Genomic DNA, 72089 nt, shown 5'->3' on the forward strand with positions numbered 1-72089 from the left:
TTCTACCTTGAATACTGGTGTATTTACATTCCTTGTAGCCTTGAGATGTTGTCAATGTCTAGGTATGAGTTCGACTTATATACTTAGCCATGCTTAGGTCATTCGATAGAAGTCGAATGACGGCGTATTCCGTTGTTCGCGAGCATAGGACCTTCTTATGATTACATACACTTGTTGAGGTTGAGACGGTTGTATGAGTGGTGAGTACGAGACGAGGTGTGGGCGGTGCTAGGATGGTGTTTTGTCTTGCCCGGATGTGGAGTTCCCCTGGGTAGGTCGGTAGAGGAAAACCGGACACCATAGACCGTTTTGCGCTGGTTAAGCACTGATCGTCAATGCTGTTGGTTTTAGCACTTACCCTACCACATGCCAATCTAATGGTAAGGTGAGCCAAATACCTTCGCAATTGTGGCTTTTTGGGCTTGGACATCGATGGTGTGAGCAGGCAGGCTTGTAGCGGTACTAGTTTGCTCCAGGAGTTGTTCTAGTACCATCGCGCCGAGCGATGCATGATCCAAATGGTTGGGGCTGGTTGGGAAAGGTTGTCACGAGTACCCCCTTGTGTGCACTTTGGCCAGTGGCACAAGCGGTATGGTCCTCGTGTCGTGTGGGTCCAGGATTATCCCCCTGCAGGGTGTATAAACAGTTCGAACTGCCACGCTCTCGGTCATGAGCATGCTTTTGTCCATCTGCATCGGTAGTAGAGTTTCGAGTATGGTTTGTGGTGCAGCATGTGGGAGATGGTGATGTTGGTTCTTGTTACTTATTGGTATACATGTTGCTTACAATTACATTTGTTCAGTTGTTAGTTGCAGGGTAGTTTTCATATGTTTTGGTTAAGTTTCAGTCGCTCACACATATGTCTAGGATGCTTAGTGCTCATGTTTACTTAACATGTGGTTCATCCTTCCTAATGATCAATGCATAATCCTTTGAGTCTAGCTATGTATATGTGTTTTATATGGTTTAAGTCTTGCGAGTACCTTCGTACTCATGCCTGCGCTTTCAGGTACTCCTATTGCTGGAGAAGAAGCTATTTTTGGCTACTTCGTGCTTGCCGATCAGGGTGGCGGGTAAGAGTAGTGCATCCTACTCTAAAGGTGGCATTTTGAGACAGTGCCTAAGGGCATGTGGCGTCGTCCTCTTTTGTTGTTCACAAGTATAACTTTCCACTGTGTAGTCCTTTTGTGGTTAGGAGTTGGGGGGTTTTGCCTCCTCCCAGCTTGCTTTTGTTGTAAATTATTGAAATCAGTTGCATGCTTAATACTTGTAATATAAATATTTATTACTCGCTCTTTATTAAGCTATGTTGTGATGTACATGTTGGAAGGCATGTGTTTCGATCCTTGGGCACAAAACACGTGCTGAGACTACCAGGATGATATTCTGGTTAATCATCGAGGTTGTGATTATGGATAATGATCCTCCTGGTGATTAATTAGAATATTGTTTGGACGGTTCCCCACAACAGGTGGCCTCGGTGGCCCGTGCTACAACTGCGGACATGTCGGCCACTATGCTCGGGATTGCCCATATCTGAAGCCGGGAGCTGTGGTGACCGCTCCAAGTCCACCACCTGCTCAGTCTGCACCACAGTCTTCTCATGCTACCCACGTCCTCATGCGTGGCCGAGAGCACCACACCACCGCTGACGAAGTTCACGAGGGTGACAACGTACTGATGGGTACGTTGAATATGAGTTTTAATTCTGTCATCATTCCTGCAGTTGTTCTTTTTGATTCTGGGGTTGCTCACTGTTTTATAGCGACAAGTTATACACGACATCACGGGCTGGATGTTAGCGCCACTCCTACACCTTTTCTCATAGATGCACCTAGAGCTGAGGTTCTTATTAATCAGTGTGTTCCCAGAGCATCGTTGGTTATCAATGAGATACCCTTCGGTGCAAATTTGTTAGTAATGAACTCCAGAGGGATAGATTTCATCTTGGGGATGAATTGGCTTACCAAGAACAAGGTCGTCATAGATTGTGCTCGATGGGTCGTCACTCTTAATGGCCTATCCAGCACTCAAGTTCATTTGAAGCTTATAAGAAAGTAGGATTCATCGATCCTGGGCTTGTGAACCAAAAACTTATAAGGGAGAATCCAGACTTCACCGAGGACTACTTATTGAAGTGTCTGCTTCACCACCAATACAAGAAATTCATACTCTTACCCTACAATTATGAGTACGTGTTTGTGTGCCAGGGCGTCCTCATTTTATGGGCAACTCGATTCTAGTACTAATTTGCTATGATGACATATTCTATAGTTTTTATTGGATCCTCCTTGTCATCCATCCAGACTTGAGCAAGATCATTATCTTGGACTCACAAAAGAGAGATCAGACAACTTACCAACACCTCATCGACATGCTAAACAGGTTAACACGATCATTTAATCTTCTCGACGATTGCATCTAAGTTTAATTGGTATTCATATTCACGTACAAGGCATACACAAGATACCGAAAAAAGAGTATCATCTACTTTCCATTCAGGAAGCAATATGATGTAAAAATCGATTTTTCGGTACGTAGGGAATATTCTTGTCTTGCATTTCCTACTGAATAAAAAGGTTGAATTCATTCCACTAACGAATCCTACGTGTATGAGGCAGCCAGCTGGCAACAATCTCTACGCGTTTTATGTTGTTACTAACATGCACGCATTCAGCCTGGATGGAGACGTTGTTAGGTTCAATAATCTTGAGGTATGAAATTAATAACATATCGATACCTTCTTTTCAATTTCTATACGTGGGACTAATTCTTTTGATTCTTCAAACACAGTGCTCAAAACTACGTACAAATGCGTTACAACCTGCTGAAATACATGCCCTTCAAGAATAGATCGCCATGTTCTTCTTAGAATATATTATCAACCCAAACGGTGAGTTTCATGAACCGATCGTGTCGTCCACGCATCACAGATCTTAAGATGACACCATTTCCTTCTAGTAGAGAGTATGCGACAAGTAGTAAGGCTACCATGGGGCTTGACAACGTATTATATTTTGCCAAATGACACGATATTATTGTATGTCATTAATTACTATTATTAATGAATGATATGAATTACTATGTATGGTGTGAAGTTGGTATTGACGGGATGGCCTTCCAACGATGATGCGAAGGAGGAGCAAGAAGCAGCAGCCAGGAAGCATGCCCAGGACGAGGATGAGAGGCTGGCCTGTCAGCTGTGCGCTGCAGAGGAGCAAGAAGCTGCGTCCCGTAAGCATGCCCAGAAGGAGGAGGACGAGAGGGTGGCCCCACAGTGTATTGCGGAGGACGCTGAAGGCTCAAACCGTAGAGGCATTCAGGCATTAGACTTCGATATCTTTGACACGCCGGCGAGCCTGGAGCTTAGGCGACGCTGCGGTCGATCAGGCGTGCTTGTGTCCAACGCTCCACCACCATCCCCCCCCCCCCCGCGTCCCCGGATGTACACACGCCAACAGTCGACAGTGCGGAGACGCGGTCCTCATCGTAGAGAGGAAGTAGAGGTACAGATAGAGAGATACTGGACTGGCTGAACTCGACCGACTTTTCAGGGGGTGACCTGTGAGAACTATTATGTACATATGTGTGTTTATCGATGCCTATGACTTAAAATATGTGTTCATTACTATGTATTAATGAGGTGCATTTATTATTGATTTACATTAAATATATGTATCATTGTATGCATGTATTGAGAGAGAGACAGAGAGATCGAGGAGTGAGAGGGAGTACATAGAGGACAAAGAGAGGGAGGTGGGGAGGGAGGAGAGGCAAAACACTACCGGCTGCATCCTTCAATTGGCAGTGATTTCAGGTTTATCATTGTCGACTGAATCCTTGAGCCGGCAATGATAAGGCCCTTCACTGCCGGTCCACTGAGCCGGCAGTGATAGTCCACGACTATCACTGCCCGTTGCCCACTGCCAGCTCCAAAACCGGCAGTGAAGGTAGTTTTGGAGCTGGCAGTGAAGGGGTTTCTGCAGTAGTGATGACAATAATTTAGTGGTCGTTGCACATGTATCATAGACAATAAGAGTTTAGTTAGGTTCTCAACCAAGTGCCAAATAAAATGTATTTTTATTGAAGCATTTACTTAAACCAATAGGCACCAGCAATGTACTCCTTGGCTTGCAATAGGATCATAGCACTTGTCACGTATTCCATAACTTCAATAGGTCCATGTTGGACTTATGTCTGGCATATCGATTGGGGGTCGAGCAATCCGCCAGGCTCCATGAGGGCTTTGTATTGCACCCACATGTGTCTATAACACTACTACAAAATCAGGCTTATATGCCGGCCCATCACGGGCGGTTGCTAATGGGCTGGTAGTGATGAGGCATCACTGCCGGTTCAAAAGCCATGCGGGAAGAATCAGCGAATGTGGCTTATGAACCGGCAGTGATGAAGGGCATCACTGCCGGCTGATGACTTGAGCTGGCAGTGATGCTTGATTGCCGGGTGAAGGCACCAGCAGGCAGTGATACTTGAACTATCACTGCCGGCTTGTATTATGAGCTGGCAGTGATAATGAGTATTACTGCGGACTCATAAGAAGCACAAGCAGTGATAACGAGTGAGCAGTGACTGGTCGGGTGAATAGTCATGGTCCGGTATCACTGTCGGCTCATGTTACGAACCAGCAGTGATGGGGGTATCACTACCGGTTCGTAACACGAGCCGACAATGATAACGGATGACAGCTTATCTTTAAAAATTCATAACTTTTTCATACGAAGTCGGATGGGGACAAAATTTATATGAAAATTGTAGCCCTCGACGAGATCTACAACTTTGAAAATTGTTCATTTGAAGTCATTTAGATATCCAAATAATTGTTTAAAGTTAAGTGATCAAAATGATTACATATGCTACTATTATCACAAGTATTTATGTGGTGTGATGGTAAGGATGTATTGTGCGAGCTGAGAGGTCTCAGGTTTGAGTGCCATGAACTGCACGCAAGCGTATTTTGCACGAATAATCGTGTGTCTTGTGACTTGCGACAGCGCGGGCGTGGGGATTCCTCGGGTGCAATTTTTTTTTTTAGTTTTTCCATCCCAAAAAATCAATCGGGGGCAAACTGTATCACTGCCGGCTGAAGCCTTCAGCCGGCAGTGATAACCTCTTCACTGCTAGTGTGTGGGCCGGTCATTGCCCGTTACCCACTGTCGGCTCTAAAATCGGCAGTGATAGGGTTTTCTGTAGTAGTGTAATCAAGAAAGTAGTTAGGCATGCCATTTATTGAGAGTTACATGAACAAGGAGGTTTTAGGCACTTAAAGTGTCCAGACTCTCAAGTGGTTGTCGATGATGAAGGCACCACCGCTGAGGTGTTCGACGATGACGAAGGCACCACCGTGAAGGTTTTCGACAATGACGAGCTCGGAGGATGTGACGACGGATTCGATGGTGGGCACAAGCTCGGATGATGGCATTGGATGGCTCGGAGGTGGCACGAGCACTCGTGCAGCGGGGAGAGAAGTCGGCGTGCTCATGCGGCTAGGAGAGGAGGTGGCGCGCTTGGATCCCATCTACATCAATGAATTAAAACTCAAATTAGAGCAAGATTTTGGATCTCTACATGAAAAGATTTCTAGATTCAAGTGGATCTCTTCCATGGATCAAGAATTATATCTAAATTTCAAGCCTAGAGCCAACTAACAATGAATATAGGGCAAACTAGTATGAGTTTAGGGAGAACTAACCATGAATCTAGATCTAAACTAAGTAATCAATAAGCTAGGTAGATCACTTGCTTTAATCCTCATCCACATCCTCCTCCAAAATCTGCTCCAATATATAGCACTCTCTTATAGTAGAATGAGGGAGCACCCAAGTAGCGACTGTTCATAGCGCAACTACTCTGTCTGAACAATAGCAATTCGAGGAAGAAGCTGCTACTATAGGAGTACTAGCATTATCCCAGGCGGTGAATCATCACCAGAAACGTGCATGCTTTGTGACGATAAAAATATCTTTTCCCAAATTATTTATAGTCTTGAAGAAAAAAAATAATTTGTCACTATTGATTGACCCACGTACGTGTTGGTGAGAAAATTAGTGTTCATCCCTAAAAGGCATATCCCTTGTCGCGGTAGTTGCCTCCCTTACAAATTTATGTTTAATTCGATCGTATAAATGAAGCTTTAGAAAATGTGTTTTCCACGCACTTGCTTAAGGATCCTTCAAGTTTTTTTTTTTTTTTTGCCATTCAGCTGTTTTCTATTATTCATGCATTATTATTCAAGAAAAAAAACCAAAAGGCATACCTATGATACCATAAAGCTAGAGTAACATGCATGCATGCACGAACTGTCTCTGCCCCTACATCTGCTACTACTTTTTTAAGTCAATCTAGACAGTTATGAAGGCCCAGTTTATGCACGATCTGATCTCTGCCACAAAACTATTTTTCAACCGGTCAAAGTACAACTACAAAGAAAACTACAGTAGCTAGCATGATCAAAGTTTCTTCACATGCATGGGATTAGCCGCCACTAGCTAGTGTCACCACAGTAGAAATTGGTTTCACTATCGACTCTAAAATGATCTTCACTGTTAGTTTTGAAGTCGACAGTGGATAACTGATAGTGATTGTCTCGACTATCATTACTGGCCCGGGGACCGGTAGTGAAGGAGTTATCATTATTGGCTGAAGATTATTTGGGTATTTAAATAACCTTAAATTAAAAAAAAATTAACTACAAAGTTGTAGATCTCATCGAGGGATACAATTTTCATGTAAAGTTTTTCCCCATCCGACTTCAAAAAAGTTATGAAGTTGTTAAGATAAGTTATCATCCATTATCACTACCAGCTCGTAACACAATCCGATAGTGATACGTATTATCACTGCCGGTTCATAACACGAGCCGACAATGATACATATTATCACTGTCGGTTCATAACACGAACCGATAGTGACACTTAGTGAACTATCACTATCGATTAATGGCTAGAACCGGCAGTGATAGGTCACATATCACTGCCAGTCGGTGCTTTCACCCGATAGTGAAGCATCATTGCCGGCTCAAGTCTTTAGCCGATAGTGATACCTTTTATCACTGCCGGTTCATAAAAGCCATATTGGCTTATTCTTCCCGCACTGCTTTTGATCCGATAGTGATACCCCATCACTGCCAGCCCATTAGGTACCAACAGTGATGGGCCGGCATATATAGCCGGTTCTGTATTGTACTACATAAATTATCTTATTTGTCGTCTCATCACTATATGTTAGGTGAGAACTAATAGTGATAGGTCATTATCAACGCCTGCTCATAAAAAAATTGGCAAATACTATCACTGTTGGTTTTTATTATGAGCCGACAGTGAAGCGGGAGTCGGAGGCGAATTTGTTATTGAATTCAGTTTAGTAATGGTTGTTCTCATCTGCTCGCCCATCCCAGCCTAAAAAATCTAAGTCCCTTCTCTCTCCCATCATCCTCTCTGTCCCTTATCCTCGGAGACGTGGTCTCATTGCCCTCTCTCTCTTCTCCTCTCCCTCAGTCCCAACCCCACCGCCCGTCACTAGAGCTCGCAACCTCCTCCACCCACCGCCAGAGAAGAGAGATCCTCCACCTACTCGGTCTCCCCACTAGCTTTGGACCTCGTAGCCTTGTCCCTGGGTGGCTGTGTCGCCATGACCGCCATCCCCTTCACGTCCTTCTTCCGCTCCGACAAGCAGATGGTGGTGGAGGTGCCCGCAACTCCCACAACGCCCGCAACTCCCCTTCAACCAGCACCCGCAACTCCTGCAATGCTAAGACGAAGGTGGAGGCACGTCGCCGCGTGGCCGAGGAGGAGCGTGCCCGCCAAGTGGCCAAGGAGGAGTGCGCCAGCTCCTTCGATACATTCAAGGGCTCCTCAATAGCGTATATTGTGGCGGCGACCTTCATGTCACCGCATTTCTCTATGTAGGGCAGCTGAGCGTGTGGCGGTGGAGCGGAGTGCGTGCGGCGGCCGAACATGTGGCGGTGGAGCAGGCTGCGCGCGATGACCGAGCATGTGGCAATGGAACGGAGAGTGTGCGGGGCAGCCGAGCGCCTGGCGGTGGAGCGGAGCACGCGGGGTGGCTGAGCGCTTGGTGGTGGAGCTGTGGGGATTTTTTTTCCCTGAAAAGGCAACACTGCTAGTAGGAAAAATATGGCAGTGATCACTATTGCTTGTCTACTACCGATCTAAAACCGACACTGAAAAGAATTTTGGGAAAGATGAAGTTACTTTTTTAGTAGTGTAGCAATCTAACTGGAGCAGCCATCTCGATATGTGCGTATATTCCCTACTAGTTGGATGCATTCAGCTATAGGTCCAACGACAACATTAAGCCGCCGGCTCTGCCGTTTCGCCTGCAGCCTTGTCTGCTCCAAAAGATGGCCCTAAATACATTATTCGAAGAGCCACTATAGCCGCCATTGCCTTTTTTAGTCCTAAACAATATGCAACTTGAGAGGCCAACAATGGCACTTGGTGAACATGAAGGGCAAAAGCAACAGCCACCGAACCTAAGAAGTACAACTGCCTGTAATTAAACTCCCATGGGAGAATCTCTCCGAGATTCACCTTGAGCCTCCGCATTGGGAGGAGATTCCTAGTGCATCGTCGCAAGATTCTTTTCACACAACTGATGCATGATTCAATAGAATCGTCCTTCTTGTACTAAATACATGTGGTATCTTTCCAACTACATGTTCATAACCACATAGATCAGTTATTCTGTGATAGCTGTAACTAATTAACTATATATATATATATATATATATACATATATATATATATGTATATATATAAAGTTAGTTACAGATATATATATCAGTTATTCATAACTCAGTTGTACTAAATACATGTGGTATCTTGATTTAGGTCCCCCGCTTCATTGGATGGACATCTTCTCGCATAACTCGATCATATATATTATTTGCAAAAATAAAGATCATATATGCCGCATTCCACAAATCAAATTAGCATGTAGTATAGAATTAATACGGACACACATAGTCACATGCATGCATGCACGCAAGATTCCCCGGTTAGCTAGCTGTGAGCAAGTTGACTGTACATTCAGCATATATTAGTTTATTTCTATTTATACAAGTCCCAGTAGTTATATATTAATTAGACGTCCACCTAGAACAAAAATGATGTGGCAAAATAGTTACCGATGTCTTTGGAAAGAAAGAAGCTATGCTCAATATCCAAGAGATTAGAAACCAATATATATTGGGGGAAAGCTAGTAGCCTCGAAGTGTGTTATTTCATTTTACTATTGGCCATGAAAAGTTAATAAACATCATACATAGACACTATGCATTAGAGTAATTATTTCTACACACTAATTGAATGCACTCTCTCACTTCTAAGAAATAAGCATAGACACTATACGTTGGGAGTGGTCTAATTGTCCTGGTGTCGACCTTCCCATTGGTCTGGAACTGATTATAAATTATAATAAAGGTACACTGGTTAAGTTCAAGCATCAACTTAGAATATCCTATGATCTTCCCGACAAAAACATAACTAAAGCAAGTCTATTGTAAAATTCTGTTGGTCAAAGGATCAAAGGACCATGCACATGGACTGATACACAGCTGTGTTCTCTACTTGATCTCTAGCTTTAGCTATAAAATAGGTGCGATGAATATATTTTAGATTACTACTAGTCATAACTTGTATGAACGATCACTTGTAACAGAGAACATTTAGTGTACATATAGCGTTTTAGTTCTATGAAACGGAACAAATGATTTTGCTTATTCTCTATCAGAATATCCTGAGAAATGTTTTGATCCTTACAATTTGGAACAATTATGGTTCTATATGTTTAGGAAATATCATGCTAAATGTTTCAAACCTTAAGATTCACATAAAGTATCAGTTAGGAACAAATGATAGCTAGTTCTGAATATATGTGCAACCATATATACATGGTTATATTAAATAATATATGCCCCGACCTTCTGGATGCATCTGGATACCTGATTTGCTCCACAATATGTAGTGCCAGTATAAGTAGATATAGAAGCATTTCCCAACAATTATGCTCACATTATACAATATGAAATGCTGCGGCCGGTGTATCCCCGCTCTATATATAGGCCACCATGTGGAGTATGAAGTGCACATCAACCAAAACCTAAGCTGCTCTCTCTAGCCAATTTCTTCTCCGTGTAGTACGTAGCCTCTATACATAACTGTTAGCTATACATCTAGCCTATTGGAGCAAGTGTGAAATGGCACTTAACAAGAACACTAACACTTGCACCAGTGCACTACTGCTTCTTGTTCTAGTTCTATTCTCTCTACTCTTGGCTTCTCAAGGAAGGCATCTGCCCAATGGTAGCTACGACATCACTACCATGCACGGCAGAAACTTGTTATCGCATGGCAATGGATCTGTGCCCAAGGGGATGGTCGAGGGAGCCGTGTCTCCATCGTCGGAGATCCTCGGTGACAAAGGCACCATGGTTGCCGCCGAAGACGTCCGTCCGTCAAATCCAGGGCACAGCCCAGGCATCGGGCATGCCTTCATCAACAAGAATGGACCATGGAGGAAGCTTTGAGTTTGTGTGCATTTGCCGGAGCGCCACTATTATTGCATGTATGTGTTTTGTTGTAGCTTGTGTTGTTTTAGTTGTCTGGTCTTTTGTTTGCTTTATCTTTTGATTCTTGTTGGGGTTTTGATCATTTCGTGTTATTTTATGTATAGGCATGCTTGTAAGTTTTGTACGTGTACGTGCTTTCAATTAATTCACATCGTTCTTTTTTGTTGCCACAATTTCAAAGTTTGCTAATTTCTTTACGAGCTCGATCTTATACCATTTGTTACAGTGGATGAATGAAGCACATGAATCAAGCATAGCTTGGTCGGTGAGGTAGGAGGAATACGATGATATCATTAGTTTTACAACGTAAGCAGTAAACTTAGCAAGAGCTTAATTACCAGCCGCAGTACTTCGTTACCTAGGTTCACTGAACGTGGACGACTGCTAGCTCCTGGGTGGTGCCCAGGATCTGCACAGGGTTCAGTGAATGATATTGTTATATTTGCCTACATCTGTACATCATGGTAGAATGACAGGCCTCATCCAACATTCCTAATTGTAGATGGTGCAATGACCGTGTTGGACTGTTGAATGTATAGTTAGTTAAAAAGATAGCAAGCATTAGTTGTATTCTTAACGGAGCTTCGAAATATATTCACAACATCTGGAACCTTTTCTAATCTTATGGATGAAGCGCTTTGTCCATACTAAGCTAGGTTTACAGCCGTCACCAAAAACCTTTGGCACACTACGTCAGCCATAGAGCTATTGCTTAGAAATATGTAGCTTATTTAATTTGCAATGCATTAGCCTGTAGGTCTTTGTCAAAGGTCTCATCAGGTTTGCACATACATGAACGGAAAAACAAACGATGTGTCGATGTGGGATCCATCTATTGGTGTGAACGCCCGAAAGAGATTATTGTTCTTAAAAAAATTGGCCCAAAGAAGTACAGCTGTGCACACCAACCATGCATGGTGACAATGAACACACCGATTTGGTAAAATTTCACAATGGGCTGGTTGTCAGTGACTCACACGAAGTATATATGTACGAGTTTTCCTTATATATATATTTTTTTTGCATACCAGTTCCCAAGCTATATATATCACGCGGAGATGGTCCACCAGATGGTGGCTTTCGAGACTATCATTGCACACCGCGTTACGCTTTCTCCAAAAGAAATGTACTATTGATACAATCGCAAGTGATCAGCGATCTCTAAGGCTGTTAACAAATCGTTAGTGTCAGGTTGCTGCCTGCCAATGTGTTCCAGAGGACAGGCTGCGGTGCATTGATTGATATTGCTAAAATAAATTAAAGATACAGATTTTGACTAGTACGGAGTGAAATCATGAAAGCAGCGTTGCTGCTTTTTCTTAGTAGCCAATAGAATTCAACTTACCGGGGTAAACTGAGCTTTTACCGGTGGGATCTGGTAAAATAGCATACCGGTCAAAAACTTTCGGTTAAATTTGAATTTTGCTACATTCATACATTGATATTAGTGGCATACATGATTGGAGTTATGCATAGGGATTTCTATGGATTCTACTACTATTATGTGTTGGAAATTTATCTTGTTTTGGTATGTCTAGGTAAGTTAAAATCAATAGGATAGGCAAGTCGATGCATGCATATAAGGAACTAGGAAAGTTTTAGTTGGTCAGTTGCCGTATATGTACTCGTATAAAAGGTCTATGAGTTCACGGAATATATGGTAGCCGATCAAGTCCGAGTATGCACGTGCAGGTGTCCAAGTCAAGTAATAAGAGTTCGTAGAGTTCGACTCGGAGCCTATATGCTTATTTGGCAAAGTATGTGTGTAGGTGTACGAAGTCCAGATACAAGTCGGAGATAACTTGTTTGGTCGATCAGGTACACGGGCCTATATAAGCAAGGGCATGTAATAGGGGTTGAGATATCGAGTCTAGAAGTTCGGAAGTACTAAATTAAGTACTCAACGAGTTCGGATCTACTCGACGGAAGATAAAGAGGAGAGAAATAGAAAAAGTAAAGGCTAAGCTATCGTGGCTTCAGAAAGGTTCCGTTCTTTCTTTGCTCTCATCGAGTTTCTTTGCTCTTGTTTGATGTATTATCCGCTTGCTTTCTCGCCGGGTGACTCATGTGATTGCAGCGTTCGCGTCATCCGACGTTCACATGGTCGGACTTGTTGCTCGCTCGGTCTGGTCAGGCAGGGTGGTCAAGCACGTACTATTTGCTCACCTGGTCAAGGACGAGCTGGTCGCTTGCGTGGTCGGGCGTGAACTGGTCGCGTACATTATCTTGGGACTCGCCAAAGCCAACAGGTAGTATCAGAGCCTAGGTGAAGATTAGAGTTGGAATTTGTCAAGAAGCTTGAAAGTACTCAGTTAAGTACTCATCGAGCTTGGATTTACTTGGTGAACTACTCGACAAGTTTGCAAGTACTTGGAAGATACATACTCAGAGAAAATCTATTGTTTGCGGTCGAAGGATAGTAGAGATAGCAAATCAACATCGGCGATGATGTTTGGATCAGGAGCACCAAAGAAAGAGAGTTCATTGCTGTCTCAACACTATGCAATGCTCACAAGGAGCAACTACACAACCTGGGCGATTAAGATGAAGGTGTTCATGCATGCATAAGGTGTTTGGGACGCTGTCGAGATGATGATCCAAAGGAAAAGGTGGACATGAAGAAGGATCAGATAGTGCTTGCCGCCATCTATCAAGGCCTCCCAGAGGAGATGCTGCGGGCCGTATCCGAGAAGGAAACTTCCAAGAAGGCACGGGAGTGCATCAAGATGATGTACCAAGGTGCCAAACGCGTCAAGGATGCCCGTGTTCAAACCCTCAGAGAACAGATGGATGGCTTGCAGATGAAAACCATGGAGTCGGTCGATGACTTCACAATGAAGGTAAATTCCATCATTGGCATGATTCATGGGCTTGGCGACAAGATGGAGGACTCATATGTTGTAAGGAAGATCCATATATTCACACCAAAAAGTTCTTGCAGATTGTTGCTTCATCGAGCAATTCGGTGACCTCGAGACAATGATAGTCGAGGAGGTCTTCGGTAGGCTCCGGGTGTATAAAGAAAGGATGCACGGCTACGATGAGGATGGTGGAAATGCTGAGCATGTGTTTCTCACAAAAGCCTAATGGAGAGCCAAGTAGAAGGATGAAGATGAGCATTTGTTGCTCACCCGAAAATAATGGAAGGCTAAGGAGCAGAAGCATGGTAGTGAAGGCTCCTCCAATAATGGTGGACGAGGTAGCAAGAATTAGAAATTTGATAAGGCTTAAGTGAGGTGCTACAAGTACAATGATTATGGGCACTTCTAGTGGGAATGTGAGAAGTCGAAGAAACAGGAGAAGGTGTTGTTCATGGCTGCAAAGGAGGATGACTACCCGGTGGTACCCTAACGTGAAGATAACAAGATTAAGGGGGAGTGTTGGAAATTAATCTTGTTTTAGTATGTCTAGGTAAGTTAAGGTCAATCACATAGGCAAGTCGATGTATACACGTAAGAAGCTAGGAAAGCTTCACGTACTCATATAGAAGGTCTACGAGTTTGCTGAATACACAGCAACCGATCAAGTCCGAGTAGTTTCATGCATGTGTATATGTCCAAGTCGAGTACAATAAGGGTCCGTAGATTTCAAGTCGGAGCCTGTATGTTGTTTGACAAAGTATGTGTGCAGGTGCACGAAGTCTTGATATAAGTCAGAGATAACTTGTCTGGCCGGTCAGGTACTCGGGGCTATATAAGCAAGGACATGTAATAGGAGTTGAGATATCGAGTCAAGAAGCTCGGAAGTACTCGGTTAAGTACTCAACGAGCTTGGATTAATTGATGGAAGTTAGAGAGAAGAGAAATAGAAAAAGTAAAGGCTAAGCTACCGCGTACTTGAAAAGCTTCTGTTCTTTCTTTGCTCTCGTCAAGTTTCTTCACTCTTGTTTGACGTATTGTCCACTTACTTTCTCGCCGGGTGACTCATGTGATCACAGCGTTCGTGTCGTCGGATGTTCACGTAGTCGGACTTGCTGCTCGCTCGGACTGGTCGGGCAGGGTGGTTGAGCATGTACTGCTCGCTCGCCTGGTCGAGAACAAGCTGGTCGCTTGCGTGGTCGGGCGTGAACTGATCGCGTACGTTATCCCGGGAGTCACCAAAGCCAACATCATGCATAAGCCACATAACAGAAACTATGAGAAACTTGCTTGAATAGTTGCAGTATTAAAGGCTGGCCTGGGCATTTCAATGCCAATTGCGCAAAGAAACTCAGTGTGAAGACAAAATCTATTCTTTTCTTGCCGCCTATTGCACGGGTAAGTGAAAACGGCAATGCCCAATGGTACTCGCGTATTCCATGCCTCTTAAACAATACCTAAGATAAACGAAAAAAACCATATTCAAGAACTTAAGCAACATCTGGTACAGTTATCAATGGGCAAGCATGTTGAAAGTAACTTACCGACGTGACCGCCAGCAAACCGAAAATACGGCATCAGATGGGCTACTCCTGGATAAGGATGACAAAGGCCCCCTGCTTGCATGTTGAAAGCTAGAAACACTACTCCAGATAGAGGTAACTGAGCTCCCAACAGCAACTTGCAGGTGCTGGTAACCCATTGCACTGTTGATCAGTGAAAATTATGCACCTGACGGGTTCAGACAAGCCAATAGAGCTCGAAAGGCATGACGAAGCTGCAGTAAATTGTTGATCTGATGCAGTGAAGGTAGTAGCTGTGGGATCATCCGAACGAAAGGCGGTTGTATCAGATTGAAAACTGGATAGTTGGTCTGCATACAAGGAACTCAAGAACTTGTCACTTCAAAATGAGCATGACAGCTGCAAAGAGTGGTATTTATTTTTGCCCAGAAGCCGCTGTTGTTTGTCCACACCCAACTCTACCTGCAAGACAAAGGAAGTTGGATCTGATTTAGATTTCTACTATGATAGCCCTCCCCCCCCCCCCACCCCCTTGAGTACGAGAACTGGAAGAACATTTCCCTTCGGATTGAGCACAGCGTGGAGACGAGTGCAGTTCAGTCCAGAATCAGCTCGTCCTCTCTTTGCAGCGCCACTGCATGGAGACTGCCATCACAAGTAATGTTTGATGTATGCAGGGCGATATATATAGTTTGTCATTGCATAAGTATCATGTTGAGCTTATATGCTGCTTCCAGTTTCATTCTCTCTGGACAAGGAAGAAGTTTCATTGCCTTCTAGACCCTGCGTCGCTCCTGAGGGGCGGCTCGGGTGGCCAGCCAAACCCTAGCGCCGCCACCCCTCCTACCACCTGCCGCCGCCCGAGCACGCCGTTGGAAGCCAGTGCGGGTGCAAGGACGGCGGTGGTAGGGCATTCTCCCCCTGTGGCAGCCTTCTCTGAGGCATGTCGTCAGATGGCGATGATGTGGAGCTAGATCTATGCTTGGTTGTGTCGTTGGTCTCGTGCGTTGCGGCGTTCAAGCGGTGGCCGGGTCGAAGTTGAGATCTGTCTCTTCGAAGCGCAAGCCGAGTTAGAGGCCGGCAATGCCGAGGCTATGCGGCTGGGGAGCTCGCTGCCACTGAGACACATTAGTGGTGGGGTGGGAAGGCTACGGGTGGCATTTAGTCAGTACCGACAACGGTGACGCTCTTGGGTGCTGCTCTCCCCCATGGGGGGTGTTGTCACGGTGCCTCCTCCATTCCTCCTGCGGGTCTCTCTGGATGAAAACTCTGTCCATTTTCTGGATGGGTGATGGTGGCATCTTTGTCATCGCCTTGGACGTCATGCGTTGCATATGGTGGCTGGTCTGTCATAGGGCTGAGATGTTCGACGAGGCCTCTACCCCCTTGGAACTGTCTCATGCTTCGCAATGGACGACTAGCATGGGTGAAAGTAGTATGCTGTGTGAAGTCGGAGCTGCTACATCGTGGGGTGCGACAAAGCTTGGCAATGACGATGATATGTAGCAGGTTCTTTCTCGTTAGTGTATTGGTTGTAGCTATGTATCTGGCTGCATTGTCAAGGAGATTGAGGCTGAGGTCCGCCGTGGGAGGTCGAAGCTACTTTGTCCCTATAGTGACAAGCCTAACAACGATGACTCATGTCAGCCTTCGTCGTTTGTGGATTATAGGTGTGTGGTGGTGAGTCTCCTTATGTGCTCGTTCCTGCCGCTTTCTGTTGTCATAAGGGTTTTTGCCAATTTTTTCTTCTAATAAACAATGTGGTTATGAGGTTTTCAAATCTGGTTTTCCTTATAATTTGGGTTAACTCCATTAATGTTCTTTATTTTTGTTCCTACTAATGAATCTTCTGCTTTTCCGTCAAAAAAAGTTTCATTCTCTGTATGCAGGGGTGGTATGAATCATATGATTCGCCATTGCAGCACTGTTAGATTGGCCTTTGCTACTGTCAGTACATATTTCTGCAGAAAATAGTGGATTCTCTTCCTTCGTTTATGTCATTGTAAATAGGTTGTGATCAGAAGATAACACGCCTTTTACCATCGATGGTCTTGCATCAACCATGCAACGACCCTCCAGATTGAGCTCTATGATTTCTTCCCCACTGACTTCATACTGTACACTGGAAAACAAAAACAGCTAGTAAATGGCTCGACCTCCCACTTTCCCAGCCCCCAGCATGCAGCAGAGGTGGTGATCACTGACCAACGACTAGGCTAGCTAACCAGTCAGTTGAAACGGTGGTCGACGAGCTCGTACAGGTTGATGACATTGCTTGACATTAATCAGTTTGAAAGTTTTTAAACAAATTAATAACATTCGGAGAAAACTTTGCTAGTAAATTTCGAGACAATTATATATCAACTCCGAAGAGCTCCAGAAAACTCCCAGTCTCCCAATTTAACTGATTTTATTTTATTTTGTGTGTGGGTGGGGGGGGGGGACTCCGAGCCTCAATTCTCTTTCAAAGAGGTCCTAACTGACCCATGACAGTAGGCAACTATCATCCCCAAATCCTTCTAAGCCCTATGGCCCACGGACCATGACAATGGGCAACTGGACAAACACATCCCAGAGTCAAATGCAAAGTTGATCCTAAAGAAAATTTGGCTCACTTCTTGCGTGCTCGGTGCTTCCTGCTATCTCCCTCCAACTAGATATCGGGTACCTGAGAAACGTTCCTTTCCTTTTTAATTTGGAGGAACAAGCGGATTGCATTCCCTTCATGTTGCCTTTTATCAACAGAAATAGTTAACGTAAACGCGACACCAACGGTTTGGTGACAACCATGACAATCTTGCAATCGTGTTTACTTGGCGCTTGGTCACTTTCTTCCAGCTAGCCGTGTTTTCTACCATCAGCTAGATGGGACCAGTGTTTGCCGATACGTCAACCATGTCGACGATACTCTCTCTCTCTCTAGTGGTTTACATTCTTCCCCCATTTTCGTAGCCTCCCAGCCTCCGATCACTCAAAAGCAGAAAATGTTTAATCTCAATCGCAAGAAAAAAAAAAACCTTGCTAATGTCGACAAGGGTAGAGCAAGTCGGTTTTGGTGGGAAAAGTGCTTCCCGTGGAGTAGCACTGTTTTTTCCGAAACGATGGCTTGAACCTTCCCGATTTTTTTTTTATAGAAAAGAGTTGAGCAAAATATTTACAGATGTTACAAAGAAAAAGAGACGGTAACAAAAGAAAAAAAAGACATGAAGCGCGCTTGACTGCCCACACTATCAACACGGCATATGCGGAGACCTAGAACCAAAGAAGGATATAATTTGGACAGATGCTAACATTACGTGAAAAACAGACAAATAAGACACTGCATAAGTGACAGGTCCTAATGTATTCCGTCACTTATGATAAAAGTGACGCGTCGTAGTTGTGACTCATCACTAATGATGACTCGTCAGTGATATATCATCCTAGACTAGTCATTAGTGACGGATGAAAATTTTACCCGTCACTAATGATAACTCATCAGTGACGGGTTATCCTAAGCTAGTCATTGGTGATGGGTGAAGTTTTCACCCATCATCAATGATTAATTTATTAGTGACTTGTCATCCTAAGCCAGTCATTGGTGATGGGTCAAATTTTCATCTATCACCAATGATTAACTCATCAGTGATAGGTCTCCTCGGCCAATCATTAGTGACAGATCAAATTATGACCTATCACTAATGGCAATATTAATAAATATTTGCTCAGTTTCAGTAGTAGGATAGTTATGATCCATCACTTATATACTCTAACCTACTATTGTACTATACGACATAACTTGACATAATACTAGCCTACTATCGTATTAATACCAGAATAACATAAGGGCCACAAACTCCAAGTATTATCGACTTAGAAGATTCATATTTCAAATTGAAAGTATATTAAAAAAGGCAAGTCAAAATGCTCCAAACGTTGCAAAAAAAATTATTTTTATTTTATTTTTCTCACTTTATCAGCACTAGAATAGGAATTATTGTATTTCTGCTCAAGTTTGATGTAAGGAGTGGCGGCTATGGACACAAACGCGTGTTTCAAAAATAGTGCAAAAACTTTTCGAGGAGAGAACTCAATCTTTCACGCTGTTTTTGGTCTTGAAAAATTCGCCAAACTCAACATCAAAATTAGATGTAACTTTTTCTGTAGATATCCGTAGAGTAAAAAACATGACTTAGGAGTCCGTATACAAAAGTTATGCCCGTTTTACCGAAGGCACTCCGGATCATCTATTTTAGTTTGTCAAAATGAAAATCGGTCATTGGTGATAGATCGTAACAGTGACCTGTCACTAATGAACTTGGACAAAAAATTTAAAAGGATAACATCTCCGGCTTCCTTCAGAACGCACATAAGGGTGAGTGGTAAGGGTGCTACGCGCGTGAGGCTAGCTCGCAGGTTCGATTATGTCGGAATACAAAGTATAAAAATAATGTGAAAAATTGTTTATGACACGTGGCGAATGGTGATAGCCCTGCGTTGGGATGACTCAGGTAAATTTTTTTATTTATTTTTTATGTCAAAAAATAGAAAACACGTTCATCAGTCATAAGTGACAGGTCAAGGTTTGACCCATCACTAATGACCTCATTGGTGATGGGTTCTTACCCATCACTTATGACTAGTTATCACTGACGCGTTCGGGGTGATAAGTGCGTGACTCGTCATCTATTATGATTATGACCCGTCATATTTGAGCTTTTTTCACGTATTGTAATCTACTGAGCAATTTGCTCTTCACCAAAAGCTCTCCATGTTTGTTCAATGTCCTCCTTGATCATATAGGCAACCTCTTCCACCGACTTTACCTTGTTTTGGAAAGTTCTTCGGTTTCTTTATTTCCAAATGTTTCACTAAAAATATATGATGGTTCCACAGCCGTCTCTTCTGATGTCTTTGTCCATTTTCTTGTTTGCTTCATGCCACCATCTCCTCACTGTTTTATGTATGGTAAGGGCTGGTAATCCTCGGAGCTGTATCCAATTTGTGATGCAATTCCATACCACCGTTGTGAATGGGCATTCTTTACATAGGTGAACAGGGTTTCATCTACGTGTCTACATAGTTTGCATAAATGGTCGTGTGGCCATCCTCTTTGAACAAGGTTGTCTGTCGTTAAAATTTTGTTTTGTAAGAGAATCCATGTGAAGAATTTGCACTTCGGCTCAGTCTTCTCCTGCCAGACTTTTTTCATGTTGTATCTTTTGGTCATGCCAGTGAATTGGATGTATATGCACTCTTTACCGTGTAGGCACCATCCCACATCCATCGTCATATAATTGAGTCCTGTCGTGTCTCATCAATGGATACCTGCTATAGAGCCTCCCACAAACTTACTAGCTGTTCCAATTCCTCCTGTGTGTCAATGTGGTTGAGGTCTCTTATCCATCTATGCTTTGGCAGCGTCATACAAACTAGTTTGTTTTTTCAGGGGGCTATATTCTTTGGGGCTTGGCTTTGCACTCAACTGGATTGCCAGAACGAGACCTTCTTATCTCCTAGTGAGAAAACTGTGGAGGTATTGAATAGTTCTAGGTCTTTTTGATCGCAAGGGACTTGCATTCCAGTCCATGGCCTTGCTTCGTCCTTCCACTTATATCATAGCCATCTTAAGCGTAGCACTCTTGCAAATTGTTGGAGGTCGGGGATTTCTAAACCGCCCAGCTGCCTTGGTTTACAAATTGTGTCCCAGTTAACCAAGCAATTACCCTCACTGACCTTCTCTAGTTCTTCTCCTTTCCATAGGAATCTTCGGCGTATGCGATCTATTTTCTTTACAAGCCACTTCTGAAGGGGGAATACAATGAGGTGATAAATAGGTTGTGCTGATAGTACTGTTTTTACCAGTGTTTCTCTGCCTGATGGGGCCAACATTTTCCCCTTCCATCCCGGGAGTTTAGCACTCAATTTGTCAATGAGTGATTGAACATTAATTCTACAGATTTGTCTTTTATGCAGAGGGAGGCTCAAATATTTGCACGGGAATTGCCCTATTTTTCTCGAGAAGCGCTATAGGATTTGATCCATTGGTAGCTCCTATCATCTAATCGAAAAAATCTAAATTTATTGAGGTTTGTCTCGAGACCTAAACATTTGGCGAAGGCTATGAGCTCATCTCGATCGGGGTTTGCAAAAATGGTTGCATCATCCACGTAGAGAGAGCAACGTAGTAAGGTTGTGGAAGAATAGGCTTGATTATCTCCCGTCGTGCCGCGAGTGAGATGATTTTTTTTGTGAAGGGTCGATAGTTAAGATGAAGAGCATCAGGGAGAGGGGATCCCCTTGCCGTAAACCCCTTGCATGCCTTATGTCTTTGCCAGGGGTTCCATTGAGAAGAGGTTGCCAGAAGGAAGGATATCTAGTCTCTCTATCATCGTCCAAAACCAAGCGCCGTCATGACTTCAAGAAGATAGGCTTGGTTTATAGAATCAAAAGCTTTTGAGATGTTGAGTTTTATGAATAGGGATTGTTGTTTGCTCTTGTGCAACTCTTTGATCACATTCTGGGCATATAAAAAATTGTCATGGATGCATCGTTTCTTTATGAAATCGCTTTGGCTACGAGAGACTATGTCATTGAGTCTAGGCACTAAACGATTTGCCAGCAGCTTGGTGTGGATTTTGAGAATCTGTTAATCAAACTAATTGGCCTGTAATCACCCACTGCCATGGCATCAACTCATTTTGGAAGGAGTATTATGTTTGTGTAGTTGGTTAGGCCAAGGAGTGTGGTTCTTAGATTGTAGAAGGCTTGGATGACATCGATCAGATTGATTCTAATAATGGGCCAACATTTTTTTGTTAAAAAGGCCTATGAATCCATCTGGGCCTAGACATTTCTCCATTGGCATGCCTTCGATTGTTTCATATATTTCTTGTTCATTGAATGGTTCTTCAAGATCTGACATGTCCATGGTCTGATATCCAAGGTTCTCCTAACGCAGGCTGAGCTCTCTTCTTTTATGTGTGCTGAGTTGGGTGGAGAAGCATTTGAACAACTCAGCCTCCTTTTGGTGTGCAGTGATCGCATACCCGGTAGATGTTTGCAGGATTGAATGAAGTGTTTCCTCCTCGCATTCGCTTTGATCTGAAATTTTTTTGTGTTCGTGTCTGCGTTTCAGATCCACGTTAATCTTGAGTGTTATCGCATCCTTGCCCTATCTATGGCCGCTCGTCCAATGACCTTTTGCTTTAAGAATTTCATGAATTCTCTTTCTTCTTGAGTTAGAAGTCTGTTTTCCTGCGCTAGATCAAGTCTGTAAATGACCTCACATGCTATTGCAAGTCCGAGCCTGACGTTTCCAATCGAACGGCGCATCCAAATCCTAATAGACTTAGCTGTTCTGTTAAGCTTGACGTTCATGCGCAGTATTGGGTCTACAATGTTTAGAGGTTGATCCCGGAGTCCATACTTGATAAAGCCTGCAAATTTGCACAACAGAAGAGGAGGTCCCAGTTGCTTGAGCTAAAAAATCAATCAATTCTAGTTTGGGCCAGATTTTCTTGTTCATTGCTCCATGTGAAATAATGGCCCCTCGGTTCTACCTCCTTTATCTGCAAATTATCAATTGTCTTCCTGAATTTCCCCATCATTCACCAGTTCAATCTGTTGTTACTTTTGTCCTCCGCTCTGTAGACGAGATTAAAGTCTTCGAGATTGAACCATTCCTATTTCATCTGTTGCTTGAGGGCTATGAGCTCTTGCAAGAAAATTAATTTTTCATCATCAGACTGGCCCATAAACCCCTGTTATCGACCATGTTATATTATCATTGAGCATGGTTATTTGAGCTGATAGTGTGTATTGCGTGGAGTGGCTGTTTGACACGGAGAAGTTTTCAGAGCAGGCTAAAAGGACCCCTCCACTTGCTCCAACTGACGGCAAGGAGGTGTAGTTTCGGCTGAAGGGCTTGGCCCAAAGTCCCAGCCACCAGCTATTGTGTCCATTGTTGGATTTTAGTTTCTCGCAAACACACTATTGTTGCACCTGTGAAGTTGATCATGTTCGTAACACTTGCCCTGCTCGCCACTGAGTTCAGTCCACAAACATTCCAACACAAGATAATGCAGTTTTGTTGAGACATTATGAGACATAAGACACAACCGTAGAAGCTTTTTCCTTGAATGAAATACAGGTAGCATAGGCCTCAGCCTGGAGGTCCTGCATACCATGCCTTGACAGAGCCTGATTTTGGAGCTGAACCTCCAGTAGGTAGGGGCGAACTATGCGGCGTTGAGTAGCAGACACATTGATGGCAGAGATTACATTGATTTTCCTAAGCCAGAGGATGGCAACTTTACTCAAGGTTTTGTCAAACACAGGGTACAAGCAATCTGAGAAACAAAGATGAAGACATGAGCCAGAAGACCTCTTCCAGCCGCACACTACACGAGACTGCAGAAAGGATTTTGACAGGAGCATAACATTTTGAATACGATGAGGACTACCACTTCTATCCCGCCTGCTTTGATGTTGGAGCGTCTAGGCTTCCCCTGTCATCACCTCCGCCATCGGCTTCGGCGCAACCTTCTTGGACTTCTTCTTCATCCTCTGTTGGCTCTGTTTTTCCACCAGTGCCATGATGGCCTCCGTGACGTTCTTCGTCAGCGGCCTCTCAAAACGCAGCAAGTAATGGGATATGATATTTTTGTCAGGAGAATAGACGGGCGATAACTCACCCAATTTCTTAGAAAGCACTTCTTGGGCCATCTGTTCGGTAGTTTTCCCTGGTGTTTATTTTTTGTTAGACGATTGCTTCTATGCGGTGTCATAGGCGAGTGTGGTTGTATTTGTTGCTTAGCAGCAGTTGTGGGGAGGTCACGGCTCCATGGCGCAAGAGTTTGTGTTTGGGGTGACTACCAACCGTGGGGTTTCAATTTGATTTGTAATGGAGGAGATAAAGCTTTTGATGTCTTGTACCTCCTCAGTGGTGCTGGTCGTCAGATCGACTTGGCGCTGTGTTCTTGGTGTCAGCGGCGTCTCCGGTGGTGGTGCCGTTGTTCTCCATGTCCCTTGCCGGAGCAGATTGGTGCTCCACGGCCACGGGCTCTGCAGTTTCTTCATTCTGCAGCACCAGGGTCGGTCGGCGACTTCGGTGTGCCCATGCTCTCAGCCTGGCTCCTGACCTCTGCTCTTTTTCCAGCCACTGCAGAGTCAATGCAAGCGGGATGTACTCCGGCAAGATTATGGTCTCCATGGCGTTTTCAGATGGGGGCGGTGGGTGTGCATTTGTCCCTGCGAGGTTATAGTTAGTGACCACTTCATACATCATGGGATCAACATGCTATGATAGCATGATGATGACATCAGCGGTTGACGCCTGAGGTAGGATCACTGCTGCACTTGGGTCTTAGGATTCCATTACTCTTGTCCCTCAAATTGCCTATATCAGTGCTCTTGAGGCCAAGCTGGGATGCGGTCGGAGAGGCAAATTTTACTCTCTTCTTCCCCCATGCTAGTGTCGGTGGTGAGGAACTAACATCGTGTTCCTGTTGCATGGAGACAGTGGCTGCTTTCTTGGTCCTCTGGCTTGCGGGCTTCTGTCAAAAGAGCGTAAAAATACAAAATTAGACAATATACATAAGCGTATTTGCTGAAATAGACAATATGTTATTTTATTTATAATTTTAACATTCGTATTCGGTACATTATTTATCAAAAATAGAATTTTGGTACACCGTATATCGAAAAATCGTGGATCCGATCATATTCGGCACACCGTATGCTGAATATGCTCATATTCTGCACACCATGTGCTGAATATCAACCGTATTTAGCACACCGTGTGTCGAATACGTGCCACAGTGCCATATTCAGCATACGGTATGCCGAATATGATCTTTGCCTCCCGTGTAGTCACTAATTCGACACACGGTCATATTTGGCATACCGTGTGACGAATACGGCACTCCAAATATGGGTTACAGTACCGTATTCGGCACACGATGTATTGAATACAAGTTACAGTGCCGTATTCGTCCCACGGTGTACCGAATATGGATTTTTCGGTGTACCGTGTACCGAAAATTAATTTTTGGTAAATGTTACGCCAAATACGAATGCTAAATTTGTAAATACGACAACATGTATATTATCTAATTTTGGATTTTTGTGCCGTGAGAGTGTGGGCTCGAGTGTTGATGACCATAGTCTCTGTGGGTGCTCCTTCCCCTTCTCTCTGCGGCAGGCTCGACGTGGTCCCTAATGTCTTGGCATGGTCGGGTCGGGAGACGCTGGACCACAGGGACCTGCTCCTGTGACGCCGTGTGCCTCGCCGACCGCGGTCTCTGTCATCTTCCTCTCTGTCGCGGCGCACCATCTGGCTCCTGTAGTAGCGGGTGGGAGGTAGCTTGGTGACCACCTGGCCACTATCTGTCACGCCATAGCTCCAACCCAGCTCCCGCACAGCACGGCGGGACGGGTCAGAGATGTCACCTGGCGCTCGTGTGAGGAAGGTGAGTTCTTGGACCACCGCCATGTGGATGAGCACTTGATACACGAAGCCTTCCTTGGTCCCCGTAAGTTCTTCGTGAAGGACCACCACCATTGGCAGAGGAATCGCGGTCGGTGGAAGCTCTGCATCTGGTTCTGCCACCATGAGCCACACCACCTGGGGCACCTCGCTGGGGTTGACGCAGCAAGCCTCGAGGCCATAGGTGCGGGTGCGCTCCCTCCTCCTTGAGTATTTCTCTGCATAGTGAATGGCACAATTTTGGCCAATCACCTGAGCTACCACCTCTTCACTCCAGGCGTGCACCCTGTGGCGCCTTGTCACGACGTCTCGGTGATGATGGTCGGAGAAGATCACAAGGAAGACTTCAGGTTGGTGCTTGACAATCTGGCATTCCTCCACGCCAACGCCACACTCTTGCCTGAGGACATCCAGGACATGGTGACGCTCAGTCTCTGGCCTGGTGCCTGCCATCCAGCAGACCGCTGCCTTGTTGAGCAACTGCTCCTTGTTCCTTCATATGACACCTGTGGCCGAAACCGCACAAAAGTCATGCAGTGGTCGGGCCGCAGGGTCTCCCGGGAAGGTCACCATTGCCTTCTGCACTTCTCTGGTCGAATCAGTGGTTGCCTGTTGAGGCTGAAGGTTTGATTTCAAGGCTTGTAGGTATGAGCTGTAGCACTGGTTTGCAGGCTTTGGGAGACTATTTTGTGTTGTTGGAGGGGAGCTGGAGAATTCAGGGCATGCTGCTGCTCTATGGCCTGATCCCCTGCAATTCCAACATCTTGTTGGGCCTCTGCAAGTTGCTACTCTGTGTCACTTGCAAGGCAATTGTAACATCTGCCTTGGGTTCTTCTTAAATAGAGCTCTCTCTTCTGTCTTTGGCTCTCTGTGTGCTGCAGCTCTCTTTCCATACATTTTGGAATTTGCTTCCTCTCTGAATAGCACATGTTGTTGACAAATATTCTGCTAGCCATCAAAATCCAGATCAAGCCAAAGCAACAAAGAGTTCGGGGAGTCAACGTATTGCCTACTTCGAAATTGGTCCACCTCTGTGCTTTGGCGTTGCCAGCCACATGTGTTACCTTTGGATTTAGGGCACTTTTCGTTGAACGCTTCGATCCCAATTTTCCATCAGAAGTCATTGTTGGTTTGGATTTAGTACTACTTTGACGTCTGGTACACCCTGCATAGCTTGATATGGAGTTTGATGACTATCAGAAGATTTGACAATGAAGACAGGTGTTTCTCTTGCAGGTGTTCCATTTGGATTTAAGCTCTTTTCCTTGAATGTTTCGATCTCAATTTGTCATCCGAGGTCAATGCTAATTTTCCATCCGAAGTCTGTTGCTTTGACATCCGGTACGCCTTGCTTGGCTTGCTATGGAATTTCATAACTAGAAGAAGATTTGTCAACAACAGTTAGTGTGCTCCAGTGGAAGCACCTTTCCTTGCAGAGCCGACTTGTTCCACCGCGGTCAACATGAGCAAGGGTTTTCTTTCTTTGGTTTGAGAAGAAATATTTTCCGCTTTTGAGATGGTTGGATGCTGGGAGGCTATGAAAATTGAGGGATGAATGTAAACCACTGGAGACAGAGTATTGTCGATATGGTTGATGTATCGACAAACTAGCAAAATTTCGGAATAGCAAGATTCTAACATATAATTTAATCATAGCATTTTGGTTCAAAACTGGATTTTCCACTATGTACAAAACCAATCTAAAGCTTAACTAAGGGGACTTAGGGCCTGTTTTTTAAGCTTCTAGATATGGATACTGTATGCCCTGGATAGGCGAAATAAAAAAGGACATCAGAGGGGAAATTCTTATGCTGTTCTAAAATATAACCAATAGCACAGATATAGACCAATTCTTGAAAACCTTGTGTTTGAATATGACTGTGTCGACTTTGCAAGCATTACCTGTATGATGAAATCATGCTTAATGTTACGAGAATTTTTTCTTATGGACATAATGAAGCATGAAAACATTAAAGATGCCCACCTTTACAAACAATACTGATCGATGACCACATACAAATCTTCACGTACTGGATCCTCACTGTTAAACCTATTGAGCAATAAACACTAGGTGTTTAGCAAACACTAAAAAATATCTTACTAAGCAGGATGTGATTCTACTAAGAAGGATGTGAAACAAGTTTAACATATTTACTAGATGATTATGTCTAGAAAATAGCAACTTCGTCCTCCAATTTATTCTAGAGTGATCTTCAAAAGTGACTCAAAAATTTTGTATCATGATCCGAGATGATTGTATTAGACACTCCATGTAGTCAAACGATTTCTTAAAAAATAAATCAGCTATATTTGTAACATCGTTACTCTTGTGACAAGGTATAAATGTGCCATTTTAGTAAAACGATCCACACTACAAATATGCTACCCTTCCCCTATTTGTTCTAGGTAACACTAAAATAAAATCTATAGAAATATCCTCCCATGATACACTAGGAACAGGAAGAGACATGTAAAGACTATATGGATTTAAGCAAGATTTTGCTTTATTGCAAGTAGTGCAACGTGATATGTAGCATTCGACGTCACATCTCATCTTTGGCCAAAAGGAATGGGTTGCCAGCACACTTTAGTATTCTTTGCTCCAAAATGTGCCATCAATCCTCCTCCATGCACCTCCTGCAACAACAATGGACGAACAGAGCTAACTGGAATGTATATCTTGTTAGCATGATAGAGCAATCCGTCATTCAACACATATTTATTTCATATTTTTCCATCTTTATAATATTCGAGCACTTCTTTAAAGTCTAACTTAGCAGCATATAAATCTTTAATGGTCTTCAAATCAAAAATCTTTTGATCAAGTTGAGATAACATGGTATAACGCCTAGAAAGCACATCAGCAATCACATTGTCCCTACCTTCTTGAATTAACACATCTCTAATTTCAATCCCACTAGCATCACATTCTAGTTCAAAGGTCTTACCAAAATTCAGAAGTTGGAGCAATGGAGCATGGCTAAGCTTCTCTTTCAACAACTTAAATGCTTTTTCTTGTGAGGGTCCCCATTTGAAAGCCACTCATTTCTTTGTCAACTCATTCAATGGGGCAGTAATAGTACTGAAATCCCTCACAAAATGGTGATAGAACCCGCAAGACCATGAAAGCTTCTCACCTATGTGACTATCTCAGGAGTCGGCCAGCTCTTTATAGCTTCAATTTTTGCTTCATCCAACTCTATTCCTATGGAGTAACAACATAGCCAAGAAAAGAGACTCAATCGATACAAAAGGTGCACTTTTCGAGGGTACCGAACAAACGTGCATCTCTCAAAGCATTAAAAACAACACGTAGATGATCAAAATATAGTTAATGTGACTTACTATAAATCAAGATATCATCAAAATATACCACCACAAATCTTCTAATGAAAGCACGCAAAACTTCATTCATCAATCACATAAAAGTACTAGTTATATTAGTTAACCCAAAAGGCATAACTAACCACTCATACAAACCAAACTTAGTTTCAAATGCAGTTTTCCATTCATCTCCAAGTTTCTGGTGGTATCCACTTCACAAGTCAATTTTAGTGAAAATTATAGAACCACTCAACTCATCAAGCATATAATCTAGCCTACGGATAGTATGACGATATCTTATAGTAATATTATTGATGGCTCTACAATTAACACACATACGCCAACTACCGTCTGTCTTAGGAACCAAAAGAACAGGAACAACACAAGGACTAAAGCTTTGTCATACATACCCGTGGTCCAAAAGGTCTTGGATTATTGCTGAATTTCCTTAGTCTCTTCTGGATTGGTCCTATATGCAGCATGATTTGGCAAGGTCGCTCCTAGAATCAAATCAATTGGATGTTCTATCCCTTGAATAGGTGTTAATCTTGGGGGTACTTCAGTTAGAAATACATCAATATACTCCTGCAAAAGATTTAGTGACAATAGGAGGCAAAGAGATAGATATATCCTCAAGTGAAACTAAGACATCTTTGCATATCAAAGCATAGCATGACAGCTTATGATCATAAATTGTAGCAAGATAAGATTTGGTAGCAAGCATAACAAAACTTTTCAACTTAATTCCACCAGACTTAGAATGTGACGTTGCTTTATCCCTTTTAGGAGGGTAAACATGTTTTACTACTTGCTTGTTTTCAGATTCAAGTTCAAGCTTTTTTATCTTATTTTCAGCTATCTCTTTTTCACATTTCAAAATTTCAGCAGGAGTTAAAGGTAGAAAGGTTATTTTCTTTTCTTTATGATAAGGGTGTACTACTTTGACCATAATATGTTGCATTAGTATCAAACTTTCATGGTCGACCTAACAAAAGAGAGCATACTTGCATAGGCACTACATTAAAATCAGCATAATCATGGTATGAACCAAAAGAAAAATGCACCATAGCTGTTTGAATTATCTTCATTTTACCGCTGTTGTTGAACCATTGAATATGGTAGGGGTGAGGATGAGTCCTTGTTGGCAAAGCAAGCTTATGGATCAAATCTGAACTTACCAAGTTGTTGCAGCTCTCTCCATCAATAATGACACGAACACGGTAATCATTGACTACGAGGAACATCTAAAATAAATTGTGGTGTTGTAGCTGTTTCGTTCAATCCATTCAAGTGTTTAACACTCGCTGGACCATGAGGGTCCAATAATCCTCTGTGGCAGTGGCATAGAACACTTCCTCGTAGTCGATATTTGACTCACGTTCATCCTCATCACCTGCATGGTTAGCTATAAGAGCATATTCATCCTCAACATCACTATCACTTACATATCCATCGTATTCAATTGCAATGTACGCTCACTGACTTGGGCAATTCTTTATGACATGGCCCATTCTCCTACATCAGTGGCAAACAATCCCAGTCGTTCGACCAGTCGAAACAACCGAAGAAGAGCTCTTGGCTGGGGCATGTACACTTACAGATTTGCTTACCTCGAAAGCATGTGACAGTGTTGAATGTGCTGCTGAACGCGCCCTACTCGAGAAGGGGGTAGCAGACTGAGTATCTAAATGTGGGGCTGTTTTGACTTGTCTCGACGTTGATTTTGAAGTAATTGAGCTTTCAAAATTGTTCCTTGACCTCTTTTGTCATCTCTGCAATTCTTTTTCTGCTAAACATGTAAGTTGGACTAATCTAGGAACACTAATATATTCCTTGTAATCAACAATGTCCTGAATTCATACCTTAACCCTCCATAAAAGCTTATCATTGCAGCCTCTTCATCCTCAATAATATCACAATGCAACATACTCATTTTTAGCTCCTGATAATATTCTTGTACGAATCTATCGTCTTGGTTTAAGCGCTGCAATTTGTTACGCAAATCACATTTAAAAGAGGGTGGAACAAATCTATTTCGCATCACAACCTTTAAAGTATTCTATGTAGTAGGCGCTAATCCATCGATGCATATTCTATTCCACCAGATGATTGCAAAATCTTTAAATTCACTAGTGGCTTGCCTAACTCTATGCACTTCAGGAACTAAATGAGCATTGAACTTCTGTTTTACCGTCATCTCCCAATCTAAATACTTTTTAGCATCATAAGCACCCGCAAAAGATGGTATAGTGAACTTAACCTTAGCAAATGGATCATCATTAACACGTGGGTTGTGTTGCTGAAAATTATTACCTCTCATACCTTGATGGTTGAAGTTCAATCGGTTCTATTGTAGTGCATCAAAGGCTTCTTGTTCTTGCCTCAAAATTTCATCATCCATGACAAACTCCTCATGCTCATTGGCTACATCATGAGGATTCACTCGACCATTGTTTGGTGGCTAATTGACCAACCGATCAAAGTGTGTGAGCATTGCAATGCTATCGTTAAGTCATTGTAATGTGGTATTTGTTCCCGTAAGCTTCTTATCAATGTAATCATTAATAGCCGTTCGATGACCATCCAGCAACATTGCGAGTTCTTCCCTCAAAACACACTCTTTCACATCCGATGTTTCTCCTGCCATGGTTAGTCGAAGATAGAAAACAACAAGAGATATTATCCCTATCTACTACTAGGTGGGGGAGGTAGAGTCACACACTCTCAAGAATTTGACCATGCTCTTGCAAGTGTTCTTACCATGCTCTGATTTTTTTTGTACTCCTTTTTTTTTGCACTCTTTGCTTTTCTCTTTCTTTTTTTTTTTTGCAATTGTGACACAAGCTCAAAACTCTTCGACTAACTTTTCTAGGTCCAAAGAGGTATGTGGGTCACAAACATTTTCTGGAGAGCAGGGTATAAAGGTAATAAAAAGATACTCTCTCTCTCTCTCTCTTTATGAACTTTGGCTTCCTCTATTTTTGTTATGGAATAGCTACTCGAGTAGATGGTCGATCCCGACTGGTGGTCTAACCTGAGTATATGGTCAAACCCGACTAGTGGTCGAAACCTGACTAGATGCTAGATCCCGACTAGTGTTCAAAGCAAGTAGATACTCGAACCTGACTAGTGATCGAAGTGACTAGATGTTTGAATCCGACTAGTGGTTGAAGCAAATAGATGTTCGAATCTGACTAGTGATTGAAGCGGCTAGTGGTTGAACTCGAGTAGGTGGTCGAAATGACTTATGGTTGAAGCGACTAGTGATCGATCCCATGTAGGTGGTCGAAGAGACTAGTGAGCGAACCCGACTAGTGATCAAAATGTCTAGTGGTCGAACCCGAGTAGATGGTCGACTCGACTAGTGGTATGATCTCGGCTATAGCAGACAAGGGCAAACAGAGATAAATGACTACTAAACAGCAAAGCTAAAACACGATGACTCGACCAGCAACAAAGACATCAACGATGGACTCAAACTCAACAGCGTGAATATAAAAACCAAACTGCGAAAGGCACAAAGTGGTTGGATAGTAGAAAAAAACTAAGATCTAAATTGTTTATGTGGGGCAAATTTTTGGACTCTAGGTAATGGAAACATGACTAAACAAAGGAAATAACTAAGATTACCTAACAGGTAACCAAAGCTCTGATACCACTTGATCGGGAATGGGGGTGCCGATCTTCCGAAAGGTAATATGATAAGTCAATTTGGTGGAGCTTTGATTTTGATGATCCGAAGGCTTTGTCTAGAACATATCAAAAATCTTTGCAACCACTACACCACTACTCCATGGTTATCAACCGTTCCAAGATGCGGTTGTTCCTCACCAAGAAGTCTTTTCTGCAAGTGAATCAAGAACACAAGCAAGAACAGGTAGATGTAATCTGAATATTGTTGATTACCAATGAAGTACTTGAGTTGGAGCTTTACAAGCTGATATATAGCGAATCTGTTTAAAACAGAATAATCTAAGCAAAACACAAGCCTAAACTATGATGGCTACTATGTATATATAGAAGGGACATGGGGAGGTTGACCTAGGGTTGTGCTGTTGTGAAGAGAGGTGTACACAACCTGGACTCCAACCTTGACACGATTACAAGACCCGACAGGGCCCAAAACGGTAATACATCACCTTATTTCTTTGACTCTAAGATATAAGCAATATTTGGTCAAGACCAGATCCATTGGAATGGTCTCATCATAATCTTTCCAACAAGTTCAAAATTGCCTTAATCGAACTTCATACGAGAGAGTTATGCCCGTTTTACTGACAGGATGTTCTGAGACTCGAAGCAGAATTTGGAGTTTGACTAGGACTCGACTTTAACTCCGAGTAGACTTGGCCTTCGAGTAATGATATCTAGGTGAGCTTGTGATTCTTCTCCTATATTCCTAAGAATTAAAACATCACAAGAATTTAGTAGTAATCCATCCAAGATAACATGAACATCGAGGAGCGAGTTTACTTGCTGGTTTAATTGTTGCGCATGGGCTCTTGTAATTGGACCTTGTATGATTTGAGGATTATTATCAGTGTTGCTTTTATCCAAAGGAGTCATGTCCTCATCAGTGAAGATGAAGATTAAAGCTCAAGTGATAAGAGTTTCACCATCCACTCATCAAAGAGAACCTCTTCCTCAAGGTCGTCATCACGTAAGTCATCATCACACAAGTGTCTTATGGACAAAGGTATGGAACATGATGTAAGTGATGATTAATCTGATGAGGATTCACCTTCTCAAGAATAACTTTTTGAATTGATCAATGAGCAACAAAAGGCCTTAAAGAAACAAGCTAAAGAACTTAAGAAATTCAATGCCTTTAATGACATTCATGCTACCTTTGTTCCTAATTATAAACAATTATTGAGCAAATTTGAATTGCTAAACAAGGAGCATGAAGAGCTTAAGACAAAACTTGAGGACATTGAATCTCATCCTAAGGCCCCTTTAAAGCAATCTATCTCTCTCTTTAATTTTGATCCTAAGGTAGATGCTTCTACTTCTTGTGATAATTTGATTGATCTATGTAGCTCACCCCTTTGCAATGAGACATATGTTGAGAATGTTGTTGTAGAATCATATAATGATCTCATTACACAAGAGAATGATGAGCTCAAGCAAGAAGTGGAGATACTCAACAAAGACTTAGCAAGATTGAAGGTCAAGAATCATGTCCAACCTCCTCAAGATAACCATGACAACATGGTGAACAAGTTTACAGAGTGGTCAGTCGTGACATACTTCAAATATCATCAAGAAGGCCACAAGTCCTTCTAATGCAAGCAAGTAAAGAAGGAGACCAAGGAGAAGAAGAAGACAATGAACCTCTCAAACAAGACCTCCAATATTTTCACCAAGCTTAACTACAAGATCAAGAGCAATTTAGGGCATGTATGTGATTTTGGTGATTAATGACATCATAGTCAATGGGACTAATATGTTTGTCAAGTATATACTTTAGTAGGTCTCATGGATGAAACACATGGAGAAGCCACCGAAGTTGGGACAAAGATTAAATTGAATTGGACAAGTTGTAAGAAATATGTACACGTCGGATGATCCGGTGACGGAGGAAATTGTACATGTCGGAGTGTTTATCTCTGAGCATTTGTACACGCCGGATAATTCGGTGCTTGAAGAATTGTACACGCCGGAAGATTTCTTCAGAAGGAGTTCAAGGCTGAACAAGCTGGATTGTCTGGAGCTAAAGTAGTTGAACACCAGAGTGTTTTTTGAAGGAGCTCAAGGTTGCACACACCAGGTGGTCCATTGTACACATCGGAGGCTTTGTCGGAGCAAAGTCTAGAGGAATTCCTTTCAGTTCACTGGAAGATGAAAGTATACTCGTCAGATGGTCTAACTCTTGTATCAGAGAATTTGCTGAAGGATCAGTGGCTCTGACGGCTAGTTTCTGAGATCAATCCACACCAGATGGTCTAGTGCTTGGAGCAATTGCACGCTGGATCATTCAGCATTCAAGAAAAATTTGACCGTTGGAGCAATGGCTAGTGCATGGGATTTTGGCTACATACACCCCCACTCGGTCTTGTATGTGTGATGGAGTCCAAAGAAGCTCACATACACTTGAGGAGACATCCAAGCTACCAAAGTGCAAAAAGTGATCATCAAAGGCAATTAGCACAAGATTAGGGAGTGATTAGTGCTATTAGTCATAGAGAGAGTTGTTGCTTGGCATTGCTGCATAGAGAGAGGATCAAGGAGTGATCCTATCTTGTACCAAGTGGTACGCTAGCGCCTTGGAGTCTTAGTGACTCGCAGGCACTGTGAACCTTAGTGTCTCAAGCTTGTTGACCCTTCGGCTTTGTGTGGAGCGGCAGCTAGAAGTTGTACGGGGACGCAGAGACCCTTGCCTTGGTGGCTCAAGCTCCGAAGTGAAGACGGTGTCAATTGACCAGAAGAAAGGCTTGTGGTGAGCCTTTCCTTTGTGGCTCAACCTACTTGAGACCTAGGTGGCTTAAGGATCCTGACTGGCTGTCAAACAGGAGCATTAGCCTAGGTGGCTACTCCAACCTCCAACGTGGACCCCAGGATAAATATCCTTTGTGCCAAGTTTGCTCTCTCTACCTTCTTTACAATTCTATATTTACATACTTTCAAGTTACCTTTATGTGTTTACCTTTCTAGAGTAATTTGCTAGGATTGACTATAGGTTGCAAACCCTTTTGAGTGGTAGAGTAGACACACTATATAAACCTAGATAATTTTTAGATAGAAATTGATATAGGTTTATCTTGTGAAGTTTTTGGAGCCGATCAGTTTTAGGTGTCCTAATTCACCCCCCTTAGGACATCACCGATCCCTTTCATCTCTCTAATTTGGGGTTCCCGCAAAGGTGGAGAGATCTTATATCCATTCTTCTTGCAACTTGAACATCGAGAATAGTGCTAAAGGGGATCCCCTGAGAGCCAATCTCTCATTGGAAGGGGCTAAGACAGGGGATCCTTTATCCCCCATCTTATTCACTTTGTCCATTGAACCTCTCCAACGGTTGTTGTCCTTGGCCATGGAGAGAGGGCCTCTTAGCTAGGTTGGTGGTGGTTGTAACACCGATAGGATGCAAGTGTCCATGTACGCCGATAACATGATGGTCTTCATCGCACCTTTTGCTCAGGAAGTGGCAACGCTTACAAATTTTTTTAACTCCTTTGGTAAGGCTACGGGGCTCGAGGCAAACTTCTCCAAGACTTTGGATACTCCTATCCGATGTGCCAAGATCGACCTACCTTCGACACTCTTTCAAGCCTTCAAGCTGCAACCAAGGGTTGAGAAAGTGATTCGGAAGATGTCTTCCTGGAAGGGGAAGCACATTGCACCATCTGGCTGGTTGGCCCTAGTCAAAACCATCATGACCTCCCAGCCTATTCACTTCTTGTCGGCTATCAAACCTCTAAGTCAATCTTGCTGCAAATTGTCAAAGCTAGAAGGCAATTCCTTTGGACAGGCTGCAAACAAATATTAGGTGGCAAATGAGAAGTCAGCTAGAAGAGAGCATGCAGGCTTAAGAAGCTGGGCAGCCTAAGCGTCCTTCACCTCAAAATTCTTGGCCGTACGCTCAGACAATGTTGGTTATGGTAGGAGTGGACGGCAACCCAGAAGGCTTGGGTTGGTGTGGAGATTCCATGTGATAACATAGAAAGAATGCTCTTCGTGATTGCAACCTCAATCTCCATTGGGTGTAGAGGGAAATTTTCCTTCTGGCACTTCACTTGGGCCCAGGGCTTCAGGCCCAAAGATCGAGCACCACTTCTTTTTGCTCTCTCAAGGTCTAAGCAATGCTCCCTTATGGAAGTGATTATTCACAGATCATAGATCATTGATATGGCCACCCTGCAGCATACTTCACAGGACCACACCACGCATGCAGTTCATTTGACTATGGAGTGTGACAACCACAGTTCGCCTGTAGCCGAACCTTATTCCACACGTTCGGCTTACAACCTGATGTTCAGGGGCTCTATATGTACAAACTTCACCCAGCTGTTTTGGAAGGCTTGGGCGCTGTTAGGTGCAAATTCTTCGCCTGGCTGGCCGTACAAAACAAGCTTTGAACTGCGGATCGCCTCTCCCACAGGGGGTGGACCTATAACCCTCTTTGCCCCTCTACAAACACTCAAATGAGAGTTGTCTACACCTCATTGTGGAATGTTACTTCACCAGATAGGTTTGCTGAACCCCAGGTACATAGCTTAAACAGCCGCCCATCCTCCTTGTAGCATGGCCACTCAGTTCCTCGGTGCTCAACTGGTGGGCTTCCTTAGCCCATTGCTTCTCTTCATCCTGAAAAGTTCTCAAATCGCTCATCATGCTAGTCACCTAGGAAATTTGGAAGGGATGCAATAGACACATTTCAAACGCAGAGAGCAGTCGATGGCCGCAATAGTGAAACACATCTATGTTGAGGCCAAGATCGGGGCCTTTGCGAGGACGCACCATTTAAGGTGTTTTTTAGCACGAGAATAGTTGCCAACGTTGATGGCTTGATGGTGAGCAAGGCTTGCCGGCATGGAAGGCCTGACGGCAAGCAAGACCTGACGATGGGGAAGGCTTGATGTGGGGGACAGATTGCCGCTGGCGACAGCTTACAGGCAGACAAGGCTTCACAGATTGCGCGGGAACGCCAGGGGAAGACTTGCCAGCAAGGAGGATTGTCGGCCCGGATGAGTGGAAGGTGGCGGGAAGACTGGCTAACGGCAGGATGGATGGCCGGTGGTGGGAAAACCTAGATCACCGGTAGGGAGGCGACAGGATTCGACCAAAAGCAGAACAGGCAGAGGGCCGTGGGGGGTTCGGAAGTGAGGTGGGGCATGGGGTATACCCAGTGGAGTTTGTGGGTAATTTTGCTATAATTGTATGCCCACTCTCATATCTCTAGCCCCCACAATCCAAAAAATCAACTTTTCTCTTGATTGTGGATTTTGCCACAATCTTGATTGTGATTGTGTATTATGGATTGTAGAATCCTACTAATTGTTTTTTATTCTAGCTTTTAGAAGCTATAATCCACAATGACAATAAAAAATGAACAGGCCCTTACTATTGTCTACATGATAAAAATACTTGCATGCATGAAATTTACACTGAATTACCTTTATTTTATTAATTAGGCTATAATTTGTTAATTCCATAATGAAAGTATAAAATATCCAAAAAAATGTGAAAGTAAAATTTGTTAATCTTAGTTTGCCATGCTCTATATAGGAAAATTAAAGATCAATCATGAAATGCACGTATACCACTGATTCTTGGTTAACCTTACAACTTTTATCATTTTATGTGATTTTCTCTTCTTAATTCAATTTGAATTTAGACCAATTCAAAGTTGCACAAATTTATCTAAATTCTTACGCAAACCATATAAATATAAATATATACACAAATTTGAGGGTGTGACCTTTGGGGAGGGTGCAATGAAATTAAGAGTTTAAGAGTTGAGCTATACGGTAGAGAGTAGATGGCACGATGGTGCTACGATTCACATGTCAAAATCCAAAGAAAAGAAAGCCTCGGTGTCGTGGAAAGCTAGGTTTCTTAGTGCCATATTCACCTAGAACTGGTCATAACTCAACAAGGAACCTTCAAGATAAAAAGGGGGTGTTGTTCAATTGCTAGCGAAGTTATCATCCGCCTTCCTCTCAACTCACTAACATGATAGAGATAATTATCCTTTCTTATATTCACAAGAAGAACAAGATGGTAGGGTAGGCTCTTTGGTGATTTGATAGTGATTGCGTGCATATCTAAGAAACTTAAGAATATGAAATTCCAACTAGAGAAAAGAGTGGTGTCACAGAAGTCCAGTCGCATGTTCCGACATTCAGATCAAAACTTTCGATCCAAAAATAATTTGGAAGTTCCGACAAATGCACCGGAATATCCGGTTAAATAAATAGAACAACCCAGGAATCCAATGTTTCATTTTTTTTTTGAATGCCCAACATATCGGAACATCCGACAAAACTATCAGATCTTCTAAGGGAGCAACTGAAGATAGTTTCATAGTAATAACAAGCAAAATTGCTAAGGGACCGTTAGTATTAGAGAAAACATTAATCGACAAAAAAACATCAGGCATATATGTTCATGACCACATCTCTTGTGTTTCTAAATGATCGCTAAATTTACTATAGCTGAACACAATTATGGCTGAAGATTAGGCTCTACATGATTCTTTCTTTTTTGTTTAAGTGAATTGGTTTGAAGATGTTCACCATAAGTCTCCATGTGAATCAGCATGTTTTGAATACTCGATTTTATTTGGAGAGAATCAGCAAAACTATGTTTGATGGTTACAATATTCTTTTAGGAATCTGATGCAAAATTATTTGACAGGTCCCATGCCATCATTGATTGAAAAATTTTCCGCCATGCAGTACTTGTGAGAATTAAATTTCAAATTATGATTCTGCACAATTATCTGATCTTTAATGTTCTATCTTAACCATCTTTCTCTCCATCAACGTCCTCAACATCTCCTCTCCTATATTAGTCGCCTCTACATGTTCACCCGACCTCGGCCGTGCTGCTTTCCTCCCTGCAACTTGATTTTACAATGCGGCTACCTAGCGAGACCATGGTCTTTACTCCAACGGGAGGAGGTGCTCGAGCACACGACACGCAGCCTCGCTCTTCTCCTAGGTTAGATTTCTTGGTCTGCTCTCATTGGTTTGTTTAGTTTGTACAACATGAATGCTGCCAAAATTAATTGGAGTTCGATGGCTTCTGCTTCCTGAGTCCATGCTAGGAATATTTACATTCTGAAGGCAAGATGTGTTAGTTGGAATATCCTCATGTTCCACGATTGCATTTCATCCATTTAGATGGCCTCAAAATGAAATTCCATTGGATAAATTTGAGGTGCCATCATAAATTCTATCCATATTCAATTGTTTTTTCGGGAGAGATTTTATCAGGGGAGGAAATATGTAGCATTGCAGTTGTGATGGTTGAGGTATGAGCACTGATGGTTGGAGGTATGAGCACCGATATCCTTTCCATTTAAACTCATGACCCTGATTTTTGCTTTTCAGATAAATATAAACACCAGGTTTGACAAAATTCTTTACCCAGTTATTGTTCGATGCAGTAGTTGACAACTTCACAGAAAATAGTCATAAATGTTTCATATGAAAGGATCCAAATCCTCATCCATGTTGTGGTTCTATCATTCTGGTTTTCCCAGGTATGCTAACCTAGATTGCTTTATGTAGATATTTGATGGCCTACACATAAGACTACCGAACACAGTTTGCAATCATGGGTTGCAGAAAATGTAATTATAAATTGATTACATTTTTAATAAACTAAATCATTTGCATGCGCTCCTTGTATTACTTATGGTCTTTGTTTCACATGTTTCAATAGTCAAGTGTAAATTCACTGCCCAAAATAATCGTATTGCTACCTCTACCACATATTGGATACTCCTATCACCTTTCCATACAACAGGGATCAGTTTTTAGTAGCATCATTTATGTACCATTTTGCAAAAATTGAGTTTCATTGATGGCCATGATTGCCTCTTATTATCCTTAAGTGTTTTGGCGGTGACGATACAACTTTTCGGCTTCATATGCCAGTTCTCCATCCTTCTAATTACATCAGAGCCTTGTTCCCATGCATCTTTTTATTCAACTACATGTTGGGTTTCCCCGACCACTAGGACCACACGATCACGACCAGCTCCCACGAGCAGATCACGAGACCAGCTTACGTGACCAGCTCACGTGAGCGAGCAGATGCACGACCAGGCAAGCGACCAGCACGTGCACGACCACCCTGTCCGACCAAGTGAGCGCCACGACCACACGAACAACCCGGCGAGAAGCAAGACGGACAATCCGTCAACCGGAACTCGACGATTGCTGGAACACGACGAGAGAACAAAAGAACACACAAATTTCCAAGGCCGCGATAGCTTAGCCTTTTCTTTTCCTCTGAAGTCTAGATTCGAGATCCAACCTCACTGAGTACTTAACCGAGTACTTCGAGCTTTCCTCGACCCGATCGTAGATTCGAGTTCTCCGAGTACCTAACCAAGTACTTTGAGCTTTCCACGATTCGACGCCCCGAGGAGATCCGAGCTCTCTGAGTACCTAACTAAGTATATTGAGCTTTTCTCCCCGATGCATCTAAACTCCTATTCCATGCCCTTGCTTATATAGGCCTTGAGTACATGACCGGCCAGACATATAAGCCATCATCTCCGACTTGTATACGATCTGGACTCCATGCACCTGCACGTGTACTTTGCCATACAAGCATATAAACTCCGACTCGAACTCTACGACCTGGACGCATGCAAGTATACGACTCGAACTTGATCGGCCGCCGTGTATTCCGTGGACTCGTAGACCTTCTATACGAGTATGTATACGGCAACTGACCAACCAAAACTATCCTAGCATTCTGCGTGCATGCATCTGACTTGCCTATATTAAATACTTAACTTTCCTAAAGACACCAAAACAAGATTAGTTTCCAACACTCCCCCCTTAATCTTGTTTTCTTCACATTAGAGCAGCGTTGGGTGGTCATCCTGCTCTGCAGCCATGAACAACGCCTTCCCCTGTTTCTTCGACTCCTCGCATTCCCACTGGTAGTGCCCATAATCTTTGCACTTGTAGTACCTCACTTTAGCCTTGTCGAATTTCTGATTCTTGTTGCCTTGTCCTCCACTATTGGAGGAGCCTTCATCACCATTCTTCTACTCCTTAGCTCTCCATTGTGCTCGGGTGAGCAACAGATGCTTATCTTCATCCTTATCCTTAGCTCTCCATTGGGCTTTATTGAGCAACACATGCTCAGAATTGATGTCGACATCGTCGTCATTGCCGCGCAACCTTTCTTCGTACGCCCGGAGACTGCCGAAGACCTCCTCGACTGTCATGGTCTCGAGGTCACCGAATTGCTTGATTGAAGCAACGATCTACAAGAACTTGTTTGGTGTGGCTCTAAGGATCTTCCATACCACATAGGAGTCCTCCATTGTGTCACCGAGCCCACGAATTGTGTTGATGATGGAATTCACCTTCATTGCAAAGTCATCGACCGACTTCGTGCTCTTCATCCACAAGCCATCCAAATCTTCTCTGAGGGTTTGAACATGAGCATCCTTGACACATTTGGAACCTTGGTACATCATCTTGATGCACTCCCATGCCTCCTTGGAAGTTTCCTTCTCGGATACCGTCCGTAGCGTCTCCTCCAGGATGCCTTGATAGATGGCGGCAAGCGCTATCTGATCCTTCTTCATGTCCACCTTTTCCTTTGGGTCATCGTGCTCGACAGCGTCCCAAACGCCTTATGCACACATGAACACCTTCATCTTAATCGCTCATGTTGTGTAGTTGCTCCTCGTGAGCATTGGATAGTGTAGCGACACCAGTGAACTCTCTTTCGCTGGTGCTCCTGATCTAGACATCATCGCCGATGTTGATTCGCTGCCTCTGCTATCCGTCGACCGCACACAATAGATCTCCTAGCTTGCCGAGTAGTTCGTCGAGGCTCTGGTACCAATTGTTGGGTTTCCCCGACCACCAGGACCACACGATCATGACCAGCTCCCACGAGCAGATCACAAGACCAGCTTACGCGACCAACTCATGTGACCGAGCAAACATATGACCAGGCGAGCGACCAGCACATGCACAACCACCCTTTCTGACCAAGTGAGTGCCACGACCACACAAACAACCTGGCGAGAAGCAAGACGGACGATCCATCAACTGGAACTCGACGATTCGCTGGAACACGACGAGAGAACACAAGAACACACAAATTTCCGAGGCCGTGATAGCTTAGCCTTTTCTTTTCTTCTATTTCTTCCAAAGTATAGATTTGAGATCCGAGCTCACTGAGTACTTCGACCTTTCCTCTACCCGATCGTAGATCCGAGCTCTTCGAGTACCTAACCAAGTACTTTGAGCTTTCCACGATTCGACACCCAAGGAGATCTGAGCTCTTTGAGTACCTAACCATGTACTTTGAGCTTTTCTCCTCGATGCATCTAAACTCCTATTACATGCCCTTGCTTATATAGGCCCTGAGTATATGACCGGCCAGACATACAAGCCATCATCTCCGACTTGTATATGATCTGGACTCCGTGCACCTGTACGTGTACTTTGCCATACAAGCATATAGACTCTGACTCGAACTCTACAACCTAGTCACATGCAAGCATACGACTCGGACTTGATCGGCGGCCGTGTATTCCGCAGACTCGTAGACCTTCTATATGAGTACGTATACGGCAACTGACTAACCAAAACTATCCTAGCTTTCTACGTGCATGCATCTGACTTGCCTATACTAAATACTTAACTTTCCTAAAGGCACCAAAGTAAGATTAATTTCCAACATTACATTGATTTTAGATTATTCATATTTTTACCACACTCTGCATCTTATTGGCCACTAATGAATTGCCCCAATGTTACGAGGCTGCGAGCGGCTCCAGGTTCCTATTTAGCAAGAACCTACTTAGAGGCGCTGCACTCGCAGAATAACACCAGGCAATCCTAAGGTCTTCAATGCTATTTCACTTATATCCATATGGCAGTTTAATCTCATAAGGTCAGAAGAGAGATCTCCTGCTTACAGTATTTTGGTTACATTCAATCGAACTTCTCTTCTCACATATACATACAAGAAATTATTACTAATTCTGGCAATAGCATGTAAAAGAAAAGAGAATATGAAAACTCGAGCGAACATGTACCTACTTCCTTCATCAACATGTTCAACAATTGGATGGATACTTTGAAAATCCTGCATTGATCAACTTATTTACACTCATTTCAGTTTTCACAAATTGCCTTGTATATATATTTCTCAAATTAGTAATTATTGAACAATAGATATCCCAATTCCACTATGAGAAAAGCACAAATGACTATAGGTAGTTCTTTTTTCTTTTGTACCTCCTCCGTCACTGGCGATTGAATTCGCGGCTTCAGAACCATAACCCTAGCCACCCAAGACAACCTCTTTCTAGCAATTGTGGATCATCACTGACATGGGCCTCTGGGCCACCAATGATCATTTGGGCTTCGGCCTAGGTAGCGTTCGACATAAAAATAATTGCTGGACAACTCCATTATGTACCATGCTAGCGCATTAATGACACACTTTTTCTCTAGTATAGATAGAGAGTTGATCACCGCGGATTAGCTCGCAAATGGCACCCGGTTACACCGCCATCTTAGTTGCCGCCACCTTCACCCCGCCTCCTTGTTCCCTCGCAAAACAACGCGCTCTGGATGTGTGTCATGCTGATCTGACGCCACCGCATGGCTCGTCATTGTCCATCTGGGCCCGGATGGGGCATCGCAGCCGCTTTGAGTGGTGTTTCTTCGTTAACGGCCCATGCAAAGAGAAGCCCGACTCAACCGGGCCATAAGAAGGCCGGGCCCAATGATAATGATTTGGTCAAAATTGGCAAGGCGGGTTTGGCTAGCTTTTTCTTTCGGTTGAAAATAGAATCTACCGTAGATGGAATCAATTTGGAGGACTTTTGGTGGCAATTTTGCAATTCATGATTTTTTATTGGCAAATCTTGGGTTGTAGTTTCAAGTTTGAAGCAGTAGCAAATATGCATTTTTTCTTGCAAGGGGTGCTCACTTCGTCGTGATAAAGTTTGCCACAAAGTACATCCTCCAGTCATAAATAATATCATTTTGGTTTGCTTATAGTTAACCGTTTAAAACTTTGGTAACAAAATGATCTTTTCATGTATTGATTTGAATACTTAAAAATGATATGGGTAAATTTGTATCAAAAAATACTTTCTATAATAGTGTACTTTTGATATGTTTTCGAGTAAATTTCACAAATCCACCACAATTTTGAACTAATAGTCACAAAAACTACAACTTTTGTGTCCATTTCATAAACCCACCAATAATTTAGGCTTCCTTATCACAAAACTATAACTTTTTACACTTCTGTCATTTTTGTCGTCGAAATTTACTATTCAGAGGTACTGCTTACAGGCACTGCAGTCTTCTATTTCTCAAAAAATCCAAGAATTATTTATACATGTTCATAATCTATGTGGAACCCATTTTATTTGGATTCACCAAAAAATTATGTGTATAATTTAAATTAAAATTCTAAAAAAATTCTTAAAAAATCTACTTTTATAACTTCTAACAATTGTTAGGACATCAGGGAAATTCCTAAAAATCTGGAAAAATCACTAATATTCTTCTTATATGATGGAATAATTTTTAAAATTATTTCCGGTCTTATTGTATATGGTAAAAAAAGTGAGTTCCTTTGTAATGCTCGAGAGGCCTCAAATAAAATCTAAAAATCTGGAAACTGATTCACATGCAGCATTACGAAGGAACTCACTTCTTTACCATATAACCTAGGGCAAAAATAATTTTAAAAATTATTCCATCATATAAGAAAAATATTAGTGAATTTTACTAGATTTTTGGAAATTTATTTGAGACACTAACAATTGTTAGAAATTATAAAGTAGTCTTTTTTGGAGAATTTAAATTTAAATTATACACAGGATTTTTTGGGTGAATCTAATTAAATTAGGTTGCACATAGATTATGGAACACATAAAAAAAATTAGGATTTTTGTAGAAACAGAAGACCGTTGTGCATGTGAACTGTGCCGATGAACATTGATTTTCGACGGCAAAACTGAAGCGTAAAAGTTGTAGTTTTGTGTGAAAAAGCCTAAAATAATGGTGAGTTTGTGAAATAGATAAAAAAGTTGTAGTTTTATTACTATTAGCCCAAAATTATGGTAATTTGTGAAATTTACTCTATGTTTTATAAATATATTACATAAAAAATAATATGTTTCCAGCATGATGTGCAAAACGTTCACTTATATGTGACTAGACGGAGAAGACCCTTAACATGTGGTTGGATCGCGAGCAACTACATTAGTGCTCATTAGTGCTTGGTTCACAGTGAGTTGGATGCCCAAATCAGTATCGCAAAAAGAGTGAGTAATCTGATATGTCACTACTGACATGTAACAACATGGACCGTATCATCTGCAGTTTGTAATGCTAATCCTTGAACGAGAAGCTGCATCTGGAGCCGACGGCACAGGCGGCGTCTCGGCGCGCGAGCCGCATCCTCCTCTCCTCCGAGAGCTGCCTGGCGATCCCGGCGAGCGCGTCGGCGTTGTTCCCTTCCCCGGGTACAGGCTCGTACCTCCCCGTCTCCACGTTCACCCTGGACACCCGCTGCGCCAGCATCCGCTCCCCGATCTCAACGAGGCTCCTCATGTTCTCCGGCGTCGCCGCGTCCACTGTGGCCATGGCGCCACGGAGCGAGTTGTCCTGGATGCGGATGTAGTCGCCATCGCTGTGGAGCGACTGGAACAGCACGGCGGCGTGGATGTCCACGAGGTCGGAGCTGGCCGCCATGAAGATGTCGATGATGGGGGCCATGCCATTGTTGCGGAGCCACCTGATGACGCCCCACCGGGAGCACTGCCGCGCAGTGTAGAGACCCTGGTCGGAGGTCGAGCCCGTTCCGATGGACAGCACCAGGAACCGGCCGCAGTCCGCCGGCTTCACCGGGTACAGCTCCTCCTTGTCCTTGGCCACCATCTTCTTGGTGATCTGCGTCATCGCAACCATCGTCTGTTCATGCAGGAAAGACCGACAACAATTAGTATGTGTGACTGTTCTCTTGGCACTAAGTAGCAGGCACGTCCGAATGATATATGAATCGACATCGATGTCGAGTTCAGACTTCAGAGATGCTCTTGCTTAATTACCGGGTTGTTGGCGGCGACACCGCCGTCGATGAGGTTGTACTCGCGCTCCTTGCCGCTGACGTCTTTGGTCTTGAAGTAGTGCGCTGGGAGGTAGGTTGGCGCGGCAGATGTGCTGATGCACACGTCGGAGAGGAGCGCGTTCTTCAGGGGCATGCTCTTGGCCTTGAAATCAACGCAGACGAGCAATTATCAGAAGTTGAGTCATGCGCAACAACTGAATACACGCATGTGTATCAAGATTCAAGAATCGATCGCGGATTCGGGGGCTGCGACGTACGTCGTAAGTGGTGAAGATGATGGGCTGGAGCAACCTGACGTCAAAGGTGGGGATGACGACGTTGGTGAGCGTGTCGCACACCCTCGTCTCGCCGAGCATGCTCCTGATCCTGCCATGCAGGTACTTGCCGTTGTACCGTGGCCGTCTCAGCGCGGAAATCGCCGCCGCGAGCCTGCTCCTCCTGCCACAAACCAATCTCATGCATCGTCGGTCAGTTTCGGTTCGATCACATGCCTCTGATCGATCAAGAGGGATCGGCTGACTCACTTTTGAGGGAAGATGCGCGGGCCGTGGTCGAGGTAGAAGCGGTTGATGTCTCTGGCAGCGAAGAGCGGGCGCTTGTCCTCTCCGGGCGCGGTGAGCATGGCGGTGATGAGGCCGCCGGTGCTCGTCCCGGCGATGCAGTCGAAGTAGTCCGCCAGCCTTGCCTCCGGCCCGTCAAGCTCCTGCAGCCTGGCCTCGAGGAAGGCGAGGATGGTGCCAGGGACGAGGCCCCGGATGCCGCCCCCGTCGATGGTCAGGACCGTCACCCTCTGCCCCGGCGCCACCGGCTCGCCGACGACGCCCCCCGCCATCGCCCTCGTGCTGCAGGCGTTGCAGGGCCGCCGGCACGAGTAGCTCGCCATCGCTCTGCCGCGCTCAATCGGTCAATCAGCTGCTACAGGGCCAAGATCTGACGGGATCAAGATCGTCCAAGAAGATTGAGGAGAGGTTGCGGCTCGATTCAATCAATTGCTAGCGCGATTGGTGAGGCAGGATCTATGGAGGAGGGCAGCGATCGATGGCTTATACACACCACGTACGAGCTGCTCTATATTTGGAGTGACAGGCAAGGGCGGGCGCATACAGTTGCATGCAGCTGGCACGTCACCGGAAGAAACCGGAGAAAACGAATCGCCGAAGGGTTAGCTGAATCATCTGCAGAAGAAGGCAGGTACGTAGGTGGTTAGTGCCACTTCGTTTCAAGTGGCAACTGAACGATCCGTGGAAGCAGTTAATACTAGAACAAAGAAGATCGAGCTGGATCGAATATTCTATTAACTTTATATTAGTATTCAACTAGGAGCTCGGTGAAAAATGATACCATAGTTTAAAGTATATGAATTAAATCTAACCGTCTATTGAACTAGATATATATTTTTCTAATTATTTTTAAAATGATTAAATTACGACTTATTGTCCTTTAAGGCTAATCTCGTCATTTTGTTAACCCCGAATCACCGATCGGATCAGAGTAGACCGTTTGTCCTCTGGCGTTCCGGCGCCCGCAAGTTGGCGACCGGCTCGACTACGGCGGCTCTCTGATTCGGCGGCTGCTACCAGGGATTTCAATTTCGTATTATAATTTTTTTCGTTCATCAGTGAGAAGACTGAAATTCGTGAAATTTCGTCGAAATTTTGGTCATTTTTCGTCCTCTGCTCCGTGGGTCCCACATTCCAGTGAAAGAAAATTCCGAAATAAAATATTTTGTTCACCACCGAAATTTTTGAAAATCGCGAAATTTCGCTGAAATTTTAATCCCTACCTGCTACTCAACTATATTTATCTTCAAACTACAAATTTTAACAAGATTCGGTGTATGTTGATTTTTCATATCATCTCAGTTTGTGAATACATATAAATTACCAAGAGCATTAATGAAAAATCAGGTGCTAGTTAGTTCTCCTGGAAGAGAAATGGAGTCAAGGCATATATGCCCTAAAATAAGTATAAGCATAAGGGGTAGACTTTCTTGCCAACCTCATCATTCTGGAATCCAAGGGAATTGATATAATATTAGGAATGGACTGGTTGACCAAGTACAATAGAGCCATTGGATGCGCTACAAAGTCAGTACAATTCCAAGCCCCGACAAAGTTTGCTATCAACGCCAGTCTCAACAAGGCCAATGCCTTGGAAGATAGCAGAGTGGTCGGTGAATTTCCAGATGTCTTCCCAGAGGATTTGCCAGGTATGTCACCTGATCACGAAATTGAGTTCGTCATTTATTAGTACCTAGAACGGCTCCTATTTATAAGAGGCTATATAGAATGGATGCCAATCAGTTGGTTAAGTTCAATGAGAAAATCCAAGAGCTACTAGACAAAGGGTTTATCCGGCCCAGTTCTTTGCCCTAGGGAGCCCCAATTATCTTCGTATCGAAGAAGGATGTAACCCAAAGGATGCGTATAGATTATCGAGCTCTGAATGAAGTAACAATCAAGAATAAGTACCCTCTACCCCGCATTGAAGATCTGTTTGATTAGTTGAAAGGAGCATGTGTGTTCTCCAAGGTCGATCTTCGGTTTGGGTATCATCAACTAAAGAATCGTGCCTCAGATATTCCAAAGACAACATTCGTTACTCGGTATGGTCTATATGAGTACACAATAATGCCATTCGGGTTGACCAATGCCCTAGCTTACTTCATGTATCTGATGAACAAAGTCTTTATGGAGTACTTGGACAAGTTTGTCGTTGTATTTATTGATGACATCCTGGTGTACTCCAAGGACAAGGAAGAGCATGAGGAACATCTAAGAATGGTATTGCAGAAGCTCAGAGAAAATCATTGTATGCAAAACTAAGCAAATGTGAGTTTTGGTTAAAAGAAGTTCCCTTTCTTGGTCACATTATTTCAGCAGGAGGTGTGCCTGTGGATCCATCCAAAGTAAATGATGTTCTGAACTGGAAACCACCGCAGAATGTTTCAAAGATCCGCAGTTTCTTGGGTCTAGCAGGATACTATCGTCGGTTTATAGAAGGTTTCTCCAAGATAGCAAAGCCAATAACAGAACTGCTAGAGAAAGGAGCAGATTTCAAGTGGATAGCTGCTCGAGAAGTTAGTTTTAATGAGTTAAAGAAAATGTTAACCTCAACTCCGGTTTTGATCATACCAGATACTCAGAAGCCGTTTTCTGTGTATTGCGATGCATCTTGTCAAGGTTTGGGTTATGTGCTCGTGCAAGAGGGTTATGTTGTAGCATACGCCTCTAGGCAGTTAAGGAAGCATGAAGAGAATTACCCGACGCATGACTTGGAGTTAGCCGCAGTAGTCCATGCCCTCAAGATCTAGAGATATTATCTGATAGGTCAAAGATGTGAGATCTATTCAAATAATAAGAGCTTGAAGTATATCTTCACTCAATCGGATCTTAATCTCAGACAATACAGGTGGTTAGAGCTCATCAAGGACTACAATTTGGGAATTAACTATTACCCAGGAAAGGCAAATATAGTGGCTGATGTCTTGAGCCGAAAATTTCATGTCAACGCTATAACTCTTCAAGAAGTGAGTCCCGAGCTATGCAAGGAGTTCAAGAAGTTGAATCTGAGAATGGTGTGTAACACCGAGATAGTTGCAATGGAAATAGACTCAACGCTTGATCAAGATATAAGGAAGGGTCAGCTTGAGGATGAAAAGATTTTGGAAATCAAGCAGCTCATCAAAGTTGGCAAAGCCCCAGATTTCACTAAAGATGAGCAAGGTACAGTGTGGTACAAGCACATGATATGTGTTCTGGACATAAAGGCTATTTGGGATACAATCTTAAAAGAAGCTCATGATCCAGCATATTCCATTCACCTAGGGAGTACTAAGATGTATCAGGATCTTAAAGATCAGTATTGGTGGTACAGAATGAAACATGCAGTAGCAGAATATGTGGCTTTATGTGATATCTGTCAGTGAGTCAAAGCAAAGCATCAAAGACCAGCAGGTCTGCTACAACCGTTGAAAGTACCTGAATGAAAGTGGGAAGAAATCAACATGGACTTCATACTAGGTCTACCTCGAACTCAATCAGGATATGATTCCATATGGGTCATAGTTGACCGGTTGACAAAAGTAGCTCACTTCATTCCAGTCAAAGAATCCTATCGAGGTCCAAAACTAGCTGAGTTATATATGTCCAGGATTGTGTGTCTGCATGGAGTATCCAAGATAATTGTATCTGATCGTGGTAGTCAATTTACCTTCCAGAGAAGTTCATGTACACCTGAGAAGGTATCCAAGCCACCAAAGTGCTTAAAGTGATTATCCAAGGCAATTAAGCACAAGATTAGTGAGTGATTAGTGCTTATAGGCCTAGAGAGAGTGTTGCTAGGTGAGAGTGGATCAAGGAGTAATTCAACCTTGTACCAAGTGGTACGTCGGCACCTTGGAGTCTTGGTGACTTACCGGCAAGCTTTTTGACCCTTTGACTTGGTGTGGAGTGGCGGCAGGGCGATTGTGCGGGGATGCGGAGACCCTTGCCTTGGTGGCTCAAACTCCGAAGTGATCACGACGGTAAGGAACTGTAAGAGAGGCTAGTGGTGAGATCTTGTCTTGGTGGCTTGGTGACTCATCCGGGTGGAGGCCTTGTCTTTGTGACTTGGTGTTTCAAGAGCCGTGACCGGGTGCTGACTGGGAGCATATCCTTTGTGGAGTTTCAACATGGACTAGGGGTGGCATTCATGCCATCAATACCACAGGAAAAAAATCTCTTATGCTGAGTTTACTCTCTCTACCTTACTTACGTTTCTGCATTTACATTCTTGCAATTTACCTTCTTAGATAGGTTGCAAATACTTTGATCGGTAGAGTAGACACATTAGATAAACTTAGAGCACATTTAGATAGAAATTGATATAGATTTATCTTGGGTTGTTTTTGGAGCTGAATTAGTTCTAAGTGTCCTAATTCACCCCCCTCTTATGATATCATCGATCCCTTCAGATGGGTTCAGAGCCCCTTGGGTTTGAGAGACTTGTGAACACCACGTCATTGCCGTTGCTGGGGCCCTCGCACCCTAAAGCCTTCGGCCTCCTTGGAGCCCCTTATTACCGATGAAGGCGGCGGGGCATGCGAGGAGCCTTCTTGTGAGGCCAGCTTTTCATGCTCAACGCTGGGGTTTGTGGAGAGAAGTGCAGCCTCCCAACGGAGCCACTCTTCCTCCGCTCTTGCGTATTCCTAAAATTTGCACATGAGAGTGATCACCGAGTGCATCAGGTGTCGACGTATTTGATCGAAGAGAGGTCCGAAGGCTAGGCCTTGGGTTGTGACATCTATGACTGACGATTCTGAACTACCCTTTACCTAGGGCTTGGTTTGGGTGAACCTCAGAAAGTACCGGAGGGTCTTGCCGAGCTATTGCTTCATCGCATATAGGCTCCCCGAGGTCACTAGCTCGATGAAGGTACCCTAAAAATTGTTGGAGTAGGAATCTCTGAGTTGGACCAAAGTATAGATGGACCCAAGCTCAAGCACCCAAAACCACCAGAGGGCTACCCCCTCTAGAGAGAGAAAAACACTAGGACATGGTGGCGTGCATGCCTTCGTTGGCCTCAATGGTGAGGCCGTATATGCGAGTGAACTCCTCCAGGTCTGAATCACCCTTGAATTTAGGCAGCTTGGGTGGTCCAGAACCTGTTTGGGAAGGATATGCCCTATAGGTTCGCTTGAAGGGGAGAGTTGGAGTAGACAAGAGGGGCACCGCGTCGACAAGCCAGAAGCCCCGCTACTTGCTGGTCGACCGTGACCGTTGTGTGGTGATGATGCATCGTGATAACAAGGGCCTTCGTTGGCGCCTAGAGCCCAGGCCGGCATGGTGTTGGCTGCTATGGGTCTCACAACGGTCATGTGGATAGGTGGTTGGACCACCCGCAGGGCCGTCTACAGCTCCTCCAGTTGGGCCATGAGAGCCGCTATGTGTACCTACTAGTCGGGTGAGGTGGTTTGTGCAGCCGTTGCCTCAGCTACAGCCCCCTGGGATGCCCCGAGGTCCGCACCGTGTTGCTGCCGTGGGGCCCTTGGACCAGCGGGGTCCCTAGTGTCAATCATGACCAGGGTCGCATCCGAACCGCCACTGGCCCCAGGGTTCTCATTTTGGCCTGCAGAGGAGCTGGCATTGGCGAAGCGTGAGTTTCAGTGCAGCGATCACGTGGACCTCTGCACAGGCATGGTCGGGGAATCGGTCGCCTGGGCTGTCACCCCAGTAGTCTTCTTCTTTGGTGGCATCCTACCTCTCCTAGTATTTCTACACTTATTCTCTCCCCATGGTCGGCGCCACCGTTGGTGAAAGAATCTATCTTCCATAAATATAGTGTGGCAAGAGCCAAGTCACACGAATGGCTCAAGCTTGAAAAAGAGGTGAAGAATAAAGAGACAAAAAAGTTGTCTGGACACCCTTTTTTTCCCCTTTGGCTTGATGGCCAAAGGTCTATATTTATACTAATATAAAGAGTGTGAATATACAAACGTGCCTTCAGAAGGTAGGCAGAGGTATATACTATACAACCAGAGAGCGAGCTAACCCAGTAATTATCCATATGACTGGTAAGGCCTTTGTCCTACTGATGGATCGTCTATTTCGGTGCCGTATTGTACTAGCGTGTCAGGCGGCCACCACTTGCGCTATAGTGTCAAGCGGCCACCACTGCACCAGCATTAAATTCTGGTCACCTCACTGCACGTGAGGGCGGCCTGCAGGCTTCCTCCTGGTTGATATTTTCGAATGCTCAGAAGGCTTCGGATCTCCAGAGGCACGGCCTTTACTGCTTCGGAGCCCCGCGCCCCGGAGGGGGCTAGAGCCTTACGGTCTTTGGGCATGGACTTCCGAGGCCAAGGAACGTCGGAGGTCTTTAATAGCGATTCCCCCGACATGCCATAACATCTCTACACTTCTGTCCAGCATTTGTTATTGTGCACTCAGGTGACAATTTTCTAGAATTGTCGTTGCTGTTTAGTTCTTGATCATCGATGAAAGGACTATTGGCTTGCTTGATATCCTCAAGCTCGAAACCCAGGGCTGTCAAAATATATCTCAAGCTCAACGAGCTATTTGAGCTTGGCTCGAATGATAAGCGGGGTGAACTCGAATCTCCACCAAATTTCGTTAAGTTATCGAGTAGAGCTTGAAAATCTCGATTAACTCAGGCTTATGCGAGCCGACCTCACGTTACCGAGGTTACGCTAGCAAATATTGTGCTACAGAGCTTACATAAACTGAGCTCAAAGTAGTTGTTGTCTTATGTGATTTTTAACTATGGAGTTGAAAGCCAGAACCTTGTTTTAGTGATGGAATAAAGCTTTTTTTATTAAAAAAGTAAATGTGTTATTTATGTTGCCGAGCTGAAATGTTTTGACCAACCTAAGCTGAAGCCAATATCAAAGCTCCGAATATGGATACGGATGTGTTTGGCAGAGCAGCTGAAACTGGAGGTATACCAGAGGTATTTGGGTGAACAACTTGTTTTATTTTAAACTAAAAATAGAGACTTAAATCACTAAATTTTTAGCCTACAACCTATGACGGAGTATGTTGATCTTTCAAATTTATCATACACCTACTTAAATCAAATTATCAAGTTATATTTGTTACTTAAATCACTAAATTTTTAGCCTACAACCTATGACTGAGATGATTAGGGGTGGACGAGTGGTGGTCCAGATCCCTACTCTCCTTAAAATTGAAGATGCATGATTCCTTACGTATTCTCGTTTTTGTCATGATGCATGCAAAAACTCTGGTAGATCGATTTCTATACATAGTTAACAAGAATTCTTTACCCTTTTCAGGAGCATAGGAAAGAAGATGACATGCTTGACACTTCCGATATTCTTGCACATCTAAGTGGGTTAAATTCCTACAAGTACAAATGCAATGTCGAATCCTGGATATAATTCTCAAGCCTCAACCATGCAGACTGAAAATACCAGTGATTTCTTTCCAATCACACAACCATTAAGCACAGTTTTTCGTTCCAGTAAATAAGGTTGCAGCTTTAGAAGCCCTCTAGCAGGGCAAATCTCTGGTCCAAATAAATGTAGAATTGGTGTATTGTATCAATCTATTGTCACCTGTTTGCCATTCTCACAAGTGAATGTCGTAGTAATTCTACAGAACTACATAACCGTGATTTGTACATAGAACTATGTCCTTATCTTAACATAAATAAATAGTTTAAAAAGTTACTTCAAAATTTCTTTGTTTTGGAGTCTAGATTTGGTCTGCCCAAAGTATTCACAAGACAGCATGTAGCAATGGTACATCCGCATAATCTTAAAGGCATGATGACAAAGCATAATCTATGTAAACTGAATATAATGGAGTGTATCATCCCAACTGCTTTTTAGGCCTGTGCCCCCTTTGTACAGAAGGCTTAAATGCCAGAACCAGGGACAAACAGTATGAATAAGATTCAAAATAAGTAGCTAGAACGGAAACGCAGATCACAAACTTAGTTATTTCCACTCATGACACTATGTTACTTATTGTAAATGCAACAAAACCCTAAAAAATCTAACAAAAGACCTGAACTGAGTATATTATTCAGCATCAGACAGCATAAGTTCAATAAGGTCCAAGATTTTGCTGAATAGTTCTAGAGTTCATGCAAAAGTAGAGAACTCATTTTGTTAGTTTCTGTTTTAATTTGAGTAATTCAAGGTAAACTATAAACCTACAGAACAGAAAATCCCTTGAAGCTCAAGCACTGCACCTGCCATTTAGGTAACCAAAGAGGAACTGAAATACAGCAACGAAAGTGGGTATTTGAAGTTAGTAGTATTGTAACATTGCAAATGTCCGTTTCAGCTAAACTACCATCAACATCAAATTTCCAAACAATGAGACTACTATGACTGAATGAGAATGTAGAGAACAGCAGTCAGCATTTTCATAACAAGATTTACGCTCGTGTACAATTCCAATGATGAAGTCCATGCAGTTGGATCCAGAAATTACTGCACAGTTTCTTCAGCCAAACTTGTCTGGATTGATGCGGAGTTGCGGATTGGCTATAAGTCGTAGCTGGGCAGCACCTCATTGTTGGCGTTGCCGTTTCCACTGGCCCCACCGTGGTGAGCGCAGTGCACGTGGAGGCCCTCCGCCTCCTCCTGCGGGTCAGGGCTCATCAGATCAACCAGCCCACTCCCATCGGTGGAAGCGGAGGGAGGGGGTGAGGATATGGTGGCGGAGCCGGAGCCTGCCGCGGTGAGGCCCAGGATGTGCTTGTCCATGAACTGCGACGTGTTCAACGCGGTGAGATGAGACGACGCCGGATGATCCGATCGGAGTTGGGGGCGGTAGCCTAGGAGGGAGGCAAGTTATTAAGTAAACAAAGAACCCTAGCGCACAATGAATCAATCAATATGAATTCGTAAACAATAATTTAAAATTATGATTACTACTTTGTCCTATTTAAATTCAATTATTTACAAGTTTGTCATTCGTTCTATTTCCAATAGTATCCCTACGATACATATGATATCCATAGATGATACTGTAATACTGAAGATGATGAAAAGTATCATTAGATTGATCTAAACCATTATGTTCGTCTGTCTGTCAGGTGAGCGAATTTTAGAAAAATTGCACTCATTCACTGACAGCAGTTGGATGGACTCACTATTTTTCTTCTACCACCCGCCAGTAGTCTTCTCTCTCTCCATACGCCTCATCACCTCACTTACCCATCTCATCCGCCCCCATCTCTGAAGTCGCTCCTACCATCGGATCTACAATTGCACTGCTGCCACGCTCTCCTGTCTCCAATGGCCCTCTCTTTGCCTCCCCATCCACCCACCGCCCTACTACGACCCACAACTTCAATGGCGCCACCGCCATATCACTGCACCATCACGCTACTGCCCACTGCTGGTTTGGTGTGTAACACCCTGTGTTTTGCCGCATGATAAAAAATGCTCAAAAATGAACTTTTTGGAATTTAAAACCAACTCAAACAAATTTGGATAAATTAGGGAAAAGTAGCCCCACAAAATACCTTGATTTTGAAACTTGTTATAATTTGAAAACATGCATAAACTAAATCGTGCTGCAATAAGGTTTTAGTTTGTTTCTCATGAAATTTTTTGGTGAAGCTTTGAATTTGAATCAAATTCGTCATTCAAATCTAAAATCTGTTTTTAATTTCGCAAATGCTTTCTTTCCCAAATTCCTTCTTAGTACAAAATCCTTCCATTCCTCAATACCATCCCAACAATGGTCCATCTCAATCCTCTATCTTTTTCTTTTTTATCAACATATGGGGGGAAACATATTTTGGCAGGGGTGAGTAAAGTGTCCCATAGAGATAGGGCTACCTTAGGGTAGGTTCGTCTATGTGATGTTCTTGCTACTAGACACTTGCCTCAGTTGTATAAGAACCGGTTCATTGTGACTTCCAATCTAACGACCACCATACAACCACATGCCCTATATGTGGTAGGGCTTGGCCTCATATCCAACTAGTTGAAGCCAATATCCAATTGGAGGCTGATAGTGGCAACGGGAGCTATGAGAACACTCAGGCAATCTAAGTGAAGTCATATGATTCAGCTGGAGACTCTAAGTGAGCAATGTTTCCATAGTTAAATATCGTTGCAATACTTGGTGGGTATAGGATCTCGTTATGCCCACTCCACCATTAGCGTGTGATTGGATGTGAACGAAGCATATCGCATGGGTAAAATGTACAACCACTGCAGAGTGTAAACCTATCCGGAGAGCCGTGTCCACGGTAAAAGATGTGTTAAGTGTACAACCACTACTAACTGTAAACCTATCTGGATAGTTGTGTCCACAGTCAAGGATGTTGTAATGGTTCGGTCTCAAATGATTAGCTTTATAGTCTGAGTACTCTTTGATGCGTGAGTGGGCTACATACCCGTATGTTTGGCTTTGTGCCCCTATTTACGGGATACACCAGCATGGAGCTGTTGAACTAGTCCTTTATTGACTAGCTTAAAATGTTGGAACTAGCGGGATGGTCTTATCTCCCCCGAAGCCAAAAACTATAATTAATGATTAAACTTGACTTTAATTTTATGGTTCCATACCACGGGTTATACATCATTCCACTACAATTAAATTCGGCTTTTCACTCAAAACTAAGCCCTATAGCCTTGTTCTTGATTTTTACCCTAAGCATCTATCAAACCTTTTGAGTAGTGTTAAGGCTTGCTGAGTACATTTTATACTCAAACTTTCTTTGTTGAATTCATATGAGAAGTTGTAGCGTAACTTTGAGTATAATGGTGAAGCATGGAAGATTCAGGTTACGTTCGCACTTAAGTTTCCTGTGGCACTAGTCTTAACGTGTTTTTTCTACTATCAAGTTCTCATTCGATTGAATGACCTGGTTGGCCATGGATGTAAAGAATCATAAGCCATAATATAGACGTATGAATTTATTTATGTATTATACCTATTTTGACGTATAGCTATATTATTCTGTTGAAATCTATGCATAAACAACTACTAACCTAGGGACTGATCTAGGAGGCACAGGGGAACCAAAAAAAGGGGTTTGGCGTAGTCGCCGCCCATGCCATCCCTTTCAGCCTGAGGGCACCTACCAAACCCCAACCGCTAGCGGCATTAAACAACATCATCGAGTGTAAGCAGCAAAAATTAAGTCCACTGTAGGATTTGGGGTGGGGGAGTTGGACCCTTTGCTTGTGACTATAAAACACAGAAGGGAGGCCAACCTGGCGATGGGCAATAGCAGTAGGTGGCGGTGAGGCGGCGGAGGGTGCCACAAACCGCGGGTCGTGGTCGCATGTGATCAAGGTACTCATGTTGAGGTGGTGGGGTGAGAATAATGTCTACAATTTATAAATCGACTTGCTAAATACTTATATGTTAAGTAAGGATACCTATTGGTCACATAAGCATATAGAAGATAGAGACACATATTTTAATATAGGTTCAGGCCTATATCTGTGGAATATTTATTACAATTGGGGCAGGGGGTTACATAGTCTAGTCTTAAGGCTCTTGACAGATTTCTCCATGTTCTAGGTCCTAAAAACCCTAATCGGATGATTCTAATCTATGTTGTGGATCTTTGGTAAATGTCTCTAGTAGACTCATGTTGGCATGCCCTGGACGTACTCTTTCCCCTCCTTTTATAGTCAAGGAGAGGTAGTCATACCCTACTCAGCCTCCTCTGAGCGTAACCTTCCCAATGTAGTTACTCAATATCTAGGACCTTACCAAATATGGGGATAATTTTCTTGTCGGATACGATTACATACTTGATACCTGTTCACATGCCTTAATTACTCCATGGCGGTTATGAGATGTACCAGAACGAGTAAAGGATGTGTGCATCGTGGATACCCTTTACAGATATATGTATTTATAGAATATATAATAAATAATTATATATTCTCGTCAAATATGGGTAGATGGCCGTGGTCTGGTGGGGGCATCGCCAACCACCATTGGTGGATAGGGTGGCGACTGATAGTTATTGTGGCTATGGCATGTTGGGGTGGTGATATGGGGTGCCAATGGACAACCATAGGTCTAGTCCTGGGGCAACTAGGACCCTAGGCGCATTTCCAGTTTCCCCTTTATCTCACCTATGTTTTAGTAGGCCAACATGGCTCCTATAGTTAGGGCTGTCAAAAAAGTCCAAGGGTCACGAGTTCTCAAGCTCAACTTATGACAGGCTTGATTCGAATTTGGCGCGACTAGAAATTGAGCTGAACCCGAGCTCTGTCCAAGACTCACAAGCTTTCACTGAGCCAACTCGAATAGCTCTAGAAGCTAGTGTATGTTGATTTTGTACAACGTCTCTTCTTTTTTTCGAGATAAATTTGACGAAGTAGTACAAATATAATTTGATAGTTCTAGGGGCTATTATGCAAATTTTAGTTGATTTTTAGAGAAATACCCGAATTGTTTTTATACTGAAAAACATTATTCATGATTTCATAAATCGAAACCGGTTTTATTTTCTATTGGAAAAGCTCAAAGAATAAGTCCATGGACCCGTGGACCACGGCCTTAGGGCCGGTCCACTGGTCCATGGTGGACCAATCTGAAGGGGTAAGCGCCCTTTTAATATGGTCCATCCATCCGAGATTGAAGGCCGGGGTTCAAAGAGTCTTGGACCGGCGGCACGAACACGGGCAATGGCTGGCCAACGGCGGCACATGGCCGGGACCTCACCGGAGTAGCAGAAAAATGCGGTACCGGCCACTGATTTTGATGGTAAGCGGTGCAAAAGAGAGAGGTCACCACGGGGAAGCTCACCGTGGGTATCTTCGCGACAAAGAGGAGCTGAGGGTGGCCGATGACAGAGAGGGCAGTGGTGAAGGTTGGTGCAACAGCAAGGAAGGGATTCCGGTGGCTGAACGTCGATGACGTGTCCCGGGATTGACCCCGGAAGGACCTGTGGTTCTGCAGAGGAGGTTAACTCGGTCGGAGACGGTGCGAAGACACAGGAAGAGCGGCGGCGATGCAACTCACTGGGATGATGAAGAAAGCGGCGGCGATGGTGCTACGGGCAAAGAGAGGTGGCGAGAATGGGTGGAAATGCGTGGAACATTGTCATGAAGGTGATCGGCGGCTTAAATAGGCGCGAGATCGATTGGAGCGGCTGGGGCTCAGAGTTCAAGGGGCGGCGGTCATGGCCATTAAGGCCGGTAGTTTCCACATCAATTCGGCATTAGAGAGGGGAATAAGAGAGGGAAACGGCTGGGGATGCTTGATTGCGCGCTAATGCATTGAATCCCGCTGTTTTGGGAGGGAGAGAGGACGCGGGGAGGCATGGGGTTTTCGGCGGCCGGCGGAGAGGATTGAGCCGGCGATGGGAGGAAGAAGGGAAGCTGGGCTTAGTTCAGTGTTTTGGCGGCTCAGCGCGGGGTGGTTTGTGGCTCTGTGCAGTCCCATGCGGCAGAGAGAGTGCGGGAGGGAAGCACGGCTAGGCGCGAGCAGGCTGGATCAGCCTAGCGGGCCGGTGCGTGGGAGAAAGGGGGCGGCCCAAGCGTGTGGTGAAAAGGAGAGAGGGGAGGGGGAAGAGATGGGCCGGAGAAAGAATTTGGCCCAAGAGCATTTTCCAATTTTGAAATTCCTTTTCTTTTAAGATTTTAAACCAATTTTCAAAAGGAGTTTTAATCGAGCAATTTTTAGTGATCTTTTGCAAAAAAAAAATTACACGCATAAAAACCTATTGCAACTATGATGGCATGAATGCTTCAAACACAAATATAACCTATGGCCAAATTATCTATTGTCTTCAGCCAGTCATCAGCCTCCATGGGCTCAACTGCCTGAGACAAGGCGGGTGGCTAAGTGCTCAAAAATGTTCTAAGCCTAGACTGTGGCTACTATGGCAGTGCTTGCTGGTCTTGGGGTCACTGGTTGATAGCCTGAACCAAGCTTTGGAGAATGGTCATCACTTGATTGGCATCCATCAGAGGTGGCGGGGGTGGAAGATCGCGCTGGTTGGTGGCGTTGTCATTGGCGTTATCGTTGATATTGTGGTTGACGTTGTTGTTGATGTTGTTGTCGATATTGTTGTTGATGTTGTCATTGACGTTGTTGTTACGCCTGGTGTTCACCATCTATTGGTAGCCAAGGTTCAAGCGAGGAACATAAGGGAAAAGCAAGGGCGGATAACAAGACAAGAATAGAAAAGAACAGATAGGAATAGATACAGCACGAAAGAAAGAAAGGGACTCCCAATTATTATTATATTATTAACTGATGCAATATAGAGGGAAAACCCCCACACTACACCAACACTCAAGCAAAGATCTAACTCATTACAAGGTTCACACTACAGACTCAAGCACAAGCTCACACTAGCACAAACAACACAAGACAACTAGAACACACGAGGCTAAATGAATTATTCAGCTAGAAACATCCTCCTAGCTCGACTCTACTCCTCGCCTGCTGAGCCTGATGGACCTGCTGCATCTGCCAAACGAAGCTTCTTACACGGAGGGGAACGGGGCGGTGCATCCACGGGTACCACAAGAGCCTCCTCGGAGAACTAGTCAGGGTCCTCCAACAGAATATGCAGCTCGTGGATGCCCTGCTCCTACTCTGCGTGATGCTGATGCATATCCTCCAGCTCGTCGAGGGCTCTGTCAAGCTTGGCGTACAGGGCGGCGGTGAGGCGGACTTGCTCTCGTAGACGGAGATCTGGGTCGTTGTTGACGGATCTGAAGATGACCTCCAGACTGCCGGATGGGCGTTGCGGGAACTTCCAGAACTGAGTGAGGTGGAGGTCCTGTCTGTTCTCCCTGTAGGGAATAGCCAAAGCCTGGCGGGCGGCGTCCTCGATCCCAGCCTCGAAGGTAGCTCTGAGGGCGGCAGCGGTTTGGACTTGGCGAAGATCGTCGTCGGTGGGCTTCTCGAACATGGTCACCTCCACTAACTAGGAGTAACCACGGCCTCCAAGCGGAACTCTGACTCCCTTGTAGAGTGGAACGTTGTGGTAGCCCAGACCCTGAAGCAGGTACCACAATGTGCGGGTGAAGTAGCCCGTAAGCTATCCGTGTGAGTAGAACTCGACAGGGGGTTGGTGTGCCCAAACAGCACTAGCGGTGACCTCTAGCTCAAGAACCAACACACGCTTGCACGGGGTGATCTTCGTGCGGGCTATCTTAAATTTTGAAAAAGACAGAAAATTAGTAATAATTTTATAAAGATTAATAGATAGGGAAAGAAAAAACTAAAAGGGAAACAATTTTACAAAATTAGTTTGTACAAACATAGATCCTTAGCACATCCTTTCTATCTAGGCTACGTTCTATAGTCAACATAGCTCTGATACCACGTCTTTAACACCCAGTTTTAAAAGAACAAAACCAGGCACAACACATGTGTGCCAGGATCAAGTTTCCATACATGTGCTACATCATCAGTGTATCATCACATTGCCATTATTACAATGTTGTATAACTTATAACAAAAGGACCCGAGGGTCTAAATGAAAACACAGCGGAACAAAAGAGATCTTCAATGCCAGCAGAGCTTCCATCTTACACAGGTGTCGACCGGAGGCACACCAGCCTAGAACAGCAACTCCGGGTCGAAGTCATCCTCTTCAGAGATAGCAGCTTCATTGATGGCTTCTGATCAGCAAAGGGGATGCTAAAGAAGGGGCAACGGGTGTGAGTACAAAAATATACTCCGCAAGTGGAGGGAAAACATGCTATGGGGCTTCAGTCAAGGAAAGGATAGACACAGGTTAACTTCACTAGCCGACTATGACCTATGACTTCAACAACAGGCAACCTATTTACTAGGTGTGAAGACTCAAGTGAAACAAAAAGGATTGACTCATCGAATTTCATCCGACTACTAAGACTCACCAGTTAATTCCATTACCCGGCTACCCGACCAACCATACCAACCCTGATCCCACCTAATCCTGAAGAAGTCCAAGTTCTCTCTTGTCCGTGAGCACGGCTGATTGAAGCTCACTCTGTCTCTAGCTTTTCCGAAAGATTGCTTATCCCATGCTTTGAGCGCAGATAGGTACTCTGCAGAGTCTGCACAGCTTTCCCCACGAGTCGTGATTCCTTTGCTACTTCACACTTCCGAGGTGTGGAGTCAGGGTCTCACTACAAGACCTTTATAAAGCTCCCACCAACTTGCAAGTACCCACTGAGGTTTCACCGCTAAGAGATGATTACATCGCTGCAAAAGCCCCATCTTGTGCCACTTAACCGTCCAACGGTGCCTACAAAGTTAGAGGGGTGGCTAATTAGTTCGCCAGGTTGTACCCATATAGGCCTTGTGGTTGTGCGGATTCACTTGGCTATATGTTCAAGCACCGGTCCTTAGGACCCTACACAGGAACAATCACAAACATGCTGTAAAGCACCACCTCAAACCAACCATCCTGTAGGATCCCTATACCATGTTTCTACAAGATTAAAATTACCCAATTTCTTGTTGCATAGTTCATTTGTCAATATTAACATTTCCCCAACTTATGACTGCACTAGCAAAAACTACCCATTTTACCCCATGATCCATCAATGGTGACAAGGAATTGTCATACAAAACTAGTAAACCCGAAAGTGGGCCATTTAGAAAATCATGCAATTGAAGGATAAAACTACACATGAAATCCTAAAACATGAGCAAAATATTCAAGGACACTTGCCTTCAGCAGAGGGTTGGTCAAAATCCTCGAAAGCTTGCTCTTGAAGATTCCCGAACTGTGCACCTTCTAAACAACAGACTGGAAAAGAACACAAAAGAAACCTCTAAGGACAGCACACCAAATAGTACTAAATCTAGGTAAAAACCCTATAAAAAGATTTTACACGTCGCTACGAACATTTGGTCGTGAAAATCACCAAAATCGGAGCTACGAGCAAAAAGTATTAAGTTTTTGAGGTTTCAGGGGCTATTCTGCAAATTTTAGTTGATTTTTAGAGAAATACCCGAATTGTTTTCATACTGAAAAACATTATTCATGACGTCATAAATCAAAATCGGTTTTATTTTCTATTGGAAAAGCTCAAAGAATAAGTCCATGGACCCGTGGACCACAGCCTTAGGGCCAGCCCATTGGTCCATGGTGGACCAATCCAAAGGGGTAAGCGCCCTTTTAATCTGGGCCATCCATCCGATATTGACGGCTGGGTTCAAAGGGGCTCGGACCGGCGGCACAAACACATGTGATAGCCGGCCAACGGCGGCGCGCGGCCGGGACCTCACCGGAGTACCACAAAAATGCGCTATCGGCCACAGATCTCGACGGTAAGCGGTGCAAAAGAGAGAGGGCATCGCGGGTAAGCTCACCATGGGTCTCTTCATGACAGGGAGGAGCTGTGGGCAACCGATGATGGAGAGGGCTGTGGTGAAGGTCGGTGAGGCAGCGAGGAAGGGATCTCGGCGACCGAATATCAACGATGTGTCCCAAGGTCAACCCCGGAGGGATCTGCGGTTTTGCAGAGGGGGTTAACTCGGCCGGAGATGGCGCGGAGACATGGGATGATGAAGAAAGTGGCAGCGATGGAGCTATGGGATGATGAAGAAAGTGTGGAAAATGCGCAGAACATTGTCATGAAGGTGATCGGTGGCTTAAATAGGCGCGAGATCGATTGGAGCGGCCGAGGCTCAGAGTTGAAGGGGCGGTGGCCATGGCCATTAAGGCTGGCAGTTTCCACATCAATTCGGCATTAGAGAGGGGAATAAGAGAGGGAAACGGTTGGGGGATGCTTGATTGAGCGCTAATGCATTGAATTCCGCCGTTTTGGGAGGGAGAGAGGACACGGGGAGGCGTGGGGTTCCCAGCTGCCGGTGGAGGGGATCGAGCCAACGACGGGAGGAGGAAGGGAAGCCGGGCTCGGTTTGGTGTTTTGGCAGCTCTGCGCGGGGCGGCTGGCGGCTCTGGGTGGTCCCACGTGGCAGAGAGAGTGCGGGAGGGAAGGGCGGCTCGGTGCGAGCAGGCCGGCTCGGCCTAGCGGGCCAGTGCGTGGGAGAAAGGGGGCGGCCCAAGTAGGTGGTGAAAATGAGAGAGGGGAGGGGGAAGAGATGGGCCAAAGAAAGAATTCGGCCCAAGAGCATTTTTCCAATTTTGAAATTGCTTTTCTTTTAAGATTTTAAACCAATTTTCAAAAGGAGTTTTAATCGAGCGATTTCTAGTGATCTTTTGCAATTTTTTTCCACACATAAAATCCTATTGCAACTGTGACGGCATGAATGCTTCAAACACAAATAACCTATGGCCAAATTAAATTTAGAAATTTATTTCTTTCTATTGAACGAAATTGCAAGTCCTATTAACTTCTAACAAAATTTTAATCTATTGTAAAAATTAAAATTTAGGGTGTTACAAGTACCCCCTCATCTGCTAGCCCTGAGGTGTGGAGAGGTGAGTAGATGTAGAAGGAACTAGCTTCATCCCAACCTCATAGTCAGGATATCCTAATATAACTTCTAGTCATTAAAGAGCCTCTCGATGATGACCGTAAGAGATGGTGATGAAACCATATGGAGATGGCATAACCCGGAGGAAACTGCGTGGTCCGAAGCCCAATAACGAGAGTCAAAGATATTGATTTGATTTATCTTTTGTTCGGTAGGGATAATGTTGTCCAGAGCTTGGCGGGGGTTGCCTGAGGTTGACCTGATGTCAGAGCCAAGGGTCGTGGGGGTTTGTTGGGATTTACGTGCACTAGAGCCTATGTTGAGGCCGGAGGCGTAGAGGCATTAGAGCCGAAGGCCGTCGAGATTCAAACGGAGGCAATGCATTCCAAAGCCCATGCTTTGGCCAGATGCGTAAGGCTTTGGAATCAAAGGTCGTCAGGGTTCAAATGGAGGCAACACACTCCAAGTCTCATGCTGAGGCCGGAGGCATAGAGGTGTCAGAGTCAAAGGCTATCGAGGTTCAAATAGAGGCATCACGCTCTGGAGCCTGTGCTGAGGCCGGAGGCGTAGAGGCATTGGAGACGGAGGCCATCGAGGTTCGAATAGAGGCAATGTGCTCGGAAGCCCATGTTGAGGTTGGAGGCGTAGAGGCACTAGAGCCGAACACTGTCGAGGTTTGAACAGAGGCAATGTGCTCTAGATCCCATGCTTAGGCCGAAGGCATAGAGGTGTTAGAGCCGAAGGCTATCAATGAATGGATGCAATGCGCTCTGGAACCCATGGTAAGGCCAGAGGCGTAGAGGCATTAGAGCCAAAGGCCATCAAGGTTCGAATGGAGACAATGCAATCTAGAGCTCACACTGAGGCCAAAGGCATAAAGGCATTAGAGTCGAAGGCCTTCGGGGTTCAAATAGAGGCAACACACTCTGGGGCCCATGCTGAGGCCAGAGGCATAGAGGTGTCGGAGCCGAAGGCCATCGAGGTTCGAATGGAGGCAATGTGCTTTGGAGCCCATGCCAATGCCGGAGGCATAGAGGTGCTGAAGCCAAAGTCCGTTGAGGTTTGAATGGAGGCAATGCACTCTGGAGCCCATGCTGAGGCCGAACGCATAGAGGCATTGGAGCCGAAGGTTGTTGAGCTTTGAACGGAGGTAATGCACTCTGAAACCCATGCTGAGGTCGGTGGCGTAAAGGCGTTGGAGCTGAAGGCCATTTGAAGCTATGCGATGGTCAGAGCAAGCTCTTTAGCTTCTCTGATGGTGAGCCTTTTCTCCATTTGAATCATCATAATGGAGATCATATGTAGAGGCAAGATATTCTCCCTATTTTTTGGCATAAGTACTTAATGACGTGTGGTAATGTTAGTGCGTCTGACGGGGTAATGCGCTGGTTCTCCTGGGGTCTTGTGTCGATTGCCCTTGCATGCGACAAAAAGGGATTCAAATAATAAATCTGATGGGATGTGTATGCAAAAAACTAATGCATTGCCACAGGTAGTTGTCGTGTGCGCGCGGATTTGACAGGGATGTGTCCATGGCCCCTCATAGTAATAATTGGGAGCACCGTAGGATGGCACCCATGGTGGTCCTATTTCCTTCCCTAGGCGCACACAAACTATTATCCCGGCTATAAAAGCTGGGGTCTACCCAATTGATCTTTCATTGCTATGTAAGGGGGGAATTCTTCTTTGGCTTGATCATGACGTCCTCATCCTCCTCATCGTTGGAGATGTCAATGATTTTGATTGCCATGACTAGGGAGAGGTCAGCTCTAGTGCCGGCGCTAGTTCTGCTTGTCGTGGTGCCTCCGAGGGCAAGCGGCCCCATGGGCATGCTTGCAAGGATGGAGTCGGCAACCATCGTGCTTCCATCCTTGCAAAGAGAGCCCCCCCCCCCCACCACTCCATTTCAATCTCCAGTCTAATTCATCACTCTAGTCGAGATTATTGATATCTCTGACAATGAAGAGGAGGTCGACTGGGATCTTTTGGAGAAGGTGATCGACGAGGAAGAGAAGGCATAAGCAAAGAAGGAGGCAGCCCAGGCGGAGAAGAAGAAGGCTAAGGAGGAGGGAGAGAAGGCCATGGAGGAGTCCTCTTCATCCTCTCATCGTCCTCTGACTACGTAGGAGCTAGCTACTGCATCAGCTTTCGTAGTAGTAGGCTGTAGATGAAGCGCATACGTCACGTCATGCACCACTATTAAGGCTTGTAGTTTTCTTCCCCATCCTTTGTCAGTGCTTTTAGTCATGAGTAATCCAAATACTAGGAACTCAAGAAGGCATGTAAGTATTTTTTGGTTGTAAAATTTATTAATATAACTAAGTCCTTGGGTTTGCTTAATGTTTTTCTTTTCTTTGATCAATGTGTATGGGTATCCTTCAGGCATGCAGCCAGACATGTTTTTTGTGTGTGCACCTAAGATCCAATACCTCACCTTCCCCGACCCCCTCGCACAAAGCAGTTGTTAGTGGCAGGAGAGTGTGATTGTAGGTATTTTTTTAGTATTTTAGGGGCGACGAAGTCTTACACAGGTTTAGGCCTCAATGCAACTGAGGTAGGTGTCATCGACATGTGGAGGGTTTGGACCCTGATGCCTTTGGCGGGGGATATTAACCTCATCATTCCTGGTGGAAGAGGTGTAGCCGATAGTGGGGCCATGATACAAGTTCTTTAATGAAGGTGAGGTAGTTTAGGAGCCTAGTGGCAATGGATGAAGGTGAAGCTGATGATTAAGGCTGAGGGGGGCAGTTTGTGACCCCTTCAGCCCTGGCCGCCACTAGGTTCCAGCATGATACAAACATTCTTCTATTCGATGCTGGTATAGACTCCTCTCCAAAGTCATTCTAGATTTGTGACTCAAAGTAATTTATTTGGAGCCCAGGGTGGTTGCTAGAGGTGAAGCTGATGGATAGGCCAAGGGAGGCAGTCCGTGACCCCCTAGGCCCTTAGCCATGGCGAGGCTTCGGAGCAGGGCCATCCGGAGCCTAGCGGCGGTTGTTGAAGGTGAAGCTGATGGATAGACCGAGGGAGACAATCTACGACCCCCTCAACCCTTAGCGGTTGAGAGGGTTTGGAGGCAGGGTCATCCGGACCTTGGTGGAAATTTTGTCAGAGTTGAAGCTGATGATGAGGCTGAGGTAGCCTCTTTGGTACTCGGCCAGCGCCTTTGAGTTACCAGAGGGTTCCGTGCTTCTATGACAACGATGCAATGCCTTCAACTTGCCGGAGGGTTTTTCATACTTCTATGGCATCGGGGCTGACGCCTTCGATCTACTAGAGGGTTTTTTTGTACCTTTATGACATTGGGGCTTATGCCTATAACCTGTAGGTGGGTTTTCAGTACCTCTACGACATCGAGGCTTACGCCTATGACCTGTCAGAGGGTTTTCAGTACCTCTACGATATCGGGGTTTTCACCTACAATCTATCGGAGGGTTTTTAGTACCTCTATGACACCAGGGCTTATGCCTAAGACCCGTTGGAGGGTTTCTAATACCTCTACAACATCGGGCTTTCACCTACGACCTGTCACAAGTTTTCTTTGTACCTCTATGACATCGGGGCTTACTTCTATGATCTGTCAAAGGATTTCCAGTACCTCTATGGCATCGGGGCTTTCGCCTACAACCTGTTGGAGGGTTTCTTTGCATCTCTATGATATCGAGGCTTTCGCCTACGACCTGTGAGAGGGTTTTTAGTACCTCTACGGTATTGGGGCTTTCACCTACGACAGGCTGTAGGGTTTCTTTATACCTCTATGACATCATGGCTTTCTCCTATGACCTTTCGGAGGGTTTTTAGTACCTCTACGACATTGAGGCTTTCACTTACGACTTACCGGAGGGTTTCTTTATATCTCTAAGACATTAGGGCTTATGCCTACAACCTGTCAGAGAGTTTTCAGTACTTCTACGGTATTGGGGCTTTCACCTATGACCTTCCATTGGGTTTCTTTGTACCTCTACGGCATCGAGGCTTATTCCTATGAAATGTTAGAGGATTTTTAGTACCTCTACGGCATTAGGGTATTTTCCTACGACCTGTCGGAGGGTTTCTCCTCTACGACATCAGGGCTTACACCTATGACCAGTTGGAGGGTTTTCAGTACCTCTATGGCATCGAGGCCTTCGCCTACGACCTGTCAGAGGGTTTTCAAGTTTTTTAAGGTATCTCCGCTATCAAGGTTAAGCCATCGGTGTAGTGGTTTTTAAGATGTCTCCACCATCGTGGCTAAGCCATCGATGGGGAGGTTTTTAAGATATCCCCACCACCGAGGCAGTGCCATTGGTGAGGAGGTTTTTAAGATGTCTCCATCACCAAGGCTAAGCCATAAGTGGGTAGGTTCTAAAGTTGTCCCCGCCACCGAGTTTAGGCCATCAGTGGGGAGGTTTTAAAGATGCCTCTGCCATCGCTAAGAAATCGGTGGGGAGGTTTTTAAGATGCCGCCGCCACCGAGGCAAAGCCATCAGTGGTATGATGTCTTCGCCACTAAGGCAAAGCCATCAGTGGTATGATGTCTTCGCCACTGAGGCTAAGCCATCAGTGGGGAGGTTTCTAATCTCTATGCATTATTTCAATGAAGGTATAACTTAAGTTTTGGCTGTAAATATAACTTAGGTTTTACTGTTTATTATTGAATAGATATATAACTTATGTCTTACGGTATCTTGTTGCTACATAGTAGCTATATGTTGTAGAGACTTTCAATAAGATAAGCTAGCTACTTTCAGAGTACGCTGACTTTATTGTATAAATACTAACTAGCTAGGTAAGCTATTGCTTTGTGGCCATAAGTGGGTGTACCTTTGCCAAAATGAGGCCTCCACAGTAAGGTTGAAGGCTAGGAAGAACTCCGCAGCCTGAAGGCGGTGAAAGGGCTGGCTTCTCCAGCCTGGGCTGCCTACCAAAGGTTCCGGGCTGCATGGGCATCCAGAGCACTCGGAGCCCTATTGCTAGAGCCCTGCACCTCTTCACCACAACCAATCCCATCAGTGTCGAACTCGACGGAGGAGGCACATTGAGGGACCCAACCGCTTTGGAGGCTTAGGTGTGGCCCCTACGTTAGAGGCTTGCCGGACTCTGTTTATTGCTAGGGCCTTTTCGTGATTCAATCCTCATCGCTGGGGTATTACACTATTGACGGTGGAGCTGGGGGTGACATAGCAGGTCGAGGGAGGCTAGGTAAGGCCTTGCCGCCCACCCTGCAGGCCGCTATAGGCTTGCGACCCCTGGGTCACCTATCGCCAACTTTTTTTCCTTATCGTGCGTCCCATCTGCCACTTGAGGTAATCTTCCCAGAAAGCTATGAGGATTCTACAGTCATCTGTATTGTGGCCACGTCTGGGTCCATGCAGGATGCACTAGTACCCTTCCAGTGATTCCGAAGCTTGTGGTCGGTGCCAAGGATGTCGTGCGATCTACACCCCCTGGGGCCAGTGGTCTCCCCGGAGCCTACTTCCACGTGAGGCAGCCGTTGGGGCCGCCAGGCGACCAGGCTCTCAGAGGACACTGGCTCGACAAAGGGGCCATGGGCGTCATCATAGGAGGCATCTAGGGGTCGAGCCCACACATGAGTGCCCCTGAGCTTGAGCGCCCAGAACCATTGGAGGGCAGCCTGTCTGGCTGCGGCCTCGGCTGTAACCCCCTAGGGTACGATAGGGTCCTCGTTGCGCCACTGTTGGGATTCCTCTGCGCCAGCTTAGGCCTCCATGCCATCCCAAGCTGTTCTCCTTTTGTTGATATTCTCTCCGGAGGCTAGCCTCTTCCCCTGTCTCAAGAGGTGGTGGCCTGTGGGGGTCATAGCCTTTGGAAGCCTTAGCTTCTGTAGGGAGTCTAGAGCTCAAGAGCTCCAGAGAAGCACTTGACGGCATCCCCTCAGTATTATATCTATGGGCTGGGATATTTCTCTCAACAAGGCCATATCAAGAGTTGTAGCGCAAGAAAGCAATCAACTTGAAGAACCATGTAGCACCTTGGTTTTACAGAATTTGCAACTTTTTAAAATTTTCCAACATTAGTAACTAGCTTCACCAGTAGAATAGCTTTAAAACCCATTTTCATAAAGAATCAATCAATATAGGTTATTATTTTGTGTGCATTGCATGCTGAGTTTTGTTAGGAGACAGGTAAATGCATTAGAGTTCTCTTTCTTTTTCTTTCAGTTTGGTGTTTTGAGTGAAAAAGGTTTTAAAAAAAGTTTTTACACAACTTAATAGTGAATAAGTTAAGGATCTTAATGGTTGGAATTCAAAATCCTTGAATTCATCATCTATTCAATCCTTGATCATATCTAATCTTTCCCTAGTTCAATTCAAATCTTATCCAAATCCTTGTTTAAAGCCAATCTATCCTCTTTCTCAAATTCTACGCAAATCCAAATTGAAATTCCTTATCTACTCCCATTCTTGTTCAACCATATTTTTCGTTTATCTCAAATTCACTCCAAGCTCAATTCAAATTCAAACCTCATTCGAATTTATCTGCGAAAGTCTCTTTTCTAAACCCTAGATATGCCTAAGGCGCCATTAGACTCAATACTAACCAAGCCCATGCCCTTGGCCAGCACACAAGTCATCTAGAAGGCCCAACACAAAAGATCCATGCAATCTACAAATTTTCGCGAAGTCCTGGATAGCCTTATCTTCTCATGAA

At 44.3% G+C, this 72089-nt stretch overlaps 1 protein-coding gene and 1 non-coding gene across 2 annotated transcripts; one reads left to right on the forward strand and one right to left on the reverse strand.

Annotated features, from left to right (window-relative positions):
- The first annotated feature begins 43220 nt into the window (after positions 1 to 43220).
- Positions 43221 to 43335, forward strand: LOC133917224 (small nucleolar RNA Z278). The gene has a single exon (XR_009909628.1). It is a non-coding gene; the product is annotated as a small nucleolar RNA Z278 (small nucleolar RNA).
- Positions 43336 to 45848: 2513 nt separating this feature from the next.
- On the reverse strand, positions 45849 to 47470 carry LOC133914700 (patatin-like protein 1). The gene is made up of 4 exons (XM_062357751.1): positions 47112 to 47470; positions 46845 to 47025; positions 46568 to 46729; positions 45849 to 46430 (listed from the first exon to the last, which is right to left on the reverse strand). The coding sequence occupies exons 1-4, from the start codon at positions 47468 to 47470 to the stop codon at positions 45849 to 45851; spliced, it is 1284 nt and encodes a 427-aa protein (XP_062213735.1).
- Positions 47471 to 72089: the final 24619 nt, after the last annotated feature.

This window comes from Phragmites australis, chromosome 4 (assembly GCF_958298935.1).
Source record: "Phragmites australis chromosome 4, lpPhrAust1.1, whole genome shotgun sequence".
Lineage (NCBI taxonomy): Eukaryota > Viridiplantae > Streptophyta > Magnoliopsida > Poales > Poaceae > Phragmites > Phragmites australis.

Coding starts and splice junctions, on each gene's coding strand:
- LOC133914700 (XM_062357751.1), bottom strand. CDS start 47,470: ATGGCGAGCTACTCGTGCCGGCGGCCCTGCAACGCCTGCAGCACGAGG. Junction 46,730..46,844: donor TCATCTTCACCACTTACGAC/GTACGTCGCAGC, acceptor GTTGATTTCAAG/GCCAAGAGCATGCCCCTGAA. Junction 46,431..46,567: donor GTGTCGCCGCCAACAACCCG/GTAATTAAGCAA, acceptor CTGCATGAACAG/ACGATGGTTGCGATGACGCA.